Below are 72,089 nucleotides of genomic sequence, written 5' to 3'. Positions count from 1 at the left end.
CCCAGTGTTTGCTGGCATTCAAGCAACATCCGTTCTTTATCTCGCTGTGTAATCCTCAGGAGAGTGATATCGCTCATGGTAACCTGGTTGAAATATGGGAATTTAATTAAGGGGACAGAGGTGGCCGTTCCTACTGGGCTGTTTGCCTGTGGCTGAAAAGAAATCCTTCCCTGCAGTTAGCCAAGCGCGGGGGGGGGGAGGGGGGGAATTGGCCCTGAGCTTTTCGCGTTTGGCTAGCAGGGATCTTCCCTGATACCAGCCACGCAGTGAGGGGAGGGATAAAGCGATCATCCAGAGAATTGGAGGGGGGGGGGGGGCTAGTTTGTTTTCTGCTGCTGAAGGTTAACAGGAAAACCGCAGCACTCAACGGGCTTTGCTTGGTATGTGGGAAAGGAGGGTGCAGAAGCCGAAAGACAATGGCTTACTATGGCCGCATGCAAGCCGAATTCTGTTGCCCGGACCTGCGTCTGTGATCTCTAGCAGCAAAGCCACAGGCACTCAATATTAAGAGGCAAAATGCGACCTTGCACAGAAATCACATGTGCTATGTAATGTGAATAGTGTTGTTTGTGAAAGAGTATAAGCATTGTTCTGTAAAATGTATCTTTTTAAAAAATTCTCTCCTTTTTTCCCTCCCTCCAGCAGCTGCAAATTTTTCAAGCCTCCCTCCTCCGTCCCGAAGGCTATCTCAGATAAGGAGTCAGAAAAAGAGGATGCGAGACGAGATGTTCGCGGAAATCATGGAATCCACCCGCAGTGAAAGAGCTCATCTGAATGAGTGGAAGGACATGGTTTCAAAGTATAAGAAAGATGCCAGTGAATGTGAGGACATGAGGGACCAACGTGAGGACAGGAGGGACCAATGTGAGGACAGGAGGGACGCTCGAGATGAGAGGTGGCGGCAGGAAGATCAGAGGAGTCAGGATGCAACGCTGGGGCTGCTGAGTGAGCAAACAGACATGCTCCGGCATCTGGTGGAGCTTCAGGAACAGCAGCAGGATGCGCTACAGCCCCTGTATAACCACCCTCCCCCCTCCCCATGTTCCATAGCCTCCTCACCCAGACGTGTAAGAACGTGGGGGGGGGGGGGGAGGCTCCATGCACCCTCCCGTTCCACCCCAGTGGACAGCCCACGCAAAAGGCTGTCATTTTTTTAACCTTTTTTTAGTGGCCTTTTCCTTCCCACCGATCCTCCTCCCAAACCCCACCCGGGTTCTCTCCCTCTTTTTATAATCAATTAATAAAGAATAAATGATTTTTAAATGATAGTGACTTTATTTCCTTTGAAAGCAAGCTGTGATCGAAGGGGGAGGGTGTGTTCCTTACAGAGAATGAGTCAATAAAGGGGGCGGGTTTTCATCAAGGAGAAAAACAGAAATTTCACACTGGAGCCTGGCCAGTCATGAAACTGGTTTTCAAAGCTTCTCTGATGCATAGCGCTTCCTGGTGTGCTCTTCTAATCGCCCTGGTGTCTGGCTGCGCGTAATCAGCAGCCAGGCGATTTGCCTCAGCCTCCCACCCCACCATAAAGGTCTCCCCCTTACTTTCACAGAGATTATGGAGCACACAGCAAGCAGCAATAACAATGGGGATATTGGTTTGGCTGAGGTCTGACCGAGTCAGTAACGATCGCCAGCGACCTTTTAAACGTCCAAATGCACATTCTACCACCATTCTGCACTTGCTCAGCCTGTAGTTGAACAGCTCCTGACTCCTGTCCAGGCTGCCTGTGTATGGCTTCATGAGCCATGGCATTAAGGGGTAGGCTGGGTCCCCAAGGATTGGCATTTCAACATCCCCAACGGTTATTTTCTGGTCCGGGAAATAAGTCCCTTGCTGCAGCCGTTTAAACAGAGTAGTGTTCCTGAAGACGCGAGCATCATGAACCCTTCCCGGCCAGCCCACGTTGATGTTGGTGAAACGTCCCTTGTGATCCACCAGTGCTTGCAGCACCATTGAAAAGTACCCCTTGCGATTTATGAACTGGGTACCCTGGTGCTCCGGTGCTAAGATAGGGATATGGGTTCCATCTATCGCCCCACCACAGTTAGGGAATCCCATTGCAGCAAAGCCATCCACTATGACCTGCACATTTCCCAGAGTCACTACCTTTCGTAGCAGCAGCTCAGTGATTGCTTTGGCTACTTGCATGACAGCAGCCCCCACAGTAGATTTGCCCACTCCAAATTGATTCCCGACTGACCGGTAGCTGTCTGGCATTGCAGGCTTCCACAGGCTATCGCCACTCGCTTCTCAACTGTGAGGGTTGCTCTCATCTTGGTATTCTGGCGCTTCAGGGCAGGGGACAGCAAGTCACAAAGTTCCATGAAAGTGCCCTTACGCATGCGAAAGTTTCGCAGCCACTGGGAATTATCCCACACCTGCAACACTATGCGGTCCCACCAGTCTGTGCTTGTTTCCCGGGCCCAGAATCGGCGTTCCACGGATAGAACCTGCCCCATTAACAACATGATCTCCAAAGCACCGGGGCCCGCGGTTTGAGAGAATTCTGTGTCCGTGTCCATGTCCTCATCACTCTTGTCGCTGCGCTGCCGTCGCCGCCTCCTCCTCGCCTCGTTTTTCTGGTCCTGGTTCAGCATAAACTGCACGAGAATGCGCGAGGTGTTTACAATGTTCATGACTGCTGTCTTGAGCTGAGCAGGCTCCATGCTTGCCGTGGTATGGTTTGCGGTGTTCACCGAGGAAAAAAGGCGCGAAACGGTTGTCTGCTGTTGCTTTCATGGAGGGAGGGGTGAGGCTGTACCCAGAACCACCTGCGACAATGTTTTTTGCCCCATCAGGCACTGGGATCTCAACCCAGAATTCCAATGAGCGGGGGAGACTGCGGGAACTATGGGATAGCTATGGGATAACTACCCACAGTGCAACGCTCTGGAAATGGACGCTAGCCCCAGTATATGGATGCACACCGCCGAATTAATGTGCTTAGTGTGGACGCATACATTCGACTTTATACAATCTGTTTCCAAAATTCGAATTCTGTAAATTCGGATTAATCCCGTAGTGTAGACATACCCTCAGTGTGGTTTAACTTTTAATTTTATTTCATCCCTTAGGTTATATTGACCTCTAGAGGCACAAGAGTTGGGATAAAAATCAAACAATCCAGATAAAAGGTGTGCAGACTAAAAGAAGAAAGAGCCTGCCAAAATTCTGAATTTTAAAGTATAGAACTTGTTCCCCACACCAGCACACTCAAACCTTGGTTTGCTCCAATGGGACAGACACCAGCACTATTTTGAAATTATTGCATACAAATGAGCACATAGTGCATGCAAATGACCACTAATTATTTCTGTGGAATTGGGTTATTTTGTATATTTATTTGCATATCAACACACAGCATGTTCTTTGAGCTCATTTCCCCCCCATATCCTACCCCACGTACACTTTGAAATATACTTTGGGCCAAATCCTCTTCATGGTATTCATGTAAATAGTCCAAATAGGAATATACTCACATAGTTCCCCAAGCACTGCAGAATAATAGATATAGGGTAGTTCTACCTACAGGGAAAAAACAAACGTTTTTTACACACAGTGTGGGCAAACTGGGTAACAACAGTTTGACCACTCATTGTAAGTGAGGCCAAACTACAGTGTAAAAGATGACCAAAAAAAATTGCTTTAGTCTAAGCAGGCCTTGTCTACACAGGGAACATTTAAAAAAAAAAATCCATCTAGTACTACTACCATTTTGCTGCACTGGTGGAAGCCCTAGGGTAGGCAAAGCTCTTGCAACTTCTGGCATATTTACCATTGTGTCAATTAAATCATGTGTCAATATAGTATGGTTTATGGAAATTGATGAGGCTAGACTGGACACCTGGATGAGCTGCACTGTTTCAGCTATTTAAGGTTATAGTAACAAATCTGTTGATGGTCTGGAAAGAATTTTCTGCATGGATAAAACAGCTACAGTTAAGACATCACACTTTCATAGTTTTGTGGTTGAAAGCTTTTTTTACTGCTTAAATTAGATTTATATTCCATGGCATCATGGCTATTAGCATTACTTGAAAATTCACTAGTTACAATACATTCTTGGAACCAGAATAAAATCACAAATTTAAGTGTAAGGCTTGTTCTCTCATTGAGAAAGTGCACAGCAAATGACGTAAGTTCTGGGATATCAAAACACTGGTTACCTTTTGAATTTTTATAGCAAACACACAGAAATCATAGATCAAAGACAGAGTTAACAGGTAACATCTTATGATGATTTTTATAAGTGTGTGTACAAGGGCTTCCTTTTTTTTTTTTTTTTTTTTTTTGACATATGTAGTGACATGTGCCTCATATCAAATAATTCCTCTTTCCCTAGTGCTAAATGCATAGAAATAGAGGATGAGATACACAGATTAAATGGGTCATTATAGCTATCAACCATCTTTGCATTTTATGTGTTGATATTGGACCTGAAGAGGAGTTAAATACTGAGAATTTGCCAAAAAATAAAAGTTGGGCATATTTTCTTGCTTAAAACCATTATTGCCTCAAAATTGTGTATTTGATCTCCCAAATACAAAGCATATTACTAATAGTTTGTTCTGGAACTTACAGTTTCGCCTGGCACCAGTGACATTTCAACCTACTCCTTTACAGGACAATAAAGTCAACGCAAACACTGATAGCAACAATATTTTGAGTATTACAAAGTCTGTACCTATGCCTATAAAACCATGTATCAAACTTTACCAGCCTCAATAAGCCAACCTGTAGCAAAGGCAGGCTCAAAAGTCATCAGAACAGGCTCCTACTAGTGTTTCTGATAGCTCTACTTCAACAGGAAACCTGGACTCATTCAGAATGGATAACTATTACAAATGCTCTGAAGACTTGAAAGAACAAGCAAGTGAAATAAAATTAAAATGCAGCGAAGCTGATGTAGGTATTAAAACTGAGCAGGCTGACTTTGAAAAATATCAGCTTTCAATAACCTATGAAAATTCAGATATTGTGAACACAGCCAGCGTTTTTGATGACAGTCATGCTTACTTCAACTCAAGTGAAGTGACAAACACCAAGGAGAACTATGAAATATTTGCAGTTCAGTGTCCTGCATCAAGCAATGCAGACAGTGTAAAAGCTGGAAACTGCGAGAGAGATTTAGCACCAAGGACTGCCATTAGAACTTATCTAGAGGAAGTAGATGTTTCAGGGGTGATACCCGCTCATAGTTGGTGTGCAGATGTAGACAGTGTGAACGCTGTGCTTGAAAATCATGGTTTAGACTCAAGCTGCAAAAATGAAGTAGTAGAATCATATCATATGCTAGAAGATAAATCTGTAGCTAAAATCATTCCTCACTTTTCTGCTGGGGAAGCAGAAAACAGTGTATATCCAGTAGTCTTTGGAACAACTGAAAAAATAGCAATTTCAGAAGCAACTGAAACAAAAATCAATAAACCGGTACCTCTTGTCCATATTACACTATCTGAACATGAGCCACGTAGAGCACCACAGATTGCCAAATGTCCCACCAGAAAAAAGGAAGTCATCCATAGCATGCCTCCTAATATGAGTCACAGCTTCAGCATACTTGCTTACAAAGAAAATGACAATAAAATAAAAACTAATAGAAATAGATCTGCTTCAAAGACTAAAATGAGTAGCGAAGTACCTCAAGATTTCTCTGTTTCTGATGAGCGTTCCACAAAATGTAACACACACAATACCAACATCAAGAACCAGATTTTCCCTTCTGTAGGACTGTCTCATGTGGAATCTGAGGCTTCCTCAAAGCTTCAGAAAAAAAGACCTCAGATGAAGAAACACCATGTTCTTCAGAGTGCTCAGAAATCTAAAAAGCAAGCATTTCCTTATATCTGTAAAAGTTCAAGCAGCTTAAAGAAACATGTTACTCCACTTTCTGTTCCACGAACACAGTCTGCTTCAGATTTCTTGAATTTGAAATATAGTGACATGTTCAAGGAAATAAATTCAAATGACAAAGGCCCAGGGATTTATGAAATGTTTGGGACTCCTGTATATTCCCAAGTGCGTGGACTTGGTCAACATGAAAGCAGATTTTACAGGGAAGTTTGTTCTGCTCCACCTGGGAGATACGCAGCTAATAAACGTAAATCTACCTGCACTGTTGAGAGAGACAGCAGCAGAATAAGAAGCACCCAGAAAAGAACACGTTCTAAACCCAAGAACACAATTGGCATTAAACAAAAGCACAAAGACTTAACACCAGAAGAGAGAAGTTCTGAGTTAAGAGATAGCAACACGGAGCTGGAAGATGATGTAATAATTTCTGGTCCAGATTGGCACATAAAAACTTCAAGGAGCAAGCCATTGTTTAACGAAGATGAAGGTCAACAGTTTCTGGTTTTGAAAGAGTTTTCACAATTCACTAAACAAAATGAAATCATTCCAAATTCAAACTTGTCAACTATTAAAGAAGTCCCTTTGGAGCAGTCTTCAGATAATAGAGATATAGTTAACAATCAGATACTTGCAACCAATGTCCACAATTTTCGGCAGGTTGATGATAAACATCATGCAGAATGTGTTGCTTTAGTGAGCAGTTTACTAAAGACAGATCAGAATAACAAGTGTGTAGTCCAAGGAAGAGTGGATATGGATGACTCCATGAATCTGGAAGCAAACCAGACCTTCTGCAAATCTATAGATAAATATGAAGCACTGTTTGCATTGTCTTTTCCAGACACAGCAGACTGTGTATCTTCTCAAAGAAAACTAGATCAGAGTTGGACACACACGTCTGAAAATTGTAATTCAGAAAATGCATCAACTCAGCATCCAACAAACCAGACTTTAAATGCTGCAAGCCCAGTTTTCCAGACTTATCAAAACATTCTGGACTATGCAGATAATGAAGAACTGACTGATGAGTTGCTTTGTTGCCTGGCGGCAGAGCTGCTAGCACTTGATGAAAAAGATACTGCCTCTTCCAGAATACCTACAAAGAATACAGGTTCTAAAACACAAAATGTATTTGCTAAAGAAGAAAGAGGCAGTGTGAATGAAGATGGCAAAGTAGTAGCAAGTGCAGAGGAACAGGTAAAAACCAATTTCCTATATCTTGCTAATTGTTTCCCCATGCTGTAGCAACACCAGCAGCATGGAAAAACAGATGAGCCCCCATATTAGTCAAGCAGATGGTAGCCTGTCCACATCCAGAATATTTGTGCCCAGTTCAATTTTTGTACCTCATCCTGGTGTGCAGACAGACTTGCCCATTAGAGATTTTCCAAAACTAGAAAACTGTATAGTTAGCCTACACTCCTTTGACTACCTAGTCACTTTCTCAGAATCTCAATAAGCAATTGGGATCAGCAGAGTATCCATCTTGAAGACCACCAGAAGTGACAAATAAGCCTGACCAACAGTGACCATATTCCAGGATGAAAGGAGTAATTATGGAGAAACTAAAATGGGCAAGGCTAAAATAATAAGCAGTGATATAAACTGGGGAAATGGGGTCAAGGAAAGGGACAAGAGATATTTCTGCCACAGGAACAAACCCATAGATTTCTTTGGGCCAAGGCAAAAGCACGGGCTCTCTAACCCTATCTACTACAAGTGGTGCCTGCCTTCCACAGAGGGCCACCTCCTCCTTTTGGATCTATGTTAGCCATCAGATGGCTGCTCTAAAAATGACCATAAGTGTTGGCTTATCATAGAAGATTGAAATGAGTTTAAATTGGGAAAAATAAAATAAAAATAAGAGAGCTCTATTAGGGAGGGAGCAGAGCAAAGTTATAGGACACTGAACTGCGGCTCAAGACACCTGGGCGCTCTTCTGAGCTTAGCCACTAACCTGCTGTGTGACCTCGTGCACGTCATTTCACCTCTCTGCTTCTTCCCCCCCATCACCTTTGTAACTTCAGGGCAATTATTTTTCACTGTGTGTTGGTGCACTGCTTAGCGCATTCGGGCACTGATATGTAGGTGCTACTGTAACACAAAAATAGTAAATACACACCCACTTGACAGATTTCACTTTCCCTCCTCATAAGCATCCCTGGGTAGATAGGGAAACTATTTCCCTTCATTCTGAAACGGCCCCTTCCAAATTAGCTCCAACTTGTTATAGAGCAATTGTTCTGGAGGAAGCCATTTCTAGGGCTGGGATGTATTTAAATGTATTATCTAGTCCAAGGCTAGTGTCAGGTTGATTCTTCAGATTAGTAAAATTTAGGTACTTGAGAACCAAGGTGACAGACAAGGGGATACCCTGCTATCAACCTTTCTTCCCAGATGGATTCCCTAGCATGCTCTCTCACTGGCATTCAATAGTGCCTAGGTATCATACTTACACATTACTTAAAAGTACTTCTTACATACTAGTAATTGTGCCTATGGGCTGACCAGGAGCCTTGTAATTTGACTACTCTAAAGAGATATTATAAAGAAGAAGAATTTCAGATTATCGTTTTTTAAAACATGTGAATAACATTAAAATTAAGCCTTTATCTTCCTTTCTCCTCTGACCCACCCTCTCCCTGACTACCACCTCTCTAGCAGAGTTACAGTAAAGCGTTCCTGGCACCAAAGAGGGAAAGTGACTTGTTGAACTTCAATGAATCTACAGCATTTCCAGAAAGCAGTCTAGGTAATAAGGCTCCTATCACATGGACTAGAGGTGAAATCCTTGGAAAGGGAGCCTATGGCACTGTAAGTTAAAGTCTGAATATTTTTAAAAATATACATTTGCCTCAAGCTACATAATTTCTTTATAACTATTTCCCCTATTATCCCATTTACTGTATGTGTCAAAATATTTTGGATTATACAGATGAGTTCTAGATCAACTTCCATGATACATTTATTTTTTAAAAAGCCTGTCTTTAATTCATATTTAATTTTTTTTCAAATACTGGTTTGATTGCAGGTGTACTGTGGTCTGACAAGCCAGGGACAATTAATAGCAGTGAAACAAGTTTCTTTGGATACCTCAGATAAAGTCACTACAGAAAAGGAGTATCAGAAGTTGCAAGAAGAAGTTGACCTGTTGAAAACACTAAAGCATATCAACATTGTAACCTATTTAGGAACATGTTTAAAAGATAACATTGTAAGCATTTTCATGGAGTTTGTTCCTGGTGGCTCAATTTCCAGTATTATTAATCGTTTTGGGCCATTGCCAGAAATTGTCTTTTGTAAATATACAAAACAAATTCTACAAGGGGTTGCATATTTACATAAAAACTGTGTGGTACACAGAGATATCAAAGGCAATAATGTTATGCTTATGCCAAATGGTGTAATAAAGCTGATTGACTTTGGATGTGCAAAGCGTTTAGCATGGGTAAGCCTGAGTGGCACACACAGTGAAATGCTCAAGTCTGTGCATGGGACTCCATACTGGATGGCACCAGAAGTAATAAATGAATCTGGATATGGAAGGAAATCAGACATCTGGAGCATTGGATGCACTGTATTTGAGATGGCAATGGGTAAACCACCTCTGGCTTCCATGGATAGGCTAGCAGCTATGTTTTACATTGGAGCCCATAGAGGACTGATGCCTTCTTTACCTGACCATTTCTCAGGAAAAGCAGCGGACTTTGTCCATGTGTGCTTAACCAGGTAAGTAGTTTTTTTACTTTTATATGTATTTTGATCTTTGATGGTTTCTCAAATTGTTTGAATGTTGCTGATCATTAGTGGAAGCTTGGGTTAGCTCTTATAAGATAAAATGCCTATATAAGGTTTCATTTACTTAGCATTCCAAGAAGGCTTGAAGTAATACTAAATATGAAGGTTTCAAATTCCATAATGCCATATATCAAGTTATGAACCTCTTGGGTTTTTCCATCAAATCCTGGCCTCACTGTTTATATGGAGCTATAGCATGCCATGGATGTTTAGTTAAATCTCCTGAGTTCAGTGGAGACACCTTCTTAAAAATGCCCATTGCCAGGATCTGACTTAGGGCTAGCAAAGGGAAACAACTTACAAGACTGGGTCATAAATGGGGGAGCCCTCACATAACTATTTACTTTTCTATTAGAAAATTCTTTAGCCATTACCACTCTAGAAAATATGTTCTCTTTCTGAAAGAGAGAGCACATTCCATATAAGTCATTCAGCAGACCTGGGTGTTGTTTTGCAATGTTTACTTTAAAAAAAGTGGGTTTTTTTTTTAGATTTTTAAAACAGCAGTTTACTCCCAACGCAAAAGTTACATTTGAAGGGGTAGGAATAGCACAACAGGCAGTTTCCTGCTGTCTGCAGGCATTCCAGTGAAATTAATGGGAGACTTTTATGGGCAGCTGAGGAAAGAATTTGAACACCTTAGAGGCAAATGATTTAGTGGATAAGGCAGTGGCTGGAGAGTCAGGAGACCTGGGTTCTACTCCCACTTTGTTACTAAACTGCTATGTGACCTAGGGTGAGTCACTGCCTCTTTGTGCTTGCTTTCCCTCCCACAATACTGTGTTGTTCACCAAGGTCCCAAGGGAAGAAAATCCTATAAAATAGCTATTGATAGAGAGAATGTAAAGGAAAATTTGAGTATTCATCAGACTGGGTGATTTTGCATTTACTAAGACGCTTCCATCCAAGATTTTTAAAGCACTTTACATTAAATTAGCATTAATACCCCTGTGATGCAGGTATTGTTCCAGTTTTACAGAAATGAGGGAAGGAGTACACAGATTAATTTACTTGTCCATGGTCACAAAGAAAGGCTGTGAAGAGGAAGCCAAATCTAAATCTTACGGCACTCTATCCCATGCCTCAACCTCAAGGCCAGCCTTTCCCCCTTGATATACATCTAAAGACATTGAGAATTAACCAACCCCACCCCTCCTCCAAAAAAGTGCCTTACTGTACAACTCTCTTTGAAAAATCATGGACAACTACAGATGGGAAATTTGGTACCACGTGGGTTTTGGTATTACATCTGGGTTTACTTACAGTCTTCATTAATAGGAAAGAGGAATTAACTAGAATGTTAAAATCTGCATGAAATACTAAGTTAGAAGCAGCTTCAAACAAAATACAAATGATCTAGAAAAATTAAATACATGGGCAGAAAACAATATTAGATTCAGTTTGAAAAAATGCAAATTGAAACATGCATATGGAATCCCAAACAGAGGAAGGAAACCTAGAAAACAGTCTTTCCAGTGTTCAATTCTTGTGACTTTATCATGACTCTTGTCATTTGGGATGTTCTTTTTAAAAAGTCTTGGCTCCTGTAGTCAAGTGATTCCACAAAAATCTCAGCTTTCATGTAATAATAATAAAAAAGAAAAAGTTTCTAGCCCACATAGTTGTGGAGATAAGCTTGAAATTATGACCATAGTCTATCCCAAAGGCTCAAAAACAGAAAGGGAAAAAAAAAGTAGCCAATACAGTTTTGGTCACTGCACATATGTAGAGTCAGCAAGCAAAGAAATAAATCATTCTTTAAATAGCTTTGATGCAACTGCCCCTGGAATAGCAAGATTACAAGAAAGCTATTGACTAATTGGAAGGAATTCAGAGCGAGTGACAATGAGATCAGAGGGCTGGAGGAAATGATTTATGAGTTAAGAATACTACCAAATTAATGTCAACCTGCACTTTTCACCAAGCCCTTCCCCCACCCCCGAAAGTCCAAAAAAAGAGGAATGACTGGAGAAGTGATGAGTTAAGATTGTATCTAGATTTTATAATTTAACAGTTAAGCAACATGCATGTTTTGTAACAACTGTTTATTTTATGTATTAATTTCCCTCACTCCACTATGCAGAAATCAACATGAGCGTCCGTCTGCTCTACAACTGCTGCAGCATCCCTTCATGAAGGGAAGACAATGAACTTTTCAAAACTTCTGCCAAACTAATGTACATTTTCGACTCATATCTATTTCTACCACTACAAAAGGTTAATTTGCATTTGATTTGAAAATGGGAGTGTAGTAACTTACTAAAACTCAATCAGCCAAACATTGGAAAGCACCTATGAGACTGCAATATAATTACACTAGTTTGATTTGTGATATGAAATGCTTATCAGGGTAGGGGAGTGCAGTTGCCATTTATCCAGTAAAGAAAGTAATTTTTTTTCCTGCAAAGATTAAGTTTTTAAGAGTTTGCATTTTGAAGAAAAGCAAAAGCCATGCAGTTTTGTTTTCAAATTGAAAAGGCTTTAAAAAAAAAAAAAAAGCTATTTTATAGTACTTAAAAAAAAGTTGATGAACTTGGGAATCCCATTTTTTCTGTAAATACACAAGTGGTAAAATATCTAATATTAGCAGAAAGCATCCAAGACAGTCCTGAGAACGCTATTCAGGTGATCTGGAGCTGTACCTTCCCAAACATAATTTGCCAGTTGATTAATTAAATATGGTTGTGGAAATCACTTGGAGAGTCAGAACTTACTTTATATACAGGTCAGCATAGAACATGGTTACAAGTACAAAGTAAGTTTTCAGAAGAGAGATCCCTTTAATTTCTCTTGGATACAGAACAGCAAGTTCCAGCACACAGACATCATCTGGTAGTCTTACCTCTTACTCCTAGGTTTATCAAAAGTTAATTGGCAGGAGTTATCTGCTCTATATACATACTGGTCTGTAAAACTTCTGTAATTAACATTTCCTGTTTTCTCTGGGAATATGAATGCTATGATAATTTGAGAAGTTTCTTCCTCCTTTCTCTTGGGACTGGTATTAAAATTCACTTTGCCATAGTGAAGCTGTCACTTGTCTATATCGCCACTGAATCTGTGCATTTGATGGGTAAAATTTGGAAGGGGGCCATTTAAAATGTCACAAACTACAGTATTAAAGAGAAATTCCTGAATGCTGTAAAGGAAGACCGTCCTTTTCCAGGGTTGATGCACGCTCTTTGGACAGATGCATTGTACTTCACTGATACTGAGCAGTAAAAACACAGGCCAAATGGCTATGAAGTGCTTGACTGTTGATTAAAGAGCTACAAAATGCTATTTAAATAATCTACGGTATTCAATATCTTGGTTATGATTTAATGGAAGAAATTTGATTTGACACTTTGAAATTTGGATATTCAATATAGTGCAAGGATTGGTAGCCTGAAAAGCAAGACTACAGTATTTCTGATTGTATAAGATGTGATATTGCGGGTACAAGGCAAAAAAGTAAAACAGGAATCAAATACACACAGGAACAAGTAACTGCTTAGAGGTGATGCTTGAGTCAAACTATTCTGAGCTGAGAGGTAAAATTTCTCTCTTGCACAAATTGAAGTTTATAGAAACTCAACCAATGCAATTCTCTCACTTCTCTATTTTATATATTTTATTCTTTGGTGAGTGTATTTCTAAACATAACATTGAAAATTTAAAGTCACTTAATCACTTTTGAGAATGTTACCTTAAGTGACTTAGGAGCCAAAGTCTCAGTTTCAAAAGGGACTTAAACACACAGGAGCCAAAATCCCATTGACTTTCGATAAGTCCTAGGAGAGTTTTAGGCTCCTAAATGCACAAGTCCCTTTTGAAAATAGGATTTAGGAGGATGTCATTTAAGCAATTTTGAAAATTTTACCTTTAGTAAACTAGGTGTCTGTTCTCACCACCTCCAGGAGCAGTGTGCACTATTGCCAATCACCAACATTTAAAAATCATGAGCTAGGCCCCCAACAACCATGAGTCACAATCATTAAGTTAATAAATTTTGCCTTCTGGTTTCTAAGCCTTTATCATTCACTCTGCTCATAGTGTCAGTTTTCTCTCTGCTTTAAGTGAAAGCTGAGATTCTCATGTAATCACTTGACTCCTAGAACCGAGGCACTAAACACCAAGTATCTCAAGAGCTGGCAAAATTGACAGTGCAGGACAATTCAGAAGTAACTGACTATAGATTAGTTCCACCATTCAAGCGAAGTAAAATGCAAACTGTAAATTAATGATCTGTAAAAGGAAGAGTAATTTAGATTTAGAAAGCAGACTTTCCTCAACTTTTTACTTTAGGCGCAGGAGCATGCTTCACAACATGGCAGGGAAGTCAAAAAGCAAAACAGGATTTAGAAGCCTGTGGCAAAACTTTGCAGGATCATGACATTGTTACTTCATTAATCCTGCAGTTCCCTGTTAGTGTTCCATAGTTGCAGAAGTTATGCAAGTTTTCAGTTTTAATAATCGGAAGTATTGAAAATGTAAAGATTTTTTTCTCTTTTTAAAGTGTCACACAACTACTGCCAATGAAATTAAAGTGGTTTTTGGTGATATACATTAGGTACCGTTTTGCTAGCATACGTAAACTGAAAGTTCTCACATGAACCAATATGGGCGGGAAGGTCTTGCACGATCCTATATACATCTCTGTAGGAATTCCGTATAAATAAAATCTGGTGGAAGGCAGGAATTAGGGGTCACAGTGACTAACTGGCTTTCTGTCTCCCTTCCTCCTCCTCCCAGCCCAGGCATTTACTTTATGAGATTCCAAATTGTGTAAGCACAGAAAATGCTAGAACCATTCTGCTGCTCAGTGAGAAACCTGGGATGACTGCTGCATTGTATTTAAGCATATAAAGTGCATGCAGAATCAACAGCTATCCACATCAGTTGTTTTTTTAATTGTAACACAGGCTAAACCCATCTAATAGTTCAGTTACCACAAATTGCACCATAATCACCCTTGCTCTTTGAATTTATTGCAGAATTGTTTCATAATATACATTTTAATTTTTTAAACATCTTTAGTCCTCATTGTATGATGAACATTCGAACTATTAACTATAACTAGATGGAGTGGAATTTGCCAGTTTGTAGAAAACTTAGTGAACTGCCCCTATTTATCTAGCTCAGTGAGGTGTTACCACCGACATGTGATGGTGCTTTTGATATCAGCACTGTAAATTATTTCACTGTGGGTTGCTTAGACAGTAACATACTTATTTGCATTGTTGATGGTATAGAGCAGTGATTTTCAACTAGGGTGACCAGATAGCAATTGTGAAAAATCGGGACGGGGGTGGGGGATAATAGGTGTCTATATAAGAAAAAGCCCCAAATATCGGGACATCTGGTCACCCTATTTTTAACCCATCAGCACACTGCTGAGGCCCAAGTGACATCGTCAGGGGCAGACAGGTGGTATATATACTGTGTGGATGCAGCCCATACAACACAGATCGTTGCATATGCGGCCCACAATGGTAAGTAGATTGAGAATCATTGGTAGAGTGGATAGTGGGTGGATAGCGGAACAGCTAGCTGCTAGCAAAATTTGATAGGGAAATATATTGGGGAAGGGATGTATTTAATAAAGCAGAACTGCTTCCTGGTGATAAGAACCCTAAATGCCTTGGTTAATACAAAAGTCTGCAACACAATGAAAACTTAGGGGCAGGATAAAAAACCTGAATTCAACAGCAAAAAGCCAACAAGATATAGTGGAGACAGTGACTTGGAGAGAGTTTGGAGGAGCAGAGCCACCACATGATTCTAGGTTTATAAACATAATTCAGACCTAAACTGTCGTATAGAACACTGGGAATTGAGCAGAATAGCTCAGAATGGATGAAACTATTAGACTGAGGTGGAAGCTATATTTTAGCTTAGAACAAAAATCTTTAGCCCACATTAGGAAACCAAAGTTTCAGATATATTATTGGCCACAATGTTGAGTACAATACAAAATTTATAGAACATTTAATATCAGAATTTCTCCTTGAAAAGGGAATTAAAGTCGTATGTCCATAATTTTACGTACTGAAAAAAATTATACTATATCTAGTGATGCTTCTTCTCAGGGTTTTTATATATTTAAAATTCCACAGAATTGAGCCAAATTATATACACCATCTGTCAAAAGAAAGCAGTTTAGCAGATTCTCTCTCACTTTACTGGGCTGTCTCAGAGGACAAAGTAATGAACATTTCCCCTACAACTGTGCTGACACTTAGATATTATTTCAGTGCCATCAGTAATCTGAAAGGGATGTTTTGCAAAATGGAAGTAGCTGGCAAAATTGAAGTTTGTTCAAGCTTCTAACAGGTTACAAAAATAATAATAAAAAATCTTATAAAACCAACTTTTTCTTTAGAACTATATTTTAAAGTGTTTGACTTAACTGAATCTACCCAATTTCCCCTCACTTTAAAGTCTTCTAGTAAAATCATTTTAGATTCTTGTCACATAAAATCTGCTAAACAATTGTTCCTTCTACCACTTTTATTAATATTTTCCATTACGTATCACGTAAGAGTGGGAGAACATTATGCCAGCATAATAATCCTAACTTCACACTCATTTCCCAAAGTCCAAATAATTCAGTCCCATTTTACAGAACACAGATGGCTCCTTATGCAAAGTCCTTGAAAACTAGAGCATCTTCTCATTACATTATCTTACAATTATCTGTCCTATGACCTAAAGTGCGGTATACATAGTTCCAGGATATATAATAATTGCCTCTTCAGGTTAGGGCAGGCTTCAAAGTAAAGATGAGCTTTAATTTAGCATGAAATAATAGCTAGATACCACTTATACTAAATAATAATGGACAGAGGTGCTCTAGACCAAGCAGGATGTATTAGAGTAGAAATTTTATGTTTTTCAACAAAATCCTCACATTCCCCCTGGAAGGTCTTGCAATAAAAGCTGCTGCACTGAGTAACTTATTTTTAACAAGTGGATTAGAGTATTCTAGTAACCCCTAGATGTTTTAATATTTAGAAAAACTAAGCATTGTAAGAATAGCCTCAAACAGGGAGAGCATTAAACATACTGATATAAACCTGTTAAAATCCCTGATGCTTTGGTGACATCTGAAATTGTTTTAGCATCTGTTATTCAAAGAAAATTTCAAAGCTTTAGAATCTTTGTTGCTTAAATGTTAGTTTGTTGCTATTTCCTAGTGAGTATATAAGATTTTAAAGTCAAATTTCACCCACTGAGTTAGATACTACAGCACACGGACAAAGGGAAGCACTGGAAATTCAGAGGCCTTGTCTACACACAGACATTGTAGAGCTTTAACTACACCTGTAGCTTATGGGAAAGGAAATAAGATATACTAGTATAAGGCAACTTTACACCAATATAACTGCAGCCACATTATGCTTTGTACCAGTATAATTATACTGCTGGGGGGAAAAAAATAAATCTACCCTTATCTGGCAGTTACACTGGTACAAAAGCGGTGTATATACCAAGGCAAAGGGTCAGGGGAGAAGTAGAAGTAGTAAGCCCAAAATAAAGCATACAAGTTAACCAACGACACCTGGATATGATGCAGCAGACATTCTTGAAGTGGTTGTAGTATAGCTACATGATTCACTTAAAAAAACAAACGGAACTTTTAAATCAAGTTTCTTGGACTTTTTAATTCAAAACCCACCAGTCCCTCCATTATGTGTCTCACTACTGAGTTAATTTTTCATTTAGGCTATAACAACTTTTTAAAGTTTGAGCTATCTTGAGTAAAAGAAACATTATATATTGTCATTCCAATCTTATTAGAATAATTGACAGAGGGAATCAGTGTAGTTTATTCTATTTTACAAAGATCCCATTGGAGCAACTGGGATGCCACATCCATATAAAAAGTAATTAAAATGACTCCGTGATCAGACAATTCTTTAAGAAGGTGAGAGAAAGTAAGCCAGAAGAAGATCAAAGGGAAATTGGAAACAAAATGATCAAATATAAACTGCCCCCAACAGGGAAGGCTTCTGAGCAGCCCTCAAGATAATCCGAGTGACCCCATAGGACATCTTTAGTAAGGGACTTTTAGGAGCAAGAAGAACTGACCAGTTACAATTGTAGGGAGATGGGGAAAGTAAGTAGTCCAGAGCCATCTTGTATTTATAACATTCAGTGTCTGGGAACCAATTACAGCTGACTGATTTAGTCAGCTTCAGTACTCGGAGAAGACTTGAGAGGAGCAAGGGAATAACAGCTTTCTCCCCGTAGAACTGCTTGGAATGCCAGCATCCTTGTAATTCTGCTTTGTTGGAGGAAGTATAATTTTAAAACCAAGAATTAGTATATTTCAAATTACAGATAAAATAGCTATAATACTCCTAAGACAGTCCCACAAGGCCTTGAAGGTACTTAATTAAACTTTACATACTTATTACATGAACATTAATACACATTTTGATATGGAAAAAAGAATCAAAGTTCCCAGTTGGTTCATATCAAATGAAACGTAGGTACTGCACTTTTTTTTTTTTTTTAAATGCATCTAAGTTATAAAACTTGTTTTTCTGAAGTTCTCAGACTACGTATTTCTGCTGAGTTAGAAATTACTGTGAAAAAAATTAGAAGTTAAACTACGTTACTTTTCAAAATTCAAAAGTGCTTTCTGTTTACATTTGAAAAACCATGAATGTTTTGTCATCAAATCCAAGGGAATTTTTCATAATTAAGATATACAAGCAAAATTGGCAAGGTAACTATAGGAAATGGGACTGTATTTCTGCCCAGTAGTGAGAGTGACGAGGTAAGGAACTTTATTAATAAATAGCTTTTACACAAGTTGTCCGTGAAAAAGACAAGTGAAGTTTTAATCTCATAAAAGGGCTGTTTTAAAATTGCAACTGGCTATTTTAACATGAAACATTTATCTACAATGAGCAGAAAAGCTATACAGCACTTCAATTTTAACCAAATACCAAAAGTACTAGACCACAGCAAGATACAGAACATTGTCTAGAGTACTTTAATGCAGTACGTCCACCATTAGCAATGAGACTAAAGATTCAACGTACAGTAGAATCTCAATAATCCACACACTTAACATATCACAAAAATGATGAGATTTAATAGCTGAGCACTGTAGTGAGGTTTCAGAATTAAGACTTCATTTTTACAAAATACATAGTGTATTTTCTATTAAATTCACTCAAAACAGTAACAAAACTATAATCAAAGTGAACAAAGTACATTGTGGCGTATTAGCTTTTTTATTGCATTTATTCATTCACTTATGGGACCAATGCTGATCCCGTAAACAGTTGGAAGATGCTGTAATTCAAAGTTCAGTAATTTGCAATGGGTTTCAGTCAGTGTGAATTAGTGATATTTTGCTGTTCCCCACCCCCCATATCCACCATGTCGACTCTAATCTCAGAGAGCAAGACTTCAGTACAGATTTACATATTTACACAATTATAATGCAAACTAAAAATAAGCTTATTTGTGGATATTCTTTACAAAGAAATTGAAATCACGGTTTCTCATTAACCTAGAATAGCAACCCTTTGTCAACGTAATTTCACAACCCCCTGGAATCAACGTGAATGACTTGTGTAAGTCATCACCTCAAGTGAAGATCTCTGGCCTTTTTCCATTTGCTTTTAACCATCACCAGTTACCTGCCTGGCATTTCTTCTCCAAGTTATAACATTAGATGCTATATTTATAGTACAATATATTGCGGTACCCACATTGTATGCATAAGATGCATTTCATGGTACAGCTATTTAACATGCTTACAAGCAAATATTGTGATACTTTGTGAAGAGTATTTTAACACAATTTTCTATTATTTTATCTTCTATCTCTGCATATTAGTTTAGCACAGTTTACATTGCTTACATTTGTCAACAATTCTTCAGACTTAGTGCTGAGGTGGAGAGGAGAGACTATTAAAAGGGTTAGAACATATCCAACAATGTGAAACAAGTGTAATAATGTTGAAGTATATTTTTCTGAATGTAGAAAAATTCAAAGCAGTTAAGGGTAAAGTTTTGTATCCTGTATATCCATGGGCAAAGGCTAAATGTGGACCTAGACACATTATTCTGTTTTTCAATTTAAAATGTTTAGATGTAAAAAGTAGTGTCCATTGTTCAAATAAAACTTAGTTACAAGCTTTTGCATTACTGGAAACTGAGTATTACATAGTAATTGATATACCTGTAGTTACATAATATAGCAACTACAAACTGGTAGGTACTGAACAATTTTGTAGTTTAAAGCACTTCATTTAATAATGGAACTAAAGGGCTAAGCTTCAGATTAAAATTCTGAAGTGTTTACAACCAGTTACACTGAGTACTAACTGCATGTGCAGGTGATTTAGCAAAACTTCACTTCTTGTATATTTAAAAAAAAATCAAAACAGTCACTAGGAACCAGCTTTTGCTACCTTATACTGAATATACGTTGAATTCATTCATAGCTTATTAATGATTTTAAGCGCAACCATAAAATTAGTAAATTGTCAGCTGGTAAAACGGAACTGTAGTATTGGCTTTCAACAAAAATGATGTATAAACATTCAAGTCTCATTTCTTCTAAAAAGGCAGAAGACTGTGCAAACAGTACACAAGCCATATTATGACACTTGCAGACAGATAAAGTGTATACTAGTGGTTTAATTGGAGAGTGATTTTTCACAGAGCTAAAAACAAAACAAGTAACCTCCAATTTTGTAACTAATCACAAGTACAATGCACAGAGAATCAGTGGTAACTATTTTATTGTTGGAATATAAAGGAAAGTTGGGATATCATAGTTTTACTCTTATTTATTGTGAAGACTGCATTCTCACCTGTAAAAGAAATATGGCATCACACACAAATACACTTTTTGGAATTCAGAACATGGCTGTTATTCTGAAATGGTAATGGAAACAGTGATCCCTGTTTACTATTAAAATAACTTATGGTATTAAAGTTTAAAAAACAACTTACTAATTTTTCACTATAAGTTTTTATGAATTTCAGTTCTTAACTCACATTAATCTACGTAATCATTAAGTAACAGCTCTGCCTATATTACTGCATCAAGCCAATAAACATTTAAATGCACTTCACATCAAAAGATTATGTAAACTTTTTTCTTTTTTCCTTCAGAAAGCTTGGGGCGCATTTCAGCAGTCAATCTGGTCACAATCAGCAAACTGAGGCCCAAACTCCTTTATTGCCTCATTGGTGATGCTCTCCCGTGGATGACCATACATGGTACTAGATTACCCACTCTAGTGAAGTGCCCTTTTAAGCAGCTTCCAATAAGGCCTACAGTTCAAGATAAACATGACAAAGCGTCACCTTTGTTTAGATTACTGATGGACTCTGACACAAGATAAAATAAAATTATGTATATTTTGTTATACTTACAAGCAGCTCCAATCCTGAGTATTTATGGTATATCTAAACATACAAAAATGTATGTACATTTTTCTCCACTTTCTTGTAAACAGTTGTCAGTATACTGTTTTTAATCCCTTTATCTTTGAAACATGCAAATCATACATACAGTATAAATACACAAGGAAACAATTACACTCATTCAAAAGCTAAGCAACAAAAATGGTGGCTGCAGTATTCAAAATTATAAATAATCAATGCTTGAGGCATCCTAGACACCTAAAAGCAGATGATCATTCTACTGTTCTTAGCTGCAGTTGTAGAAATACTGAGATTTTTGCACCTTCCATGCTATTACAGTATTTATAACACTATTGTATGTGGAGATAAAGACTTGTTTACTATACCTCTTCTTTTCAGAGTGAAGGATAAAGCAGCACTTACATATACTGAAACCATGGCAACAACAGCTGGTGTTGCTACTGCTAGATTAGGAAGTTTTCCATTCTAACAATTCTTAAATTAAAAAAGTAAAGAAAAGTGACCTAAACAATTGATTACATGTTCATTCCTTGGGCACTTAACAGCGAATCCAGCATGTCGAATGTATCTTTGTAGTCCATATGCTGGCTGTTTGTACTGTACTCGTGATTGGCATCAGGACCGTTCTCCACTGGCTTCTTGTCCAGTTTCACGAGGGTGCTGAGATGTCCGTAGCCCACCTGGTATGTGACAGGGGGAGGAGGGGGTAAGGGAAGGTTAAAAACAGAGTTGTGAGAGGATACATACTGCTTAACAGAGGAGGAAGAACTAGATGAACTACCTGAACTTTTGGAACTTTTGCTCAATTTGGAGTGGTGGTTGTGAGAAGCATCATTGCTGTGCAACTTCTTCCTTGAAGAGCCGGAACTAGAGGAATTACCATCACTACTCAGGCCAACAGGACTCCTCAAAACAGTTGGTGTTATTCCATCAGTGCTATGTTTACTGCCGCCACTACTACTGCCACCACTATGTGAATGCTTGTGACTGCTACCGTGATGGCGATTTGAAGAATGTTCTTTGTGCTTTTCTTTATGATCTTTGCTAACATGTGGACTTGAGTGTTTGCTTTTTCCACTGCCCTCATCTGATGAGCTGTGTCTTTCTGAAGAAACTTTAATTTTCATTTTCAGATCTTCTTTACTGGAACTCTTTTCTGTAGGTGGGATTGGTATTCGCAGTTTGAGTGATCCACCCTTTTCTTTTTTATCAGACAAATGTTTTTCTGGTTTCTCTGCATTTGCAACAGGAATTTTCATTTTAATAGGGGAAGTAACAGAACTGCTACTGGCTGCTTGTGGTTGGATGTGCTTTTTATGTTGCTGTTCTACTTGGGTAGCTACATAATGTTCCCTTACATCCAGTTCAAGGGTTTCTAGTTTGCGTTTCTCTCTGTATTTATCCAAGGACATTTTCTGAGGAATTATAGGAGCAGCAACCTGTCCATGGTGTTTGTTTCCTGACTTGTGAGCATAGTCTTGTTTACCAGTGGAATGCTCAGTAAGTTTGTCAGATCTGTGATGTAACCCAGAATGCAATTGTACAGAAGTTCCTGATTGGAAGTTCAGATTATATTGACTACCAGGTAACGTAGTTTCCTGTTTCTGAGAATATATTTGTTCGGTCCTTGTTTGTTCTTGATGTAGAGGCCATTCCTGGTGTGATGCCAAACTATATGAGGTACTTGGCATTCCTGTAGCTAATATTGCCAAGTTTTCAGGTGCATGACTGTGTTGAACAGACATACTCCCTGAGTTCAGAGGTACTGGTGGAGGAAAGGTCGATGTCGATGATTTTTGGAAGCTTGTGTTGGCAGATACACCAGTAACTGTATCCACCAAAATGGAATTCTGGACCAAAGATGAACCAAGAAGAGAATTCTCAGATACCTGTCCATCTCCTTTCGGTTTCTTAGCAGCCTGATTAGCCTATATGAAAAGGAAAAAGAGTAAGGACAAACTTAGAAAGATCTACAAATAAACAGTTACCTAACATATCTCAAAACTGGGTAAAATAAGGTGGATTTCATGTTTTTTTTTTTTTTTTTTTAATTTAAGCTACCATAATAGGGAACTACAGAGGGACCTACAATTATGAACATACTGCCAGGGAAAAGTTCAGGAAGTTGACAATCTTACTTTTAGGTTTGTGGCAGTTATGTCCCATGGCAAATTACTTAGGCAACAAGTTCTTACCCTCCAATTACGAATCCTCTTCAGTCTGCTAGGCGTTTTCTCTAATATTTGCAGAAACTCGTGTGTGAGCTCTGGTGAAAAAAACCAAAAGCCTCTTTTCACACTTGAATCAGTAACAGAATCTACGGTTTTGTCTACTCAGTCAGATAGTACAGGCAAGCCATGGTGTACATTTACAGAACCCCAGCTTGCCACACAGTAACTGGCGGTGTGGACCCTGCTACCGCTATACATCAAAATACACTAGAGAACTTACCCTCTTGCATCTTTTCAATAATAGCGCACAACCTTAAATCTTAAACCTTAAAACCTTAGTTTAGTTTAAAATTTAGTTTGAAGGGGCTGAGCGTTTTATAAGCCAAGCAGTTTAAAATCTAAAAGCTTACCCAGATCTAAACCTTATCTTAACAAGCTTGGCCAGAAAAGCTGCACTAGTGACTCATAGCCCTCTTGGAGGTGTTAGCCACTGTGGAAGCAGAGTAAATCATTCATTAGTGATAACCCAAGGGCTATAACTATCCCACCTTGCAGGGTCCTAGAGTCTGGGCTCCAGCGCGAGCCGGAAGTCTACACTGTAATTAAAAAGCCCCGCAGAGGGTGTCTAACTGCAGTGTAGACATACCCTTAGAGGCCAGGACAGAAGTAATCAATAATAGGTATGAAGGGGTGTAGTCTAGTATGTGCGGGGAGGAAGTTACTTTGAGAGGCCTCTTGGAAGAGCCCCCTCTTGAACAGAGAGCCTGTGACAGAGAGCAAGCACAGGAACTGAGTGAACCGCCAAGGCCAGGGGAGTTTGGCTGCAGAGAAAGTTTGGCAGGGAAGGAATCCAAAAGATTTAACAAATAGAAAGTCACCAAGTTCAAGAAAATTCACAAAATAAAGAAAACCCAATACACCTAACAAACATATCCTAAACATAGGCAACACTAAGCCACCCCAAGAGTAAAAATGCAGGCAGAAAACCAGCAGAAGGGTGGCAGCTACCCACATTATCGCACTAAGTGCAACACGTATTACCACCTGCCTCATGGACAGGTGGCATGTGTGTGCATGCAATGCAAGCTACTCATGGCCCTGAGACAGAGTATGTGCACTTGAGGCCAGAGTGGCTGAACTGGATGAGCAAAGAGAGAGACAGAGCTATACAGAGGAGACTTTCAGGGACATGGTGGAGTAGTCCTACCTCCTGTCCGACAGCCCAAGTACTGTTAAGGAGGATGAAAGTCTCAGGGCATGAGACCATCACACTAGAGTATAGGGCATTGAGGATATCCCTCCGATGGCAGGGAGCCAAGTTACTAGGAAAAGATAGCAATAGTAATCGGGGACTTGATTATTAGAAATGTAGATAGTTGGGTTTGTGATGATTCAGAGAACTGCATGGTGAATTGCCTTCTGAGTACAAAGGTAGCAGATCTCATGAAACATCATTCTAGATAGTCTCAGAGGTAGTGCTGGGGAGGAGCCGGTGGTACGTGTAAGTATCAAAATGACATAGCTAGGTAAGAGATTGAAGTCCAGGACCTCCATGGTAGCATTCACTGAAATGCTTCCAGTTCCAATCACAGGGCAGTAAGGCAAGCAGAACTGCAAGGTCTCAGTGCATAGATGAGACAGTGGTACAGGGAAGCGGGATTTACATTTATTAGGAGCTGGGGAACTTTTGGGGAAGGATTGGCCTATAAAGAAAGGATGGGCTCCACATTAACCAAAATGGAACCAGACTAGTGGCATGTAAAATTGAAAAAGCTGTAGTGGATTGTTTAAACTGGGGAAAACCTGATACGGGTGGAGGAGTTCATGGTTCAGGTGCAGACAACCCTTCGGGGGAACTTTATTTTAGTATAGAGGATAGGAAAGAAGTTGGTAAAATACAGGTAAGATGTAGTGAGGAACAGGCAAATGTAGGAGTCCCATTTAAATATAACACACGAAGGCAAGCAACTGAATATTGACAAAATGTACAAGTGCTCATATACAAATGCTAGAAGTCTAAATACTAAAATGGGTGAACTACAGTGTCTGGGATTAAAGGAGGATATTGATAAAATAGGCATCACAGAAACTTGGTGGGAAGAGAATAATCAATAGGACACGTTAATACCAGGGTATAAGATATATAGGAATAACAGAGTAGGTCATGTTGCTGAGGGACTGGCATTATACGTTAAACAAATCAGAGTCAAATAAGCTAAAAATCTTAAACAAAACTGTACCACAGAATCACTATGGATAGAAATTGAATGCCTAGGGGAGGAAAAAAAAAAAAAAAAAGTAGTACAGAAGTAGAAATATACACTGACCACCTAACCAGGATGGTAACAGTGAATGTGAAATGCTAAGGGAGGTTTAGAGAGGCTACAAAACCAGAAAGCACAATAATAATGGGTGAATTCAACTATCCCTATACTGACTGGGTAAGTGTCACCTCATGGCATGATGCAGAAATAAAATTTCTAGACACCATAAAAGACTGCTTCTTGGAGCAGTTAGTTCTGAAAACCACCAGGAGAGAGGCAATTCTTGATTTAGTCCAAAGTGAAGGACGGGTACTGGTCCAAGAGATAACTAGAGCTCAACCACTTGGTAATAGGGACCAAAATGTACACCTCTACCCCGATATGACGCAACCCAATATAACACGAATTTGGATATAACGCGGTAAAGCAGTGCTCCGGGGGGGTGTGGGGGGGGAGGGGCGGGACTGCGCACTCCGGCGGATCAAATCAAGTTCGATATAACACGGTAAGATTTTTTGGCTCCCAAGGACAGCGTTATATCAGGGTACAGGTGTAATTAAATGCAACAGGGAGGGGAGGAGAAATAATACTAAAAAGCCCACCTCGGTAAAATGTAACTTTAAAAAGGGAACTACATAAAAATGAGGATGCTCGTTAGATGGAAATTAAAAAGAATCGTCAAAAGGGCTAAATACCTGCAAGCAGCATGGGAGCTATTTAAAAACCACCATAATGGAAGCTCAGATGAGATGTATATACCAAATCAGGAAAGACATTAAAAGGTCCAAAAGAATGCCACCACAGCTCAAGAGCAGAGTACTGGGGGCCAATAGAAGCAAAAAGGCATCCTTTAAAATTTGGATGACAAGTCCTAATAAAGATAATAGGACGGAGCACAAACTCTGGCAGGTTAAGTATAAGAAGACAGGCCCAGAAAGAATTTGAGAAGCAATTTACTAAAAATGCAAGAAATTCTTTTTAAGAACATCAGAAACAGGAAGCCTGCCAAACAGGCCAAGGGGCCACTAGACAACAAAGGCGTTAAAGGAGCACTCAAGGAAGACAAGGCCATTGTAGAAAAACAAAATTAATTCTCTGCATTGGTCTTCACTGAAAAGGATGGGGGGGGAGGGGGAAGACGGGGAGAGAAGATACCCACATCAAAGTTATTCTTCTTGGGTGACAAGTACAGTCCCACATTGATGTGTCAATAGAAGAGGTTTTAGAACAAATTGATAATTATACAGTAATAAAATCACCAGGACCAGATGGTATTCACTCAAGAGTTCTGAAAGAACTCATATGAAACTGCAGAACTACTAACTGTGGTTTGTAACCTATTGCTGAAATCAGCCTTTATACCAGATGACTGGAAGATAGCTAACGTAACACTGATTTTTAATAGGGCCCTAGAGGCGTTCTTGGCAATTACAGGCTGGTGAACCTAATTTCAGTACAAGATAAATTGGTAGAAACAATAGTAAAGAAAAAATTATCAGACACATATAAACATAGTATGCTGGAGAAAAGTCAACGTGGCTTTTGTAAAGGGAAGTCATGCCACACCAATATATTAGAATTCTTTGACCGTATCAAGAAGCGTGATGAGAAGGGTGATCTAGCTAGTGTACTTGGATTTTCAGAAAGCCCCTGGCAAGGGGTCTCTTTCAGGAAGCCCCTGGCAAGGGGTCTCATCAAAGGCTCTTAAAGAAACTAAGCAGTCATAGAATAAGAGGGAAGATCCTCTCATGGATCAGTAACTGGCTAAAAGGTAGGAAATGAAGGGTAGGAATAAATGGTAAGTTTTCACACTGGAGAGAGGTAAACAGTAGGGTCCTCCAAGAATCTGCACTGGGACCTGTGTCATTCAACATATTTATTAATGAAATGGGAATGAACAATGAAGTGGCAAAGTTTGCAGATGATAATTATCTTCAATAATTTTGTAAGTCCAAAACTGTAATTTTGTAAGTCCAAAGTCCAATGCGAAGAGTTATAGGGGAATCTCACAAAACTGGTGACGGGGGAACAAAATGGCAAATGAAATTCAATGTTGATAAGCACAAAGTAATGCATATTGGAAAAAAATAATCCCAACTATACATATATAATGATGGGTTCTAAATTAGCTGCTACCTCTCAAGAAAAATTTGGTGTCATTGTGGATAGTTTCTGAAAATTTCAGCTCAATGCACAGCAGTGGACAAAAAGGCTAACAATGTTAGGAGCCGTTAGGAAAGGGATACAAAATAAGACAAGAAAATTTTACCCTGCCACTACATAAATCCATGGTGCTCCCATACCTGGAATACTGTGTTCAGTTCTGGTCACCCCATCTCAGAAAGGATTAGTAGAATTGGACTAGGTTCTAAGAAGTGCAACACAGAGGATCAAGGGGATAGAACAGCTTCCATATGAGCAGACTAAAAAGATTAGGGTTGTTCAGCTTAGAAAAGAGATGACAAAGGGGGGATATGATAGAGGTCTATTAGATCATAAATGGTGTGGAAAAAGTGTAGAGAGAAGTTTTTACCCTTTCCCACAATAGACAAACCAAGGGTCACTCAAAGAAATTAATAGGCAGCAGCTTTAATACAAACAAGATGAAGTAATTTTTCTCACAACACACAATTAACTTGTGGAACTCATTGACTTGGGATGTTGTATAACTGGCTTCAAAAAAGAACTAAATAAGTTCATGCAGGATACATCCATCAATGGCTATTAGCTATGCAGGATACATCCATCAATGGCTATTAGGAATGCAACCCCATGCTCAGGATGCCCCATAACCTCTAACTACCAGAAAATGGGAATAGAAGATGGGGTCGATCACTCAAAAATTGCCCTGTTCTGTACACTCTCCCTGATGTTATGGTACTGGCCACTGTCAGAGACAGGATTCTGGGTTAGGTGGACCATCAGCATGATCCAGTGTAGCAGCTCTTATGTTCTTAATCTTTGCAGTACTAGGAGCTGAACAAAATTGACTTACGTATTTACATATTTTAATCAGAAAATGTGTTTGAAGTATGCTGTACGCAGTTTTGAGGGTCCTAAAGAAGAAGCATAATTGGGAAAGACTTACTGTTTCTAACTTCTTGGTATCCAGATCTAAAGTGGCACACACATTACAAAAAACAGCTTGTGATGTTTGGGAATTGTTGTCTGAACAAATCAAAAGTTCTCCAAGAAGTCTGTTCATAAATATAATTCCAAAAAGGCCTGCACAAAAAGCAGCCCTTTAAAACACTGGGTATCTGTCACTTGGAAGGCAGATATTTTAAAAAATTCAGTGAGTTTCCAGCATGAAACTTGTATCAGGGCGTTGTAAAAGTCAATTCATACTATCTGATCTCTGGGTTCAGCTTCTTCAGGGACAACTGAATGAAGGTCTTTAACATAACACAAAACATCTGACCCTTTGAAAATCTGCAGATCACTTGAGCTTCTTGATCAATTCCTCCAATGTTGCTTCTGCAAAATTTTGTGCCATGTTAGAAAGTGGGAAAGGTCTTTTCAATTAAGATATCCATGAAGCAACTAAGGCCTCTGTACCCTTTGAAGCTGCAAAGGGACTACTACTACCTACTAAAATTTAACATTTTTAAGTACCTGAAAATACATGTTGAGTCAAGAGGCAGCTTTAGATTTCAGAGTGGAATCCCAAAGAGCCAAGTCCTCAATAGGCCTTGCAAAGTAAGTGCAAACTAATCTCCCCAGGAGCTTTATGCCGCTAAGCCCCGTGATCTGCTCAGCCTATTACACACCCCTTTTATACACTCCTTTCCTACATTTGCTCTGATTGGCATGCTGCTACTCCAAGGATATAACCAAGCTTGAGTGAGGAATGAGAGATGTCTTGGGCACATAGATCTGTGGTACAGCCTAGCAGATCTTTTCAGTCTAATTACTGATATCCACCCAGAATAAAAAGCAAATAACCAAATACATTTACTAAATAAACAGTAAAATTATGCTGATATTTTAATTTTTATCTGTAGACTACAGAGAAAATTCCACTGAGATGAATAGAGGCAGACAACCTTGCAGTTTTATGATGCCTCACTGATTCTGTGGATAGTGCTGCATCCGTTCATATTCTCTTCACTTTATGGAATTTTTTTTTATTTTTTTTAAAGAAACAGCAGGTCAAAAGAAGCCTTTGTGGGTCATATCCAAGTCATGGGTTGTACGCCACAGCTCTACACCAGAGATTTTTGATTTTTCTTTACAAGACATCTCCTAGCATCTCTGATTAGTATATAGATTTGCAAATGCTAGACAGCATTTATTATTACTGCACTGCAATAGTGCTTAGGGATATTAATCACAGACCAGAGCCTCATTGTGCCAGACACAAATAAAGGGATAGATTATAAACTCTTTGGGGCAGGGACTAAGTCTAAATCAAGTGACGACAGATGGAAACAAGACAGGAGCAGCATACGGTAACAGAGACACAAAACTGGTCATCATGAACAGTAAAAACAAACAAACAGTGAACAACTTTGGTAAATATCTAGACCATTTAATTTTCTGTTAGCAGAAAAAGTTTATTATTCTTTCTGATAAAATCCATTAAATAGATATTCCACAGTACTAACATTAAGGTTCCATGGGCTATGCCAGATTCACTCCTATTGCACAAAATTGGCTTTAATATGGTTGATCCTATTTCAATCTTATAATCTTAAAGAAATTATCTTTAGTAGTGGTTAATAATGTGGGTGGAAATGAAGCAAACTGCCATCTTAAGGCAGCACGTTCTATGAGAATTCAGTTTTTCAGTATGATTATTTAAAATCCCACTTCAGCAAACAATTTAAGCATGTGTTGAACTTGCAACCCACAGAAGGTGAGGCTATCGTGGCTTTTAAGCCATCCTTGGATCCTCTTGGGCTACAGAAGCCCCCAGCCTAATGTAGACAGCCCTGAGCACGTTTGAGTTATGGTAGCCTCCTCAGGCTGTCCTATGAGCAGCACTATTGCATGTGAAGGCCCTGCCCTTAGCACGGTCCACATGCCAAGTCTTGCTAGGGAGTCCTCAGAGGGGGCAGCCTTATGGCCATCTTCCAATTCCTGTGCCACGAGAATTCTCCCACAGCTGATATGGGGTTCATATTGTCCCTTTACTCTGCTCTGGCCCTTTTTTCTGGCCTACATGGTCACAGCAGGGGTGAGGGTCTCATCTATAAAGTCAATGTTATTTAAGCATGAGCTCAAGGGCTTCCCTTACCCAGGACCTAAAGTAGTTGGGGGTGAGTTAAATGTTAGCTGAAACAATAGCAGAACTACAAGAACAAGGTCACAACATTTAAAAGAAATAAAAAGGCAATACTACTTACCATCTAGCAATTCCAGAGTAACTGAAGGATCAACATATTCCCACCAATGCTTTCCATCCGTCGATACAGGAATCTCCCAATTGGACCACTTGCATGCCAAATGAATGCACACACATGCTATCACTGTGGGTTTGTACTGAAGACAGAAGGTAGTAAGGTGCAGGCTGTTGCAGAGAATTCAAACATGTAAAATAAAAAACCCAAACAAGTCAACCACTAAGATATAGCATAAGGTTTTGTATCAAACAGATATTAAACATTAAATCATGTAACATGCTTCTGATTAAATTCTGAAATTATTTTACAACCTTGAGAAAAGGCAGGTCATTTATCTGGTAAATTTAATTTGCTCTTAACAAGAGTAAAAATAAAAATATAGTATCCCTCAGTTCATTCTATTGGCATTTTACTTTTTACTTATTTTTAAAGAGAGGGCCAAAAATTCAACATAACATGGTTGATAAAATTTCAGCCACAGTGAAGTCATTAATACAGCTCATTACTGAGACTGCATATCAAACTAGTAGCTGTGGATACCCAATAGTTTCCTAGAGGTTGAGAGAATCACTTGGGTGACATGAGTAGTCTTCATTAGGCCCAGGTGTGGGATAAAAATCTCCTCTCATTTCAATTTCCCAGCTGGCAGTAGCACAAGTATGCTGGTTTAGATTCAGTGATTCTAACAGGTTTCAGAGTAGCAGCCGTGTTAGTCTGTATCCGCAAAAAGAACAGGAGTACTTGTGGCACCTTAGAGACTAAGGTTCTTTTTAGTGATTCTAACAGCTTTTGTAAACAAAACTCTTCAAAACAAGAAACTATCCCATAATAAAAGGGACCACCAAAGATGGTTAGGGTCCTCCCAAACAAACATTACATATACAAACTTGGATTTTAACAAAATCATGTACTAGGATTACATTAAATTCAAACTAATTTTGCAAAGAAGAACACATGGAAGACTTTTAGATCTACTCCCAAACTTCATCCTTCTGCACTAGAATAGCCAGATACATTTACTAGTCTGCATTTGGACAACCAATTTTAATTTCACATAAATACTAAGATTTTTAAAAAAGCATGTTAAAAACAAACACTGCTTCTGGAAGGACAAACATTGCTTAGACTAATTCTAGTCTACCTGGAAAGAAGATTAGGTAATTTTAAGAGTTTTTAGGCTGACTGCAGTTTCATAAAATTAGGATTGGATCAATGTATTTAAATTAAGAAAAAATTGCCATTAACTACAAGTGTAAACTAGAAATAGCTTTGTACTTACCAAGATGCTCGACTTTCTAGGTTAAGTTTATCTCTTTGTAATCTTTAGCTGCTATTCAGGCTACCAGTTTTAGACTTATGCACTCACAAATCGAGAAAATGTCATCAGAAAGCACCACTACACTTCTCATTGTGCATTTAACCCCTTTGTGCCACAAGGCCCTTGTACAATACACCGCACTGCAAACAGAAAGGTACCACCACTGTAGATGGCCCAGTTTTCTGTTGCAACAAGGGTAGGACACATGGAGGGGGCCCTGCAGTAAAGGAAGCTATAGTGTGCTACAACAGTGCAACAAAGAGGTTCAGGATAACAACCTGTTGGTAGCCATGAAATAGGATGTCTGTGCCAAATCCTTGCTTGCTGTAACAAAAAGAAAATTGAAGAAAAATTAGCAATCTACACTAAGTGTTGGCTTCATTCCAAAATTAAAATGCTTTAACCTCAAAATGAATGATATGTAGAACACTAATAAGATACTTTTAAAGGCAGCTAATGTAAATCTGAGGACAGGTTTACTCAGCCTCACTGAGCTACACTTGGAGATAGGCAAGTCATTCAGTTCATCAACCTTCCCTCTACTGTACAGAATATGTTGATCCTTCTGCCTCTTGAACTGTCTTCATCTGAGCCACAAAATGAGGGAAGTCTCCCTTCATCTCCCTAGCCCTCCCAAATCTAAGACAGTGTGGGTGGAGGGGAGGCTCTCTTACCTTCCACCCCAATTCTAGTGCTTGCCTGCCTCCCTACTTTAGTTCTAGATGGTTCCTTACCACAACCCTCCCCACAGCTAGGTCTCTCTCAGCAGGACAGTCCAATAGAGAGCCAGCTGCACTATAGCTCAGGCCAGAGATTAATGCTCTTCTCCAGCCCAAGGAACACAGAGCAGTTGAGAAAAAACCTCAATGACCATACATCAGTAACCCATAATTATCCCAGAAAGTCCTAGAACAGAGCTAGTTCCCAAACTAGACAGTTTAAGGATTAAATTAGCTTGTGTGCACTTATACACCTTCTTTAATCAAAATGTAATGCTCATAAGCATGGAACAAAACATTTGATTATATCAGAAGCTTCAATGTAGATTTTAACAAATTTATAACTCATTAAAAAAGGTCATCAAGTTCAAGTCTTCAACATCCCAAAGACTGATTATGACGTCCCTGGGGCCTAACAGCCACCAAGTTTCTGGCCCTTATCTGCCAAACCCCCAAGGTCCTCACTCAAATAAGAGCACTTACTCTTAAAATGTGTAAGATGGAATGTCTGGGCACAATGAGCTTAATTGAAGATTGAATGCAGCCTTCATTGAATTTTCTTACTTTGATACTACCACTTGAAATCAGTGCTATCTGGAGAAAATGTACTGTTGGATCTTATGTCAAAGGGAGCATTGTCACAAACCTCTATTCTTTTATTTTAAGGAGTTTGTCTGAAAAAGAAAAATTGTAGCAGTAGCTTTCAAATTTAGCAATCTGGGAAGCTTTTCAAACCAACATTTTATCAAAATCCAATTGAATTCTGTTTCCCATTACTGCTGATAATAAAGATACAAATGTGTAAACCAGCCTTATGTCTTTTGCTAGGGCTGGGCAATGCCATAATCCATTGATGATGACATCAGTGAATCTGACAGAAGTGGTAAGAGAATAGGACATGTTTCCCCACATATATTTTGCTAATCCACAATGATAGAAAATAAACTGACATTTGATGGAATTGTACTACATATTTAGCTTTTTCAATCTATGGTAGTAGTTCCGTACCAAACTTATTTTCTCAAAATTAAACTTCTTTGGTAGCTTTTCCCAAAAAAAGACACAGGAAAGCATATTCAGAGCTCTACTACAAAAAAACCAGACACTTTCATAAGGAAACATAACTGAAAACAGAAAGGTTAAACAAGACTGCAGTTTGTTACATTTTTTGTCAATGTACAGAATAAGCCATCTTCACAGATTTCTACACAATACTGCAACTTTGCTGAAGGATATTTGAGTTAAAGAAAGATGAAATACCACAAATTCATCAATATGACTTTATATTAAAGAAAGAGTGGGCTGCCAAAAGCTACCAGTGTTAACAAATATGATAGTTATCAAATATGGAATTGTTACTTAAACAATTTTGTTTTACATAATTTTAAGTTGAACAGCAAGAAACTAAGGGAAAAAAATCACAATTTGAAAATTATACATTTCAGCCTCAATATAAGTCCACATTAATGGGATGCTTGCACTCTCAGCACTACACAGACTTCTGTAACTAAGATTTCAAATTTATTCTATTTACATACTTCTGTGTAATCAAATGAAGATTACCAAAGACCAGGATACAGGTATTTTAGCTCAACACACCAAAGCCACAACAGGGAAAGACTGTCCAAGGTATTCATCTAAACTTTTTAAAACAAGGACAATGTTTTAACGCAGCTTAGTGAGATCTTACTAAAGCAAAGAAACCTAGTTAAAGGCTTGTACTCCACCCTTAACTAACCCTTTAGAGCTGATCAGGGATTATTTGAGAAATGTGCCAAAAAAGCAGAAGGCATGTCAACAAGGCAATGACCTTGTCTAAGGTATAAAAGTCATAGCAAATCAAGAGATCATGATAGTTTACTACTCATCTGTTTGATGGCAGATAAATATGACTTCCAGCCAAGAATATGTTTCCTAACATTCTTTATCACTCAGGGGCAGAGCTGTCTAACTTAATCCTTTGTTGCACAACCGACCATGAAAGACTGGCTTGGATACTTGACGTAAGTAACCAAACCCTTAAGGCAGGACCTGGTACAATTAATCTACCTTCCAAGAGTCTGGGGTCTTCCATAAATCCCTGGCAGGATTAGATTACTGAATCAATTGTTAATGGGCACAGCAACCCTGCCCACCTGATGTGGTTCCCAATGTTCAGTCTATGAGCCTTCTCCTGAAGACAAGTCAATTGAAGGTGCAGTGCTTCTGGGGAGATCTTATAAGTATTTAATTATACTCTCAGAAAATTTCAGTGTGCTGATCCCCTTAAGAGCAGGTGCCACCAGCCTGCTTGTTAGTAGGACTCAGGCATTTATGGTCAGACATTTAGGGAACTTATGGCCCCAGAGAGAGCACAACCTCCTGGGACAATCAGGGTATAAGAGCTACCTAGACTCACTGCAAGAAGGATTACTTAGAGAGCAGAAGCTGGGTAGGGAAGCTCTCCTGGTATCCCAAGGAGAGGAAGATACCCAAGAAATCCCTGGAAAAAGATGGGCGAGTCTGCATTTAAGAATGAAGAGCTATTAGAATCCTCTGGCCAAAGGGAAAAGATCAAACAGACCCTAGGAAGCGGACTGTGTTGATGAACACCTGATACATAGGGGAAAGACTGGAAGCAGCCCGGGTACAAGGGTTAAGGTTTGTGAATAGTCTTGTCTGATTCCCAAAGACTATTAGACCTTCGAAAGAGGACTGTAGAAACCTGAGGTAAAGGTTCAGAATGGGAGGGTTTCCTCTACTAGTGACAGGATATAACTTACTTAAAATCTTCCCACCTCACATAACAGCAGCTGAATTGTCTTGGTCATGACATCCTCTGGAAAAGATATATATTTGTATCTGCCTCCTCTTCTACAGGGTCACTTTCTCTGTCAGATTCAACCACAGCTGAGCAGATTATACTAGTGGTTTGGAAGGCTTACAGACTTTGACTGTGCAGTTTTCACATTAGTAGAGTAAGGACAATGGCTATCCCAAGATACCTGGCAATGAAGGTAAAACAGCGGCAGGTTTCCCACAAGGCAGCAAGGTCAAACCAAAGTCCCCGGTTCCCAATGTTCATTTTCAGGAGAATCATATGTCCCAGTGTAGATGCAGGGTTAATTGGTGAGGGGCTTCTGCTCAGGTGCATCAAGAAAGGTCCCTGAGATGGGGATGAGTGCACCAATTCCCACCCCTTCAAGTTAATCAGAACTAAACTCTGACCACCAGATTGGATTGGCACCAAGAACTGAAGGGCTGAGGTGGTAGTCTCAGCAATAGGAAAGAGGAATATTTTCTCACCTCTGATCTCTCAGCTAGCACAGGAGAGCAGTAACTTAATTTTTGCCACTACGAACATGAATTTCCCTTTCAACACCAGTCTCTCCTTGGAATGGGAACTTCTTACTGCCAGGTCATTACAGATACACTGTCTCCAGACTTCATAGGCAATTGTGGTCCTGTCTCCTCTTTCTTGTCAGTCTCTTACCACTGATGAAGAATATGTGGATCAGTCTGATGTCCCCCATCTTCCACCTTCCAGAATGTCCATACCTTCTTAGCCCCAGACTTAGACATTCTAAGGTTGGATCTTCAAAGATTCACAGATTTAGAGAGTTTAAAGTCATAAGGCACCATTAGATCATCTTATCTGGGCTTCTGCACATTAAATTTCACCCAGTTATCCCTGTACTGAGCCCAATCACTTACTGTTTGGCTAAACTATATCTTTCAGAAAGGCATCCACTCTTGATCTGAAGACTTCAAGAGATGGCAAATCCACCACTTCCCTTGGCAATTTGTTCCAGTGGTTAACCACCCTCATGACTAAAACTCAGTGCCTAATTCTACTTTTAATTTGTTTGGTTTCAGCTTCCAGCCACTGGTTCTTCTTATGCCTTTATCCACTAGATCAAAAAGCTCTTTAGTGTTTGGGTATTTTCTCCCCAAAGAAGGAAGCTCAGGGCCTCCATCAGCATGGATAAGATTTGAAACTCCATTCTTGAATGGGCAGCTTGTAAATGTAAGGCAGATGTGGCAGGGACTGGGTAAAGTCCCCTTCACCCAAGCATCGGAAAACAAGTACGAGTCTGAGATAGGAAATTTGTTGTTACAAGACAGGCATTTCTTAAACCATTTTTTTTTTTTTGCTGAATCTGCCATCTTTAGTGAGGCACGTTATTAGAAATTAAGTTTTAGGCAAAACAGAAATTTTTCTTCGAGTGCTTGTTCATGTCAATTCCAATCAGGTGTGTGCGCGCACACGTGCACGATGGCCAGAAGGTTTTTCCCTTAGCAGCAGCTGTCGGGTCGGCCTTGGCACCCCCTGGAGGCACCCCCTCATGGCACCTAATATATAGCCCTGCCGACCCGCCACCCCTTCAGTTCCTTCTTACCGCCAGTGACAGTGGTTGGAACTTCCCTTGGCTCTTGCTCAGCAAGTTTCTTCATTATTCCGTGTATATAGTTAGTTAGTTGTTGTTAGTACTCCAGTTAAAGTTTAGTATAGTATAGTAGTTGGGGTCCCCCCCCCACTCTGGCCCCGGCACCGTGGCATGCTGCGGTCCCCGGGATTTAAGAACTGCATGGCTTGCATCAAGCACATGCCTAAAAGTGATCTGCACTCGTCGTGTCTTAGGTGCCTGGGGGAGACCCATCAGAAAGATCGTTGAAAGATCTGTCCCGAGTTCCGCCGAGAACAATTAAAGAACGGGAAGAGAGGCTGAAGGTGATCCTCATGGAAACAGCCTTGCGCCCCCATTCTGACCCGGGCTCGAGAGACCCAACCCCTACGGCGGAGCGCCTCGGAAGGACTCCTCCAAGGATGCTCGGCACCGCCCCGGCTCCTCACAGGGCCCATCTGATCGTAGGCACCGCTCCCATTCGCCGGTGCTTCAAAAGAAGAAAAAGCCAGACGACCGTTCTCCTCCGACTAAGCCTCAAGAAGTGCGACCTCAAGAAGTGCGACCCCAGGTGGGCCACTCCTCGGCTTCTCCTTCCAGGGCCGTGTCGACTCCTGTCCAGGTGAGGCAGTCGAATCCGGCCCCACCTCCATCTCCAGTGCCTACGCAGCAGCTTCAGCTCCCGTCCACAACGGAAGTGTACCAGGCCGCCAGAGATCTCCTCCACTTGACGGCACCGTTCTTGCCTGCCAGGGAGGATCCCTCAGCGCAGACGGAGCCCCATCCTCCAGTGCATTCTAAGGGAAAGCCTACTATGATGTTGAGGCGCTCCCCTTCGCCTTGTCCATCGGCACCTACACGCTCCGACAGAGAGCCTTCTCACTCCCTGAGCTCTTGACGTTTGAGGCACCGAGTGGCTCCTCCATGGTCTTCAGTGTCTGAGACCTCAGAGTCAGAGCCTGACTCCTATCGCTCAAGTAGGAGCAGAAGCTGTAGAGCAAGGTCGGGCAGAGACAGAAGGGAGCATCAGGCGTGGCCTCCGCAGTGGCAGAACCCGCCTCAGTGGCCCTTCTGGACTCCCTGGGCTTATCACCAGGGCCTGGGAGGAACCCAGTACCCACGCTCAGCGATGTCTTCAGTCGCCTCTGCCACTTTTGTGCCCCCTTCTGCTGTGCATACGCACCCGACACCTACAGTCCTGACGCCTTTCCCTCCGGCACCGTCGTCAACTCCAGCACCATGCTCGGCTCCGACTTTGGCATTGGCCTTCACGATGGCGACACACCCATCTCCCAAGCCTGCACCGTTGTCGACCTTGATGCAGGCACCTACGGCCCAGGTGCCAATGTCGGCACCTGGCCCCCGGACCCCAGCGGCTCCTCCGAGCGTGCCGATGCAGCTCCCTACTGCAAGACTGATGCTGACGTTGGCTACGACGCCTACGGCCCTGGCATCAGCACCACCTCCTCCAACGCTGCCCCGGGAGTCACGTGACCCGTCCGGGGCAGACGGCAGGGAGCTTCCACCAATAGTACACGCTTCCTCCTCCTCGTCGCCGGACGAAGAGTTGGCAGGGACGTCCATAGCTCCTGCATTAGAGGACAACAGAGTTCTACAGTAGTTGCTCCGCAGGGCTGCCCAAGGTTTGGGCATCAAGGCCGAGGAGGTGGTTGAGGACACGGATCCCATGGTGGACATCCTAGCACCCTCAGGGCCTTCATGGGTAGCGTTATCCCTCATAAAGACAGTGGTGGACACCACCAAGACTGTATGGCAGATGCCGGGATCCCGGCCACCCACTGCCAAACGCAATGAGCGCCGGTATTTCATCCCCTCCAGAGACTTTGAGCATCTCTACTCCCATCCGCCTCCGGACTCACTGGTCATCAATGTGGCTAACCAGTGAGAGAGTCAAGGTTCCCAAGGTCCTTCCCCAAAGAATAGAGATGCTAAACGCCTGGACCTCGTGGGTAGAAAAAAATCTACTCCACTGGTGGTTTACAACTCCATATTGCTAACCAGCGGGCCATTGTGAGCAGGTACTCTTATAACACTTGTGCTTCCATGGCTAAGTTCACGGAGCTCATCCCTTCGGACTCTCGATCAGAGTTCACCGCCTTGTTGGAAGAAGGGAAATTAGTCTCTCACGCTTCACTGCAGGCAGCCTTAGATGCTGCAGATGCTGCCACAAGAGTCATGGCGACAGGGCTGGCTATGCGGCAGGGAGCCTGGTTGCAAGTCTTCTCTACGAAGTCCAACAAACAATTCAGAACCTCCCGTTTGAGGGTGAGACTCTGTTTTCAGAGAAGACGGACAAACAGCTCCACAGCCTAAAAGATTCCCGAGCCAACCTCAGATTCTTGGGCTTGCGTATCCCCGCCACACAGCGGAGACACTTCCGCCCACAACCTCCTCAAAGGTTCCAGCAGCAGAACCGCCAGGACAATTCTAGGAGGAGGAACCAGAGCGGTAGGAGAAGGCAACATCCCTCCGCTAATCAAGGTCAGCCCAAACCGCCCTCTGGCCCTAAACCGGCCTTTTGAAGGTGCGGTCGAGGACGGCGCACCACTCCAGAGACTGGATTCACCCTGCCTTACCTTTTCCTCCTGACTATCCCCTTTCTACCATACATGGTCCCGTATAACATCGGACCGCTGGATGTTCTGCACGGTAGAGAGGGGATACTCCATCCAATTCTGTGCCCTCCCGCCCTTCCACCCCCATTCCTTGTCCCTCTTCAGGGACCCTTCTCACAAACAACTTCTCATTCAGGAGGTGCAGTCGCTCCTAGCACTAGGGGCGGTGGAGGAGGTTCCACTGGAACACAGAGGCGAGGGTTTCTATTCCCGCTATTTCCTAATACCGAAGGCCAAAGGCGGCCTAAGGCCTATACTGGACCTGAGCGACCTCAACAAGTTTGTGAGGAAACTCAGGTTCCGCATTGTCTCCCTGACCTCCATTATCCCTTCACTGGATCCAGCAGACTGGTATGCCGCCCTCAACGTGAAGGACGCGTATTTTCACATAGCAATCGGGCACAACCACTGAAAATTCCTCAAGTTTGTGGTCAATAGTTCCCATTACCAATTTACTGTCCTCCCTTTCGGCCTGTCAGCGGCACCTTGAGTCTTCACCAAGTGCATGGCAGTCGTCACCGCCTTTCTGCGGAAACATCAAATACAGGTGTTCCCATACCTCGACGACTGGCTGATCAAAGGCCGATCCAGGGCTCAGGTGGCAGCTCAGGTGGCATTCATCAGAGCCATCTTTGAGAATCTGGGCCTCCTACTGAACGAGACGAAATCGACTCTGTCCCCGGTCCAGAGGATAGAGTTCATAGGGGAGGTTCTGGACATTCCTCCCAGAGGCGAGATTCCAGGCCCTCGACGCCATGATCCAGGGACTCAGACCGTTCCCCACCACCACCGCGAGAAATTGTCCCAAACTTCTCAGCCACATGGCGGCCTGTACGTACGTGGTTCGGCATGCCAGACTCAGGCTTCGGCCGCTTCAGTCGTGGCTTGCATCAGTGTACAGACCTGCCAGACAGCTTGGACAGGATCGCGACCCTGGCTTGCCCTATCCTCGACTCACTCCTGTGGTGGAAGGACGCTCAGCAGGTGTGCTCAGGAGTCCTCTTTGCTGCCCCACAACCATCCCTGACGCTAGTGACGGACGCCTTAGACTTGGGGTGGGGAGCTCATCTGGGGGAGCACAGGACGCAGGGCCTCTGGTCACAGACAGATCTCCATCTTCATATCAATGTCAGGGAGCTCAGGGCGGTACGCCTAGCGCATCAGTCATTCCGCCCGTATCTAGCAGGTCAATGTGCATCGGTCATGACAGACAATACGACCGCGATGTTCTATATCAATAAACAGGGGGGTGCACGCTCCTCTCCCGTGCCAGGAAGCCCTCAAGTTATGGGACTTTTATATAGAGCACGCAGTCGATCTACAGGCGTCATACCTTCCAGGGGTCCAGAACGAGCTGGCGGACCGCCTCAGCAGATCTTTACACAGCCATGAGTGGTCCCTTCGCCCGGACGTCGCATCTTCACTCTTCCAGAGGTGGGGCTATCCCCTGATCGACCTCTTCGCCACGTGACGCAACAGGAAGTGTCAGCAGTTCTGCTCCTTCTAGAATCACAGTCCAGGCTCCAAAGCGGACGTGTTCCTCCTCCATTGAGGGGGGACCGCTTCTATATGCCTTCCCACCCATACTGCTCGTCCACAAGGTCCTGCTCAAGATCTGCAGAGACCAGGCTCAGGTCATTCTCATAGCACCCGCCTGGCCCCGCCAGCATTGGTACACGTCTCTCCTAGACATGTCAGTCAGAGCCCTGATTACCCTGCCGCTCTTCCCAGACCTTCTCACACAGGATCACGGGCGGCTCCAGCACCCGAACCTGCAATCGCTGCATCTCATAGCCTGGAGGCTCCATGGCTGAATACATTTGAGCTCTCCTGTTCAGAACAAGTCAGAGAGGTTCTCCTGGGCAGTAGGAAACCCTCCACTAGGGCCACGTACCTGGCCAAGTGGAAGAGATTTTCAATCTGGTCAGCTCAGCACGACTTTCCCCCGGCGCTAGCCTCAGTGCCCCAGATTTTGGATTACCTTTTCTACCTAAAGCAGGAAGGTCTCTCCTTGTCTTCTATAAGAGTACACCTGGCTCCACCCGGGGGTACAGGGCCTCTCGGTTTTCGCTAACCCCCTGGCCAGTCGCTTCCTGAAGGGCCTCGACAGGTTGTACGCGCACGTCCGCCAACCGGTTCCTGCTTGGGACCTTAACTTGGCCCTCCCTAGGCTCATGGGGCATCCCTTTGAGCCTCTAGCTCTCTGCTCTACCTCTCCTACAAGATTGCGTTTCTGGTGGCAGTAACTTCAGCCCGGAGGATGTCTGAGCTCAGGGCTCTAACGTCCGAGCCGCCCTACACCGTGTTTTTTTTAAGGACAAGGTTCAGCTCAGGTCCCATCCGGCCTTCCTCCCGAAGGTGGTGTCACAGTTCCACCTCAATCAGGACATTTTCCTCCCAGTTTTTTACCCCAAGCCTCATGCAAGTAGCACCTGATTGGAATCGACATGAACAAGCACTCGAAGAAAAAACGGTTACTCACCTTCTCGTAACTTTTGTTCTTCGAGATGTGTTGTTCACGTCCATTCCAATACCCATCCTCCTACCCCTCTGTCGGAGTAGCCGGCAAGAAGGAACTGAAGGGGTGGCGGGTCGGCAGGGCTATATATCAGGCGCCATGAGGGTGTGACTCCAGGAGGCACCAGGCCGACCCAACGGATGCTGCTAAGGGAAAAATCTTCCGGCCATCGTGCACACATCTGATTGGAATGGACATGAACACCACATCTCGAAAAACAGTTATGAGAAGGTGAATAACAGTTTTTTTTGAGCTACCAGAGAATTCTGTCTGGCTGCTCTGGTGGCTGTTGTGGAAGGCAAATGTATGGATATGCCTCAGCTAACCTTGTGGATCTTCTTCTGCAACTAGAAGTTTTTATCAATGTCCCTCTTTCCCCACCACCCAACAGAGAGAGCTTCCTAGGAAGTTATTGGTTTTACTATGGGGTGGACAGCACATCCCCAAAATAGGGATCTGTTTGTACTAACAACACTCTGAAAGGGCTTTCCTGGAGACAGTGCTTCTTAACTAAGAAAAGGTGCTGCCTCTGGCAAATGAAATTATTATTGTATCTCTCCCATCCTATCTCATAGAACTGGAAGGGACCCTGAAAGGTCATTGAATCCAGCCCCCTGCCTTCACTAGCAGGACCAAGTACTGATTTTGCCCCAGATCCCTAAGGGCCCCCCCAAGGATTGAACTCACAACCCTGGGTTTAGCAGGCCAATGCTCAAACCACTGAGCTATCCCTCCCCCCATCCTACCCCTTTGGCACCAAGCATTTGATGCTGACAATAGTTTGTGTTCAATGTTAAACACTCCAGTTTTCAACGTCTAAACTTAGCATTTATCCACCACAGAACACCACACTGTGGTGCCAAGGAATAAACACCAAATTATGTTAAATTGGGATCATGCAATATACCTAGCTCTTAGCACTTTTCATCACTAGATATATCAAGCTACAATCCTACTGTGTCAAACTCATCCTGATTTGGTTAGTATAATTCATATTCATCTAGTCTAGTATGGAGAGACAAGAACAGAATTTCAGGTATAACTGGAGTCTTCACACCTAAACTGTAGTATGATTTAAATGCAGTTTAACAAAATATCCTTAATGTTAAGTGCACATTAGCATTAAACATCAACATGTTCATAAAGAATATTTACACCATCAATACATAGTTTGTTGCTACAGACAATACATCTGAAAAAAGCAAAGAAATGTAAAGTTTAGCCACCTCACAGAATATACTCTGCTTATAAAGCACACCCCTTACAACCACATGGCACAGACTATACATTGCAACCTTCATTCTGATCCCCTCAATCATCCTTCCGTGTACACACACACACACACACACACCATTACCAGATTCCACCCCCAGCCTTGAAACATTAGTAATTTTGAAAGTCTGATGTAATAGCTGACTGTATCAGAAGAGGATAGCTACGTAAAAGGGAAGTTTGCAGAAAGGTGGTTAAAGGGCAGAAGTGAAGCTGCTGATTAAGATTTTATTTAACAGCTGCTCACAAAAAACCTCCCCCATTGCAGGATAAAGTAACAGAAAAATGTAGTTCCTGATGTAGATTTCATCTGATGGAGAAGATTGGAGCTAGATACACACAATCAGGCTTGCATATGTCCAAGTCATATGCAAGTTTTATTTATGCAAGTAACAACTAAAAATTACCCTAAATGGGTAAAAAAATTCCACACACAAAACCTATCAATTGCACCAGAATCAACTTCCAGCTATTTTTCTATAGACTGACATAAATCTTTTGAGGAGTCTATCATTGAGACACAAGACTGCCAAGGTCAATTTTCAGCCACACCCCAATTTCAAAATAAATTTTAATTTGCAAAAGTCATACCAGTGGCCCCTATTTTTAAAAGAAAAGAAGCTGTATGCCTTTTTAAAATGCAACCCTAACTACGCAGGTGGTCCCAGACACCTGCACAAGAAGAATAAGTATATTTATAGTAAGTTTATCCAAGTAATTTCTTCCTACACTATGTATAGAAAAACCACTCAAACTCTATATCTTGGTTATTTAGTTCTGAAAATAGACAGGACTATGGAATAATCTCCTGAAATTTTTTTCTTAAAAAGGCTTATAAAGAATAATAGCCTATTATCTATAGCCATGCTAGTGGAAAAAGGTTACATAAGGATGCAATCACTGGTTGAACATAGGTTATTTCATTTCTTGCCAACACTACTCCAATTAAAATAAAACAGCTCTCGGATTACAGGGATATTGTTCTTATTTATAGTATCGTTCACATATCTCTCAAAGTGTCTGCATGTGGCAGACCTCCTATGTACTCTGCCAGTCACTGCTTGCTGATGTGTGCCTTGACAAAGCAGAACTCAACACTGACACAGGATGCTTTTGCATGGATAGAAGAACTTTCTACCAATAAAGTTGCAGATTCAAATTAACTAGCCCTCTAATGTATTTAATTCTGCAGCAGATACTATAAGAAAAGCACTTGTTTATGAATGAAATCATGAATTGCCATCCCAAATATCTTTTGGCAGTTCTGGAAAAGGGCAGGAGTAAAGTAATGAGGAATCCCAAGGACTTGCTTCTTCCAAATATAAGTATCAGCCACAGGAGACCACCTATAACTACTCCTGTGGCTGTCAGTTGATGGAATGGAAGGAAAGAGTGAGATGATAGGACCATGGAATGAGAAGTGAAGAGTGACAGAAAAAAGTAAGGGAGAGAACTAACAATTGGTAGAAACATCATGGAAATTCAATATACTTTTCTGAATTATACAGACCACTAACATTTAAAGGAGAATTTTTGAGATCTGGCTTTTAGTAACCTGAAATACATCAGTTTAAAGAGTGCTCTTTGGGTAACAGAGAACTGACGGGAAAAGGTGTGCCAATTATATTTACTCACACTGGGGAAGACACTTCATAAATCATTTTATTGAAGATCACTGACCTCTCACTAACTGCGTACATTTCACAACATCTGTATGTGGATGTTCAATGGTAATCTCAAAACCTGAAAAATTAAGAATGTTTCAGAAACTGCAGTAGATTTGTATTTGTACAAAAGAAAGATCTACCATGTATCAAACCCCACCCTCTGCAGCCGATGAACATCACAGTTCTCCCCAATGTCAATAAGCCAGATGAGGGAACTAGGATTTGACCCTTATTTCACAATTCTTTTGTACAAATGATATAGAATAAAACCAGAAAAAAAATGCGCTTTCTATGGCTTTTATTAAGTCAGGTCTCTTGTTTGCTAATATGAAAAATTCACATATACTTTGCAGCCAAGAAAACGGTTTAAGTTTCAAACCATAAAATGAAATGATTTTGCAAATGGTGATGTCACTAAGAACAATTCTGACCATGTCAATTGCATTACTTTCCCTCTGTTATAAAAACAAAGCACAACAAACAAAAGGGGGCACAGAGTTTGGTATAAAGCTTTTATCATTTGTTTGAAGAGACCTGCAGACTTCAGTGTGGCATGTAACCTTATGTGACTAAGTAAGTATTTCTCTACTTGGCTCTGGTGATAAATCAAAAATGACACTACAAGAGTTTATAAACGTAATTTGAACCAAAGATTGACTGCATTTAAAAATAACTATCCAATTTCTGAAATGCCAAGAGTTATTAAAAAGATCACTCGTTCTCTGAAATTTTTTTAAAAATAGACTTTATCCACAGCATTACTAGCATTCAACTTTAAGAACATTAGATGAGGTACAATTCTGTAGTCACCTTGCAGCTTCATTTTTCTTCTTATTAAACTGAGTTCTACACAACTATGCACTTAAACAAAAATATTATCATGCATTGATTGATCTGTGTTCAGATATTGGTTTTGGTGCCAAACCTATTTGAAAAGGCACTGCACATTTTAACCTCCCAAAGTGTGGCAACAATAGCTATTTAAGTAATATTTGTCGAACTTAATATAGCCTACATGCTAACAGTGCAAATATTCTTCTCAGTTAAAGTAAATTGCAACAGAAAGGGTCTGCTAAAGGCCAATGGTATTGGGGATCCACTGTAATGGATGCACATTCAACTGATTGCATGCAGAGCATATTCTTGTGCAGGCTAGATGCCATTTAAAATAACATACCTAAAGTTTGAAGCATTATTGTTTCAAGTATAACCAGTTCTTGGGCCTGTTGAAGGTATGCCTGAAATGTAAAAAAAAATAAGTTACTGTCAAGACCTACTAGAGAAATTTATTGTACTTACTAAAGTCTCAAATAGAAATGGTATGGGCAACATGTAAAGACCTCCGTTAAGACCTCAAATTTACTTACCTTTGATTTACTATATCCTGATACACATTTGGATTCTCAACTTTAAGAACAGTTAACTGCAACTTTTCTGCTATCAAAAAGGCAATTAGCCACTCAATGAGCAGTAGCATAAATCAAATCTGTGAGCAGGGCCGACTCTGGCTTTTTGGCCCCCCCAAGCAAAAAAAAAAAAAAAAAAAAAACCACCTGCGGCAGCGCAGCCAGAGCACCGGGGGGTTGGGGGGGGGGGGGGAAGAGGAGGGAGCGGGCGGGAGAGAGAGAGAAGGGGGCAGCCAGGGCTACAGCAGGGGCGCTGCCACGCAGCCCCTCCCGCTGCGCTGCCTCCTGCCGCGAGGGCTCTGCTCCGGTCGGCGGGGAGGGAAGGAAGAGGACTGCCCTGCAGGGCGCTCTGGTTCTCCGCGCCGCCACCCCCTACAGGGCGGCCAGAGCGGAACAACAAAACAAAACAAAAACAAAAAAGCGGCCGTGCTGCCCTAGGACTGGGCAGAATGCCGCCTCCAACAATCTGCCGCCCCAAGCACCAGCTTGCTCAGCTGGTGCCTGGAGCCGGCCCTGTCTGTGAGAACTATTTTCGTAACTGAGCATGCAAATAAGTACTGTATACTACAAGAAAAGGTATGATTGCTGATGATGGGGAAATTTCCTTTTCCAATACAGTAGAACCTCAGAGCTACGAACTGACCAGTCAACCACACACCTCATTTGGAACCAGAAGTATGCAATCATGCAGCATCAGAGACCAAAAAAAAAAAGCAAGAAAAAAAAAAAAGCAGCAAATATAGTACAGTACTGTGTTACATGTAAACTACTAAAAAATAAAGGGAAAGTTTAAAAAAGATTTAACAAGGTAAGGAAACTGTTTTTGTGTTTGTTTCATTTAAATTAAAATGGTTAAAAGCAACATTCTTCTTCATAATAAAGTTTCAAAGCTGTATTAAGACAACGTTCAGTTGTAAACTTTTGAAAGAACAACCATAATGTTTTTTGTTCAGTGACGAACATTCCAGAGTTACGAGCAACCTCCATTCCCAAGGTGTTCGTAACTCTGAGGTTCTACTGTAGCTAAATTGGGAAAAACATTAAAAAATACATAAGGATATAAAAGATACTGTTGTCCTTATGATATGTTAATCAAGATTAACCTGGACACCTATCACAAAAGTTTAATGCATTACATCATAGAAAGTTCTTATTACATGCACAAGTGTCCTTTTAGAAAGGGAATTAGAGGTCTTAGTTTGCATGAAATATTAAGTAATTGTGATAGGTCCACTAATGGCTGCGCTATTAAGTTACACAACAGATAAATTATTTGATTTAAGCAGAGAAGCGTCTTGTAGAGTTGGCAGATGGCATTAATCCAGTCAAGAACGTAGTACAGCAACTCATCTGAGGTGTCAACTGTATCTTAAGAAGAATTACAATTAGATTTAAAGTATCACTTCCACATACATCACTTTTTGTATCCAGCTGTAGCTCTTGAGGATGAAGACAGGCATGTGCTACTTTGATAACATGTTCGAGTTTTCGTGGCTGTTCTTCCACTTTCGCAGCCAAAAACAATGCAGTAGGAGAGATTATCTGTAAGAGAGGATAATTTTTAGTTTAAAAAAAAAAAAAAAAAAATTTTCTAGTGCAAGCAGGACCTAAAGTTACATGTAGGGGGTGAATTGGTAATTGCAAAAAGTATTAGAGAGTCCGTACTAGAGATGAGACAATATGCAAGAGTAAAAAATGAAGACAGTTACCCTAGCTGAATTTCAGTATGGTAGAGTTCTCCTACTCAGCTTATAGAGGGGGAAAAATTGTAAGCATTAAGCTATATTATGATCAAGAAATGTTTCAGGCCAAATTAATTCTGACAGAGAGCGGACAGATTTTTTTCATCAGATAGTCACCGAACCAAGAGGGGATTCCATTTTAGATTTAGTATTGGTAAGTAGCAAGGACCTCACCAAAGAACTGGTTGCAGAGGAAAACCTTGGTTCAAGCGATTCATGTGCCAAATTCAGTTTAAACTAAATGGAAGGATAAACAAAAATAGTCTGTAATTAGGGTCCTTGATTTTTCAAAAGGGCAAACTTTAATAAATTAGGGCAAGTAGTTAGGGAAGAACAAGGATCTCAATGTGGAAGAGGCTTGGATTTACTTTAAGTCAAAGTTGTAGACACTATTTGAAGCCTGCATCCCAAGCAAGGAGAAAAAATTCGTAGCGAAGGGTTGCAGACCAAACTGGATGAACAAGGATCTCAAACAGGTTATTAAGGGAAAGCAGAAATCTTACAAGGAATGGAAGAAGGGATGGAGCAGCAAGGATAGCTACCTCTTGGAGGTCAGAAAGTTTAGGAAAAATGTGAACTGCCAAAAGCTAAGCAGAGTTGAACTATGCAAAGGAAATTAAAACCAATAGTAAAAGGTTTTTTAGCCATATAAATAAAAAGAAAACAAGTAAAGTGGGACGACTAGAACACCGAGGATGGGTTACTTTTTGCAATTACCAAGCATGGCCCAACACCTAAATGAATACTTCGCCTCAGTTTTTAATAAAGGTAACGAGGCTTAGGTCAAGATAAGGGTGGCTAATGAGTATGAGGATATGGAAGTAGAAAATTACCACATCCGAGATGGAAGTCAAACAAACAGCTTAATGGGATCAAATCAGGGGGCCTGGATAATCTCCAGCCATTAATATTAAAGGAACCGGCACATGAAATTGCAAGCCCTACAGCAAGGATTTTAAATTAACCCATAAACCTGGGGTCCGTACTCTATGACTGGAGCATTGCTAATATACTACCTATTTTTAAGGGGAAAAAAGTGATCCAGGAAACTACAAATCTGTTGGCTGACCTCAATTGTATGAAAGGTCTTGCAACAAATTTTGAAACAGTAGTTAAGAATACAGAGATAAATGGTACTTTGGAAAAAACTGGCAGATTGTGCCAGACCAACCTGATGTCTTTCTTTGAGAAGATAAGTTATTTTCTAGACAAAGGAAATGCAGCAGATCAAATCTACTTGGATTTCAGTAAGGCACTGACACATTTCCACATGGAAAATTAGTTAAACTGGAGAAGATGGGGATTAAAATGAGAACTAAAAGGTAGGGAAAGGAACTGGATAAAGAGGAGACTACCACAGGTCATAATGAAAGGTGAACTGTCAGGCTGGAGGGATGTTACTAGTGGAGCTCATCAGGAATCGGTCTTGGGATCAATATTACTTATTTTCATTAATGACCGTGGCACAAAAAATGCGTGTGCACTAATAAAATCTGTGGATGACAAAGTTGGGAGGTATTGACAACACGGAGGAGGACCAGACTATCATAGAAGATGATTTGGATGACCTTGAAAACTGAAATAATGGAAATGTGATGAAATGTAATAGTTTAAAGTCATGCACTCAGGAACAAACAAGAATTTCTATCAATCAGCTGGGGACATATCAGTTGAAAGCAACAGAGGAGGAGAAAGACTTGGATGTATTGGTTGATCACAGGATGACTGAGCCACCAATGTGATGCAGCCATGAAAATGGCTAATGCAATCTTAGGATGAATCAGACGAGGTAGAGATTCCAGTAGAGATGGAGAAGTGTTATTACCATTATGCAAGGCACTGGTGAGACCTCATTTGGAATAGTGTGTGCAATTCTGGTCTCCCATGTTTAAGAAAGATTAATTCAACCTGGAACAGGTGCAGAGAAGAGATACTGGGAAAATCAGAGGAATGGAGAACCTACCTTACGAGAGGACACTTGCGGAGCAAGACTAACCAAACTAAGGCTGAGGGGAGACATGATTGCTTGCTCTAAATACAAGAGAGGGATAAACACCAGGGAGGGAGAGGGGTCATCTAAGATAAGGGCAAATGTTGGCACAAGAAAAAAAGATCTAAACTGGCCAACAACAAGTTTGGGCTTGAAATTTGATGAAGATTTCTAACCATCAGAGTAGTAAAGTTCTGAAACAGCCTCCCAAGGGGAGCAATAGGGGGGAAAAAAACCCTAACTGGTTTCAAGACTGAACTTGATAAATTTATGGAGGAAATATGATATGATTATATGGCCTAAAATGGCATGTGGCCCCTCTGCGACTGCTGGAAGCTAATATCTTCAAGGGCTGGAGATGGGACAGTAGGTGGGGAGGGCTCTGAGTTACTACAATTAATTCTTTCCCAGGTGTCTGCCTGGTAGGTCTCACTGACATACTTAGGGTTTAACTGATCACCATATTTGGGGAGAGGAAGGAATTTTCCCCTAGGTCAGATTGGCAGAGACTATTCAGGGCTTTGGAGCTGTGCTCCGGCTCCGCTCCAGCTCCAAGCAAAAACTTGCAGCTCCACTGCTCTGGAGCTGCTCCGCGCTCCAGCTCCGGGCTCCGCTCCAAAGCCCTGCGCTGGGTTGTTTTTTTCCCACCTCCTCTGCAGCATGGGTCACTTGCTGGTTTGAACTACAGTAAATGGTGGATTCTCTGTAACTTGAAGTCTTTAAATCATGATTCAAGGACTTCAGTAACTCGGCCAGAGGTTACGGGTCTATCACAGGAGTGCCTGGGTGAAGTTCTGTGGCCTGCAATGTGCAGGAGGTCAGACTAGATAATCATGGTCCCCTTCTGGCATTAAAGTCTATGTGACTATTCACAGGTAAAACAGTTTTCCAGACACAGGTTAGAATAGGATATTTCTTTTGAAATTTACTAAATTCAGACAGTTCATTCAAGTAAAGATTAAGCCCAGAAGTGAGTGAACTCTGATACTATCTTTTGTTATGAAAAAGGTGAAGCAGAGTCCCAGGGAGATCCACTAGCTGTTGACGGTCAGAAGCAAGCACAAACCCCATTTGGCACAGACACTTGGCAAGCAATCAAAATGCTAATGGATCGGAAGTATGAGACAATAACATGACCAATGATTTCACAGGAGTACCTCTGGTCTGAACAGTCCCATAATACTGAACACAAAATGTGTGCCTGGGATGCATTAAGCACACCAGGATTCATGAACTAGAATGCATGTTTGAATACAAATTACTCTGGGGAAGGATAAACGATATACACCCACTTTAAGGACCAATAAGACCTCAATGCAGACTGCCATAACTGGCACAGTATTTGTAAAATTCAATAAAAATATTCTTTAATATTTGTATACAATGCCAGAACAGAGGCACTGTTCTATAGCCCAGTTCCTAGATGTCAGTTTTCAGGATCAGAGTACATAAATAGGTTCCTATTTCTCCAAAGCTGAAAAAAATTAATATTTAAAGGAGCTGATCTTTTGAGAAAGTGCATTTTGTATTTGCCACTCCCATTTTTTCAGGCAAACAATAGAGTGAATAGTTAATTCTAAAATGTCTGCCAACTCATTTTTCTGTATCAAGGAAACCTGACCTTTCACTTCTTATTCCAAAAGTTATCAAGTGATACATAAAATTGTGTTAAAACTGTACAGTTAAGATTATAATATGGTCAACCAAGACAAATTTACAGGATAAAGAAATAAGGCCTTGTCTTGCTGCAGAAGTTACACCAGATTAATTTTAATTGATATAACTGTAAATGGTTTTAAGAGCATTCATCCAGGGTTTACAAATTGTTTATCAATTTTAAAGCAGACTGAAGTTATAGTACAACTTCTGTATGTAGACCAACAGTAAGAAACAATCTGCCCATTGAGTGTCAATTAGATGTGTTATTTATTGTAGCAACAAACATTTTAAGCTACATATTGATACAAAGCTCAGGCAGATATGAATTATAATTAAGGCTACGTTTTAGTCACGGGTATTTATCGTAAAAGCTACGGACAGGTCACGGGCAGTAAACAAAAATTCCTGGCCCATGACCCGTCCCTGACTTTTACTATATACCCAACTAAAACATGCTCTGCAGTGCATGCTGCCTCTGCCTGCAGGCACCGCCCCCGCAGCTCCCATTGGCCGCAGTTCCTGGCCAATGGGAGCTGCGAAGCCAGCGCTCTGGGTGAAGGCATCCCGCAGAGCTGCCTGGCCACGCCTCCACCTAGCAGCTGGGTGAGGGGGAGGATGTCGCTGCTTCCGGGGAGCCCTCCAGGTAAGCGCTGCCCAGAGCCTGCCTCACCCTGTCCCGTGCCTCAATCCACACCCAAACTCTGCTGCTGGGAGGGGGAGGTGGCCTGAGACTGCCCCAGCAGCTGCCGGTGCCCCTGGCGCAGGGTAGCTGCCTGAGCTTCCCCTGAGGCAGGAGCACCAGCCGCTGCAGAAGTCATGGAGGTCACGGAATCTGTGACTTCCGTGACAAACTTGCAGCCTTAATTATAAATGGATCTTCACAGTAGTCACAGTTTAACAAAAATCCCAAATGAAATTACTTGCTTTACACCGTCAATGGGTATCGTAGCCCTTTCCATTGAGCCAAGATGGGGGATATCCTAAAAATCAAATACTTGTTTTTCTTGTTATTAAAGTGGACAAACTATGGACAACTGAAATCAGTCACCTCTGATTAGAAGCAGATATTTTCAACTGTTTCACTTAACATTAAGAAAACAAAAAGACCCTCTTAATGTTTCTCTTAATTTTTCTATAAACCTTAAAGTTTAGCAAACTAAAAGGAACACAAACAGCAAATCTGGGCCTCCTTTGAGCTACAGCAATATGCAATTAAAAAACCTAAAGCAGGGATAGCCTATTTTTTGTCAAGGTCCAAATTTCTTGGTCAAGGTCCAGACTCCAGAGAAAGTAATAATTAATAAATAAATAAATAACAACCACCACCACCAGCAAATACAAAGATTTTGGGGTCTGTTCAAAAGCCTCTGGCGGTCTGGATTTGGCCATGGTCTGCCTATTGATTACCCCGACCTAAAGTTTCCTCGCTAAAGCTGGATCACAGGCAGCAATTGCCTACACAGCTCCCTAAGAAAAAGGAAATAGCCTCCCTGTGTTCTTTGGATATATTTACCTGCAGCATTTAGTATTTTACTTCCCCAAATAAACTGCATTTCACATTTAAGTTCTGTTTCCTTCTTGCAACAAAATTAACTACAATTTGTTGATGTTATACTTTAATGTAAAAAAGGTATTATTAAGGTTGCCCTACACTTTCTATAAAATCCAGTTTTCAGTTACTTATAACCGTCAAACCTGAACCACTTAAACTGAGTTTTCCATGCCAGGTATCTGCCTCAAGCTAAATTTATTTTGAAAGTTTCAGCCAGACTGGTTCAGCTGCTTGAGAACCAGACAACAGAATAACGTTTTGTCATTTAAAAAAATTCTGGTGACCTTTTCTTTGAGGAGCACTATCATGCTCTGGAATAGGAACTTGCAAATTAGTAGGAGGTACATTGTTAGGGAAGTGCCTTGTGCTGTTCTCGTGAAAACCTGCTCAAACTTGGCCCAGTCATAATTTTTGAAAAGTTTCAGAACACAAAGACAACTAAAATCTTGAAGATTCTGTGTGTACTGAGCACACTCTAGCTACTCACAGCTACTATGTATAACCAGAGGTATGTGAACCATCCCAACAGAATAAGTGAGCATGCTCCAATCCAGGGTTACAAAGCCAGACTTTCCTTGCAATTGCTATTCTGGGCCAAGCACAGGAACTAAGAGCAGGGAACCTGTGCCTGCTGTACTTTCAGTGACCCTCTTGCTGGTACCCAGTCAATGTGGATGTGTTAGACACCAGACTCAAATGCAAAGGGGATAAGAGCCAGACCAGGGTGGAGGGAAACAAAGTACCTGATGAGACTGGGACTCTGAGATGGGGAGGGATGGGGCAAGGGAAGATGTGCGAGTATGGGGAAAGTGTCAGATCTGACAAGGAGCTGAAGTGTGGGGAAATTGGACAAGGAATCTGGAGGTCAGGGGGACAGGAGTGGAGGGGGAGACTGGGACTCTGGCAGAGAGTCCTGGAGGGTAGGATATTAGGGTTGGTTGAGCAGGAAGACTGGAATGAGAAGCCGGAGAAACAGAAAGTGGGACTGTGATGAGGAACTCAGGGTAGGAAAGAGAACTGGGAAAGAAACAGGTTGGAAGTGATGGGGCAGAAGGGGTGAAACTGAGGTGGGGATGAGGCAGAGAAGTGAGAACAGCTAAAAGTCTCCGTCCACTACTGCACACTTCCCTCCAGAGGCTGGAATGAAACCCAAAAAACCAGAATCTCACCATTCCGTTGCAATCAGCAAGTATCTGTGGAAACCCACTGGCAATGTGCATTTTTTAGCCCCCTTTAAGTGCTGGTCCACATAGAAGGATGACACTGCCATCAGTTACTCCATTAGCTCAAGTGGCACACGTCTGTGTGGTGGAGCAGAAAGTCTAATGCTGCTAATGAACTATGTGGGTGTCAATATCTTATATGATGGAATCTGTTTTTTCAGTTTCCTTTTTTAAAAAAAAAAGATAGGAAATTCCACACAAAACTACATTAACAGAACATTATTAAGGTTGCAAAGTCAAGCCTGCAAAAATTAGGAAGTCCCAGAATTAAGATTGTACAGGCAACCTTAATTTGGCCCCCTTGTGCACATTCATTTAATAAAGCCTTTAATTACATGATCACACACTCCCCACCCGCCCCAGGATACCTGCCTCATTCAGCGGACTGGATATGAAACAGGGTTGCATAGCAAAGAGGCTGTTGTCTGTAAACCCCCTGCCTCATTTGTTGCAGAAGTTGAAAGATGCACAGTGAATGAACCAAGGGATTGCACAAAGAGAAAGGAGGGTCTCATGGTCAAGGCAGCTGAATGTTGCACTGGAAAACTGGATTCTATCCCTGCTTCTGCCAGAGAATTCTATGCGACTAAGTCTCGCTTGATCAAATAATTGTTAAGCAGTTACGTCTCCAATAATTTCCATTGAAATTCTATGAGAGATGTCTGACTGACAGTACTGGAGTTCTACTTACCCAAATATCAGGTATAGCATTAGAATGCTTCCTGCATCCATCAACTTCTCAATGTGCCTCAACTTTTACTGAGCAGGGCCACTTTCAAAGGTGAGAGGTCTCCATGTCCATTCAACCCTTGATTTCCATGGCCTTGTCTACGCTAGAGTTTTTTGGTATTGTTACTCAAGTTAACCATTTTTGAAGATACTTATTCAGGTAAGAAATGGTTTCCTTGAAACTTCAGACATAGCATGTCAGTGAGGAACACATACTCTTCAAGATGCAAGGACAGCTGAGCTACTCATATGGAGATCCACCTACCATGAGTACTTAAAATTTTATTCTGACAGTATTTTATTTCATACCTTTCACTTTAGAGCATAATAGAAGTACTTAAGGTTAGGTGGCGAAACAAAGAGCTTGCATTCCTTTTATCAGAGGGCACATTTAAAAAAAATTTTCATTTAAGTAATAAGAGGCATTCAGTTTGCAGCTATAAGCTGATTATCAGGGAGTATTCTGGTCAAACTGCCAAGAGTTGGAACAGCACAAATGTTCAAGAGAGCTCTATCTTCTCAAGCCTTCCTTTTTAACAATTTAATCACCTTTTGCAGCTGTTTCTTAGCTTAAGTAAAATGGGTTAATTTCAATTTCCTAGTGGACAGATCAGCATCAGATATCTGTCATTAGCACTGCCATCCTAATAAGTCTTGTGCCTTGTCTAGACTGAACTTTTTGGTACAGTCTTAACTCTAGTTAATACAACTGAAAACAGACATAGCATAAACATTTGCTACTTTTGCTTCACCATAGGCTAAATATAAGGGGAATGCAAGGGATTTGTCACTCAAACTCATCATAAAACCATCAGGAAAACGTGCAGAATAAAGTTCCTTCAGAATTAATTTTTAAATATTTCATTTTAACTACTCACTTGTGAGGGTAGGTAGCCTCTCAGCAATCACTACCTCTAGCGGTATATATGCTCCTCACTGAAGACTACAAGTATGCCAAGCTTGAAGTTTTAAAAGGAAACCATTTGGATGATCTAAATAACAAAGGCTTAAAGATAACTAAGTCTGAGAACGAGTTCTGTGAGGAGAAAAATAAAGAATTCTGAATTTCATTTCAGTTAAGTTTAATCAACACATAAAATAAGGTATAAAAGTGTTTTCTCAGTTACTATGCAGCCACTACAGTACGTACAGAAAGTAGCAAAGGGAAAATACTTTCGTGCCTTTTCTAAAAAAAATAAAATAAAAATGAAAAATATCACATTAAGTTTAAGAGAGCATGGTGTTAACATATGCCTCAGATTTAAAAGAACTCTGGAGACAAGATTACTAAAATGGTGTAAGAGGATTTTGGCAGGTGGCAGGAATCCCATTTTTGATCATCAATCAAAACAGACAATTTCACAGAAAGAGTGAAGATGCCTGTGCTCTTAGTGCAGCATGTAATTCAATGAGAACATCGTTGTTAACCTGATTTAAAATATCAGTGTTCACATTTCAGAAATGCCAGTTATTAAAATATATAGATATGGCTCTCCAAATATAGTCATTCACTTGCTATTTAAAACCTGATGTCTTCCTTACAAATGCGCTTGTTGGGTTAAGTACCTAGGGCTGTGAAAACCCCCACACACCACTCATATTTTTGATGTTATGCCACTGAAATATTTATATGAACATATTTTGTTTTTATATTAACAATTTAAGGCTCTAATTTCAATCTGAAGCAAAGCTAGCTAGTCGTAAAAAGTTAAAATGGAAGTGATAGGGACATTTTTTGTTATTCTGATGTGTAGGCAGTAAACTATAGAACTGTCTAGAACAGTGTTCCCCAAACTTTTTACCTGGTGCTCCCCCTTGCCCCCCAAACCCCCTCCGAGCTGGGGCCAAGAATGAAGCCACAGTCAGGGCCATGGCTGGGAACACACCTACAGTCAGGGCCGGGGCCAGAGCCACAGCTGGGCCAGGAGCAGGAACAGAGTGAAACAGATAGCACTCCCTCCCTGCCCCCCCGTGGGGACTAGCCCGGGCCCCGCTATGCCCCCCACAAATGTTCCTTAGTGCCCCCAACTGTTTGCAGACCACTGGTCTAGAAGCATCAAGGAGGAAGGGGAAATAAGTGGAGTTACCAGTTACTGGAAAGCAACTCATTGGCTGTTGGAGATGGGACTGTGTGGAATCCTCAACTGTTAAGGGAGCTTGGTTTGCTACAATCTTGAAATTTATGAAGGTGGACAGGGCTTCAGAAAGCTTAGGTTTATGTAAAGTTGGCTAGCTCCTTTTAGTTTTCAGTGTTGAGTTCACTAGGTAGTTTCTCATATGAACTGTGGTAAGCATAAATGTTCTCAATCAATGCTACAAAGAAGTGGTTGGTAGAGTGTACAGTTTAATTTGACTCAAAATTCCTAAAGTTAAAGTAGCATGAAACAAGTTATTGCTTCGGCTGAAATAATAAATAGAGTTCTTTAGAAGTAAAATGTAAAAGGTTGTCAAGATAAAAAGGATCCATGATCTAGAGAGCCTAGAAAATTCAGACTTTCCAGATTATTCAATGTCTGTGCCACTGAATGGAGCTTAACCTACTGAAGTGGAAGAGCGAACATTGATGTATTTAATTTTATTTTGAGACATCTGAGAGTCATCAAAATGTAGCCACAAGAATAATTTAAGCCTGTTTGTTTCAGGTCTTCCAGCAGCTCTTCGATACTAGCTTCATTCATCTTTGACACACAAATACAGCAGAATTGATGTGATTATGCCAGAAAATCTGAATAGCAAAGACTTGAACTTGACAGGAAAGTTGCAAACTTCTTTTATGGAAAAACCCTCATTTTTAAAATAGCACAAAATGAACAATTTAAATAAATGTAAGCATTTTCCATGGATATACTCCTCTGAACAGATTGGAGTAAAATTTCAAAAAATGCCTAAACATAAATCCATTTTCAAAAATGGCTGTGACAGTTAGGAGCCAAATCCCATTGGAAATAAAGAAAAGATACTACACTGAAGTTTTTAAAAACAATTCTTGATGATGGGCTGGACATTTGACTAGTCCAAAAATAAATGGCCAACTGACTGGTCAAATAATATCAAGAACAGTCAAATATTTTTAAGCATAAATTCATTAGAACAGCAACAAAAAAGTAAGACTTGATGGTCACCAACAGGCTTGGCCTTAAATAGATGCTTATGTCTAATAACAAAAATACAAATTACTTAACGGAGTTATTTTAATTCAGAAAAATGCAAAACACAATGAAGTTCCAGGGCATTCCTGCTGGAACATTTGATCGTGATCAAATAATAGGCAGTCTATTGACTGGCTTGTCAAACCTACTTGGTGGGTTGCAGGTGCATGGAATGGCCTTAGAATTCATCTCCAATATGCACCATAATTTACTCCAGGGACCTTGACCGTTAGACTATCTCGATAAAAAGCTTTCCCAGCTTAAAAAAAGCATAGTAGATAAAGACAAAAACACCTAGAATATTAATATATTGTTTTCAAGCTCAATACAGTGTGGACGTATTGATGTTTAACCATCTTGAAAGTTAAGTGGTTATAGATTATGCTAGATTCTTCAAACTATGATCCACAGAGTTGGATTCTGGCATTTCCTTATTTCCAGCAGCCAAATTCCATTAAAAACTGCTAAAAACATTCAATGCTTTTACAATATTACTTTCCTATGATTGCCTTACATGCCACGGGTATGTTATGAGATTGCCTTGATCATCTCTCCCCATGCACGATCACAGTAATGCAGCCAAAGGTATGAATACTTTGACAACTTCCACAATTGGGTATCGAAATATTTTAACTCTTTGAAGTGCAATAATTAGGAGGAAGAATAACTTAATCTCACCTGTAGTGTTTAGGCACTTTACCAAGATTCTAACATGTGTGACATTAAACAATGACAGGGCATCATATTTTAAGTGCACTGGATGCTTCTTAGCCTGGTTATCTGGTACAGTATTTCAGCACAGTACTTCTACAAAGTGATTTGATTAAAATATATAATTGGAGGTCAATTTGAGAGTTTAAGAGTGCATCCTGAGTGCTTTACCTCCCATTTCCCATGTGCCCCAGGGCCTCTTTCTTATTTCTGCATTTGGAAACAGGCAAAAATGATGTCTACAATTAATACAAAACTGAAGCTAAGTTACAGTTGATGCCTCGTATGAATGTAATGATGAAACAGTTATTTAAACTTATGTGAATAGTTTGCAGAACTTGTGTCTCTGCGGTATCTTCTTTTAACAAGAGTATAAACCTTATGGTGTTAAAATAGTTAACCAGCAAACCAAAAGCTGTTTAAGTCTCTGTCAACATTAACACTGAAAGCATCAGCTGAAATAATGATACATTTCATGTTAAACTTTGTTTCTATATGGTTTGCCTGACTAGCGAAAACTAGCTATTGCTGTTCTAAAGGTAGAGTATGGATCTAGACAAAAAATTATTAAACTTATGGCTGGTCTCCACTTACCAAACAAAAATGTAGAGAGTTTAAAAATTGCTGTTATGCTGTTTCAATGCCAGGATATACAAAACTTAACCTGAAACAACTGCTGAAACCGTTGCAAGATAGCCATTTTGACTTCCTTCAAGATTTTAAAAATTTACTACAAAGTTGCTATCATTTTGAAAACTTCAGAAACAGAACTGAGCCAATAAAAATGTATCAGTGAATAGTTTCTTTCAGCAGATCTTATAACATCTAGCAATGGCCATCATGGAGTAGAGATGTTTTAGCTATAAATATGTATGTATTTGCATGATCTACTGACATGCATAATCAAATGGTACTTAAGGGATAAATACATAATAAGTTTAGTGTAGAATAGTTAAAAGAAATTCAGCTTACCAATAAAAAGGAAATGAAGGCTTAAGCCTTACAATCTGAATTGATCCTTGCAGCCACAACTCAACCTATTGTGACTTTTGGCAGCTAATTTTTATCCCCAGCCTTCCTATTTCTTGTTTTCGTGAGTAAGCATTACCTTTAATGTAAGTCGAAGAACCATTAAACATGTACTTTGCATATTCGATAAAAAATGCCAGATAGCCTTTAGTTTTAAGATCATTAGTACCTTGTACAATTTTAATTTCTAACAGTTAGTTTCTTTTTGCAGTAGATGAATGTAGTAAAGTTTTCAGCTGGCCAAGCACTCTGAAGATTTGGATAACATTTACTAAATATTCATAACAGTCTTTGGCCTTTGGCCTGTCTACAAAGAACTTGCCAGATAGCTTGGGAGTACGAATTTAAAAGTGACTCACATTCACTTTGAGACCACTCCCTTCACCCTAAAAGAATAGGAAAAGAAAAAATGAGGCAGTGCATTTGATGCCTATGCATCAATTCAAATATAAAAGCCACCGTCTAACATAATATTCACAGCAAATACAGAAAGTTATTTGGAGACACTAGTATAAGTGCTCTGAAAGATATGTGCTAGCTTTTTAACTTTTAGTTCAATTAATAATACGTTACAAGTTATCCTTCCATAAATGTAGCTTTTCTGAAACTGAAGATTGCATAGCACTCAGCCACAAGATATTTAATGCAGCTCTGCTTACAAGTTACAGATGTGCTAGCAATTCTAAGGGCAGGTCTTCACTACCCGCCGGATCAGCGGGTAGAGATCTATCTATCGGAGATCAATTTATCACGTGTCATCTAGACACAGATAAATCGATCCCCGAACGCGCTCCCCGTCCACTACGGAACTCCAGCTGGCGAGAGGCAGAAGCGGAGTCGACAGGGGAGCGGCAGCGGTCAACTCGCCGCCGTCCTCACGGCCAGGTAAGTCAACCTAAGATACGCCGACTTCAGCTACGCTAGTCACGTAGCTGAAGTTGCATATCTTAGGTTGACCGCCCCCCCCCGTGTAAACCAGGGATAAGAACTAAGTGACTATATATACTAGTGTCCAGTTGAAGGTAGACTATAGCAGCTAAATACTCTCGTCACTACCAAAAGCTGGCCTAGATTGCTAGATGTGTCTTGGTTTACCACCCAATGGATTTCTTTTTTAGGCTACGCCAGTCTGGGCTGTGGAAATATCACGTAAACTCAAGTCTCCACTCCAAGCAACTCTGCCTGAAAGACGAGGACCATAAACTGCCCCAAAACAGTCACAAAAGTAACCTTCGGATGCCTCACTTGATTATACTCAATTGGCCATGGGTTATCAACTAGACCAGCGATCCTCAAACTGTGGGTTGTGACCCCAAAAAGGATCGTGACCTCATTTTAACAGGGTCGCCAGGGTCAGCGTTAGACTTGCTGGGCCTGCTGCTGAAGCTGAAGCCTGAGCCCCCTGGTGCTGAAGTTGAAGCCCAAGGGCATCAGTGCTTGGACTTCACCCCCCGGGGTGGCAGGCCTCAGGCTCGGCTCCAGCCCCCTCCCCGTGCCTGGAGTCATGTAGTAATTTTTGTTGTCAGAAGGGGGTCGCGATGCAATGAAGTTTGAGAACTGCTGAACAAGACCATGTATTTATCTATCAAAATGAGAAAAAGTGATGTAGTACAAATCTTCTACTGCACTCGATGAATTAATCCAAAAACACCTTTAAAAGGCTTGTCCATGCAAAATAACCTAATCGTATTTAAACATGATTTTGATATACACTTGAGTCCTAAACCTCTTCTAACACTATTCTTGCCCTGAGAACAAAAAACTATTTTAAAGAAGTACATTTCACACTAGATACATATCACAATAAAATAAATACGTGGTCCTAACACAGTTGCAACACAGATTTTCTCCATTCATAAAACAAGAATAAAGGGTGTCCAGGTCCAGGACATAATCATGTCTCAGAATCATGTTTAAACAACACTGATATTTCTGTCACACAGACAGAGCCTTAACATTTTTTGTAGATGTGGCTTAAAACACTGTAACTATTTGATAACCAGCTTGCTGCAAATTTGACAGACTCCTAGGTGGCAAAAATAGTTCATCATGATTATGAAATTTGTTTCTGGTCCAATAATTTTATATGGCTAATTTCTTGTTCTACCATCAAAACAAACAAAAAAATCTTAACGCACCTGGATCTCAACTAGGTTTCACACCAGTGTTTAAACTATTTTTACAGTGTAGCCAGGGCTCAGAGAGTCCATCCATGCCATTAAATAACATACCTCCTTACACCATTGACTATTCTTTATAGGGGGGAGGAAGAAAGCAAATCCAAAAGATCTATTTTCATATGATGAAAGACATAAGCACTGAACAAATATTTTTTGACCAACACATCTAATATATCTGACAGGAAAAACAGGCTTGAGATTTCACATTATCCAGTTTTAAAAAATATTCCAAACAGAACTGATTACAGAAACATCCAAACACAAACAGAATTTGTATTAAAGATTTAACATCCAGTTCACCAGTAAATTACATACAAGGCAGCTAGAGCAACTTTCCAGACCAGATTTGAGATTTTTCCATCTACTGTAACTGCCCATTGAGTTACTGAAGGTAGAAGAATTATATTAGTTGACCACGGCTTTTACAAAACTAAGTACAGTAGAACTTCAGAGTTATGAACTGACCAGTCAACCACACACCTCACTTGGAACTGGAAGTATGCAATCAGGGAACAGCAGAGACCAAAAAAAAGAAGCAAATACAGTACAGTACTGTGTTAAATGTGAACTACTAAAAAATAAAGGGAAAGTTTAAAAAAGATTTGTCAAGGTAAGGAAACACTTTCTGTGCTTGTTTCATCTAAATTAAGATGGTTAAAAGCAGCATTTTTCTTCTGCATAAGTTTCAAAGCTGTATTAAGTCAAATCTCAGTTGTAAACTTTTGAAAGAACCACCATAATGGTTTTTGTTCAGCGTTGCAAACAACCTCCATTCCATGAGGTGATCATAACTTTGAGGTTCTACTGTATACGTAAATTAGACACAAACCATAGTTGCATCAGTTAGGCACGTCATGCCGTGCAACACAGTAACTGGTGACTCCTAACTAGTAAAGGTAGTATTTGTTCCATATCTAGAGCCCTCCAAATCTGCGGAGATCAGCTTTATATCTGCGGATGAGGATATCCTCAGACCATGTTTGCAGATCAGATGTGGATACTAATTTTGTATCCGCACAGGTCTCTACCCAAATTCCCAGACTTTTAAACTACATTGACAGAGAGTTTAACCAACATATCTACAATAGAAAAATCAAGAAGATTGGTCAGCATGTATTCTTATTGTTTATCACATTATTTCTCTAGCTTAGGATCATAGCAGAAGTTAAATTTTAATTACTACCTGTTAAAATAGTCTCCACTTGAAATAAGAGTACTACAAATAATATTTCTAAAATAGTATTCTGAAGCTAGAATACTTTAAAATACAGTGAAACTGTACATGCTGACAGCATCACATGTGAAAGCTATGTCAGCTGTTGCTTCAAAATTATGTGCAAGTATAGTTTAAGAGTATAAAAGTCAGTACTTACATTTCTATTAAATTTTGTGAAGGAATGATGCATATAAAACCTGTGCATGTAAACAATTGCAGTATTTATTGTAAGCTGAGATCTGAAAGACGGGATTAAGGAAATTTTACACATCTAGACAAACAATGTATAATCAGTAAAGTTGAAATTATCTACTACAAATACTTTTTGTTATGTTATTCTATTAAATAAAGCTGTAACTGAATTAATAAAGCAGTAATAAACTGAGTACACATAACTGGTGTGAAGATACTTTTACTATTTCTTTCAAACACAATAGGGAGATTGTAAAACCAGATTTACCATGTCTCATTCATTGGAAGGAGACTCCCTAATTCAGGATTTATCTTTAGACAGATTTTAACATTGCATCCTCTTGCTAGGAACAATTTTACTGTATCAAACATTTTAAAATAACTCTCTCAAGTACCCTTTATATAAGTTTATGAAGGTTAAGAGTCTTTTTTCTAACTACTATAACCCACTGAATCCTAGCTTTTAAAATTGAATTGAACAAAAACTTGTTATAGTAATTGGATGTTAATTCCAAGAGAAATGGAATAGATTATTTCCTGTGAACAATAACTATTGTTTATACTTAAAGTACTTCTAACAAAACCTAGTAATCAATGAAAAAACTGCCAAGTCTACAATCACGCTATATGACAATTTGAATGAGGGGAATTGTAAAGGTATAATTGAAAAACAATGGAAAAAGTTTATAAAAACTGCTTTAGGATTAATCCCAAAAAGAGAGGCAGTCTGCTTTTAAGTGAGACAACTGGGAGGCCTTCTTTGTGACGAGTATGGTAGAATATAAACTAAGATTAAGCTACAAACACAGGGTCTTAAAATGCAGCTCTTCCTCCTAACACTATATTCAACTTCAATAAAAAAAAAGTCATTCTCCCTTTTATTTCAAAGGATGGGAGAGAAGAAGTTTGGCTTTAAGGGACTAAGAATATTACAGTAGCTGCAAAAGCCAAAGGAGATGAAAACAGCTTTGGATTTCAGTCACATCAGTGGGGTGAAAGAATCTCGACCCAATCTAGAGAAGCACGTGCTTCAATCCCCCGCCCCCCATACCCGGCGGCAGCAGCAGCAGCACAGAGTTGGGGAATGTTACACCAGCTCAGACCCGCTCCCCGAAGAGGGCTGGATCAACCGGGAGTTTGAGATAATGTAATAATCACCCCCAAACCCCAGAGACACGGAGCCGGGAACAGAAACACCAGCCAACAACTCCCGCCCGGCAGCGCTCCCCGCTGCCTCCCCTCCACCACCCCCTAGGCCCCAGCTCCCTTCCCGGCGCCAGGCCCCGGCTCGCTTCCTCTCCACGCCCGCGGCACTCTCCGGCTCTCGGCCGGTACCTCTTGCTACACCCGACCTGGGCCGGCCCCCGCTCCCCTCCCTACGCGCTGAACTGCCGGATGAGGCTGCCGCCGCTACCGCCCAGGCCTGGCCCTCCCCCGGCCCGGTCTCCCCGTTCGGATACACGTTGAGGCGCTGGCCCATGTCCTGGATGAGGTTGGCCGCCTGCTGCCGATACGAGAGCTCCTTGTCGGCCTCCACCCCGCAGCGCCGGGTCGGCGTGCTCTCCAGCTGCTCCCGGCTGAAGAACCAGCGCGATGCCGACAAAGAGGCGCCGCCACCCCGCACCGCCGAGCCCGCGCCACCAGACCCACTCGCAGCCGCCGCCATGACACTTCCTCCCCCTCCTCCGGCCCCGCCCGCCGGCGGCCCAGCCGCCGCGGCGCCTGGCCCCTCTTCTCCCTCCATATTAGTTCTCGCGAGAACTCAGGGCCACGGGCCCGGCGAGGATTCCACCTAGCCGCCTAAAACCATAGAGTCTGGCGAGAGCGGAGCTAGAGCGCCGCAAGGGAAACCGGGTCACGTGGTCTATGAGGTTTCCATCGGCGGACAATCCTATCGAGGCACCCTGCGGTACAGTGGCCCGCCCCGGATGTGGGGCGCAGGGAGAGGCGCCGCTACAGGCTAGGTAATGAGAAACCCCACCTCCCGCGTCTCCAACTCCGGCCCCTTCCCCCGCAGCCTGAGGAAAGCTCCGCCTCGATCGGATCCGGGCGGAAATGAGGTACCATCGCGCTTCTCCTCCATTGTGCGGCCGCTCGTGCGTCACCGCTCACCATCCCACCGCCTTGCGGCGGGGTGCGGCTTTGTGTGATCCAGGGGACGGAGCCGGTGTGCCGCGGGCCTCGCTTCGTCCGGGGCAGGCCTCCCCCATCTCAACACCGGGGCTCGGCCTGCAGCCGCCCCTCCCCCGCTGCCCTTCAGAGCCCCAGCCGTCCGCCCGCCTCTTTCCCGGGCTTGGTCTGGAGCTGCTCCCTTCCCCGGAGCCCCCTCTGTGGGCAGGGCCGGATTAACTCTCCTCTGGGCCTGGGGCGATTAGATTTTGTGGGGCCCCTGTATACAAGTCTTTTTCCTAATTTAAAACAAAATCATCACAATTATGCCATTGAGACTATTAACGCTATACTAAACTTGCCTTTTAATTAACATAAGGCCCTTCTGTGGTTACGTTTCAGTCTTAAAACATGTCGAATATAGTTACGTTAATTCAAAATAGCCTACTTCTTACCTTAGAACAGCTGTTAAATTAGTTTCTTTCTGGGCGGGAGTTGGGTGCAGCAGGAGGCGCCAGGCGGGGGTTGGGGTACAGGAAAGGGGAGGGGTGTGGGGTCTGGGAGGGAGTTTGGGTGCAGGAGTGGATTCTGACCTGGGGCAGGGGATTGGGGTGCAGGGGGGGGTGAGATGCAGGCTCCATCTGGGAGGCACTTTCCACAGGTGGCTGGTGGCGCAGCAGGACTCTGGCTGCCTGCTATAATCCCTCGCGGTTCCTGGAAGTGGCCGGCTGCTGGCATGTCTCTATGCGCCCTGGGGGGAGGGTGACAGCATGTCTCCATGCGCTGCCCGCACCTGCAAGCGCTGCCCCCGGCCAATGGGAGCTACAGGGATGGTGCCAGGGATGGGGGCAGCGTGTGGAGTCGCCTTTCCTCCCTGCCGCCAGGGGCTGCAGAGATGTGCCAGCAGCCAGCCGCTACCGGGAGCACCATGGGGCCATGGCATGCAGGCAGCCTGCCTGAGCCCTGCTGTGCCATTGGACTTTTAGCAGCCCGGAGATTGCGATCGACTGGGAGAGGCTCCAGGATTGACTAGTTGATCGTGACCGATGGGTTGGTGACCACTGAATTGTATATAATTATGGACTTATTTTTGTGGGCCCCTTCCCTTAGCCCGAGGCCCTGGGCTGCAGCCCCTAAAGCCCCTGCATTAATGTGGCCCTGGCTGTGGGCACCAGGCTCATCCTAGACCAAGGGTTGCCAACTTTCTAATAGCAGAAAACCGAACACATTTGCCCTGCCCCTTTCCCGAGCCCCCACACACACTCCATCCCTCCTTCCTTTGTTGCTCACTCTCCCCCTCCCTTGCTCACTCTCTTATTTTCACTGCGCTGGGGCAGGGGGTTGAGGTGTGAGCTCCAGCTGAGGGTGCAGGGGCTGGGGTGGGGCTGGGGATGAGGGGTTCGGAGTGCGGGAGGGGATGTGGACTCTGGGAAGGAGTTTGGGTTCAGGGTGCAGCCTCCGGGCAGTGCTTACCTCAGGGGGCTCCTGGGAAGCAGCTGACATGTCCGGCTCCTCGGTGGAGGGGCAGGCAAGGGGCTCTGCGCTCTCTCCCCATCCGCAGACGCTGCCCCCGCAGCTCCCATTGGCTGCGGTTCCTGACCAATGGGAGCTGCGGTGCAGGCAGTCAGGGCAGGGGCAGCGCGCAGATCCCCCGTGGCCGCCCCTGCACCTTGGAGCTGGACATGCCGCTGCTTCAGGGAAAAAGAGTTTTTAAACAAAGCTTTAAAGATTTTGTTTAAGCAACATGGGGTAGACCATTTTGTTACCAATAATGAAGTCAAGGCTGGGGTCGTGGAGAGGTTTAACAGAACTTTAAAATCAAAGATGTGGAGGTATTTTACTGCCCGTAGCACCTTTCGATACATCAACGTGCTGCGGGCCATCATAGACGGTTACAACAGAAGTTATCACAGAACTATCAGAGGACGCCCGATCAACGTGACACACACTAACATGCTGAGCATGTGGAAAACCGTCTATGGGGATAGTTTTAAAATAAAGGCACCATCAGTGATTTTTAAGAACGGGGATCACGTAAGGGTATCTAAAACGAAGGGTACTTTTGAAAAGGGATATCAGCAAACCTTTACTGATGAAATATTTACCGTATCTGGGGTTTTATTACGAGGACAGTGGCCTGTGTACGCATTAAAAGATTATGGAGAAGAGGAGGTCGCAGGAAGTCTTTTTACCCTGAAGAATTACAAAAAGTAAACCCTAACCAGGACCGCGTTTACAGGGTAGAAAAGATTCTAGTGAAGAAAAGACAGGAAAGAATGAGTATTTTTTGATGAAATGGAGAGGATGGCCTTAAAAATTTAACAGTTGGGTTAAAGCGTCTCAAGTTCAAGACCTCTAATAAAGGGAAAAAATGACTGAAGTGAGTTACGTTAACTTGCCCAGCAACGCCTCTGCAGGGGCTTTTCCTCAAAATAGTCTGGCCAACAGGAGGGTTTTATAAAGAGATGGTGGGGGCCCACGAAAGCACCATTTTGGATGGCACAGGTAACGAGGGGTCTATGTGCAAGCCCAGACTAATGGCCGGCAGCAGGAAGCTGGATTTTTTGGGGCCTACACAGTGATTTGTTTTTTCAAGAAAAACTGCTGCTGAATGGTGTGGACTTGAAAATTAAACTGACGCATAGCAAAGATGGTTTTTGCCTTGTGAGAGGGAATGCCAACCAGAATTATAAAGTGCATATTACTTCAGTGTCCCTGTTTGTAAAATGGGTGAAAGTGACACCGGGGATTTGCTTGGAGCATGTGGAAGCTCTAATGATCGCCAGTGCTAAGTACCCGGTAGACAGGGTGGGCATAAAGATGTTTAGCATTCTGGCCGGCAGTTGTCAGTAACCAGGAAAACCTTTTTTTGGGACAGTTACCCAAGCAGCTCATAATCAGGTTTATCGATAACGATGCCTTCAACGGCAACTATGCTAAAAACCCTTTTAACTTTAAACATTATAACTTTAATTTTGTGGCCTTGTATCTGGATGGTGAACGGGCCAGCGAAACCCCTACGACCTGATTTTGAGAATGGAAACTGCATGAGGGAGTACATACAGCTCGTGCAGGCGATTGGGAAATATGTAAAAGACGGATCACTCTTGAATGACCATCGTGAATTTGCCCAGGGTTACACGCTGTACGCCTTCAATCTGACCCTGGACTAGGAGTGCGCTAATCGTTATTCTCTGATTAAAACTGGAAACCTGAGAGCGGAGATTCGGTTTGCAATGGTGCTGCTCTCTACGGTTAACATGATAGTGTATGGGGTTTTTGATAATATGCTTGAAGTGAACCCTTTTTTAGAAGAAAAATCCTTTTTGACTATATATGATTATGAACACCGTGCAGCTAAGGCGTATTTTATCAAAGGATGCTTCTTTTTTAGATGTTTTTCCTAGTGACTTGCTCCCAAAGGGGCCTGTGTCCGGAAGACCTTTGGGGCTTATTGTTAACACGCACCCCCATGACTTACCTGGGGAACACTGGCTGGCCCTCTATTTACCAAAGCAGGGGCCGGGCGAGTTCTTTGACTCCTATGGATTTCCCCCAGACAGTAGCTTTTTTCCTAAATCTATTATGACTTTTTAAAATCGTAACTCTAATAATGTTATCATGCGGTTATCATTGTGTGTGTGTGTGTGTGTGTGTGTATATATATATATATATATATATATATATATATATATATATATTTAAAGCAACATAATAGGGTTTTATCTTTTGATCGCATTTTAAAATTGTGTACCAATGATTTACCAGAAAATGACCGGATGGTGGTGCAGTTTGTAAAAGGGAAAAAGTCAGGCGTGTCCAGACTCGTTCCAAACATGTTTCAGCATGTTCACATGTGTTTGTCTTGTGGTGAGTTTAAAGAGGCGCATCAATAAAGCATACATTGATTTTTGTTCAAGTCTTTTATTTTACACTGTTAACCAAATGAGCTTTTGTTTTTTAGCAAGTACATTTTTAAAAAGGGGTGATGCTACTTATGGCCTTCGCAGGCTCTAGACCTATTTTTAGTCATTCTAAAAACTCTTTATTGGTAACATGTCCTACAGTGGACATAGGCACATTCAGCTCTGCCAAGTCTTTAATAAAAAAATTCCACCCTTTAGGAGTCCTCTTGTTAGTGAAAGAATAAAAGCCGGTTACCCCTTGACTAAATCGAGCATGTGAGACCCCGCAACCACTTCCCCCGGGTAAACAAAACTTCCATTATCGGCCCAAGAAGAAACATCTTTATGCTATCTTGAGTTTATTTAACAATATTTCAGCTTTTTTCTTATAGCGAGGATTTACCCCCTCCAATACCTCCCAAATAACAAAGTCTGATGAATTCCTCTCGACTTTGGGAGGTCGAATTTCCTCTTGCTCTTGCTTGGGGAGAAAGAGACTTATTTTAGTATTTTCCACTTCACCCTGCTTAACCAATACCAGGTATCTTTGCAGGACCCTCTCATAAAGTTTAGTCTTTTTCGTAGTCGGACAAATTGTATCTTTGATTAATGTCTTTCATCTCTGAATCCAATTGGGGAGTGGTTGTAGTTCTGATATTTTCTTCACCGCTAGAGGCGCATTTTATTTGTTCTAACTGATGGCTAGAAAACAAGGTACAATTTTTTGGCATGGTCCATTATCAGTTAATTAAAAGGGCTGACAGTAGAGGGAGTGCAAAGCTCAACAAAGGACCGATAAAGCCCCCGGCCTGTTTTACAATTAGTTTTTTCCTTTTGAGGGATACCCTTTTATCGCTCAGCTTTTTAATAAGCCCCCGTTTTCTTTTTAGTACGCTTATTTGTCGGGGTTTTAGAGGAACGTTTCGTTTTCATGTATTGAGCGCTATTTCTGAGATGGTCGCTACCAAGTTGTAAGAAGCCAAGCATAGAATAGCCTTCCTTTGCTGCGGTTTGGCTTTGATGAGGAATCTTAAAAGAGCCAGGTTTCTCTGCACGCACCTAGACATGATTGTCAGGCGGGACACTTTTTTAAAAAGGGGGTTTGATAAAAATAACTATTTTTATGGGTTTTTTTTTTTTAAGGCGTATACACAGGGTCAGTCTGGGGGGAAAAGGCCTGTTCTTAACCTGAAGGATTCAGGCATTGAAGCATTTAAATCCACCAGCAGGTACCCATAGGGATTTTTGGTAGCGTCCTCAAAAGCCTCCAGAAAGAATTGTGTTTTACCAGGGTACATTTGCTGGGCCAAAGTGGTTATTTGCAGTTTTTTTTTTTTTTTTTAAAGAACCATATACTTAGTATTTAAATTAATCGTTCGGGTTTTTCCCCCTGAGAAAACCGTTTTGCACAATGTACATAATACTTAGGTTCCTGTGGTGAACGTATTTGGTAAAGTCTTTCTCAATTTCACCGCTTTCAGAAGCAGACTCCATTAGATCGTCTATAATAACCATATTATAAGCATATCAAAGCACAAGCACGCAACATCCCCCCGGCCAAACATAAGAAAACATTTTAAAAACTCTTTCAAAATAGCCAACGGCATGAGACCTATACATGAACAGAGACGGAGACGGAGGGTGGGACATAAATCTTAAATGGGGTGTAGAAACCTGTCAAAATACATGGTGATGAATACTATCGAGGTTATACTACTGCTGTGAAATCAACTGGAAAGTGTCTCCTCTGCCTCTGTTGGTCTACACTGAAGATGACAACCTACTATTTCTATCAGTTCCTCTCTTAATGCTATTACCTAAATGGGAACGGAGGTACAAAGTGCTCCAGGTCACACAAGAAGTCTATGTAGTGCAGTCCCAGTGCAGGGCATGGTACCCACATTGTCTGAATCCCAGGCTAGTTCCCTAACCACTAGACCATCCCC

General features: G+C 41.5%; 2 protein-coding genes across 4 annotated transcripts; one reads left to right on the top strand and one right to left on the bottom strand.

The window, feature by feature from the left end:
• Positions 1–4,830: 4,830 nt before the first annotated feature.
• Positions 4,831–11,804, top strand: MAP3K19 (mitogen-activated protein kinase kinase kinase 19). The gene is made up of 4 exons (XM_065413756.1): positions 4,831–7,053; positions 8,518–8,670; positions 8,888–9,585; positions 11,738–11,804. The coding sequence occupies exons 1-4, from the start codon at positions 4,831–4,833 to the stop codon at positions 11,802–11,804; spliced, it is 3,141 nt and encodes a 1,046-aa protein (XP_065269828.1).
• Positions 11,805–21,518: 9,714 nt separating this feature from the next.
• On the bottom strand, positions 21,519–65,873 carry CCNT2 (cyclin T2). 3 transcript variants are annotated; one of them, XM_065413370.1, is made up of 10 exons: positions 65,590–65,873; positions 64,095–64,176; positions 60,901–60,927; positions 48,171–48,299; positions 46,529–46,589; positions 45,365–45,427; positions 32,433–32,478; positions 30,840–31,003; positions 23,252–23,322; positions 21,519–22,984 (listed from the first exon to the last, which is right to left on the bottom strand). In XM_065413370.1, the coding sequence occupies exons 1-10, from the start codon at positions 65,871–65,873 to the stop codon at positions 21,572–21,574; spliced, it is 2,340 nt and encodes a 779-aa protein (XP_065269442.1). In that variant the 3' UTR covers positions 21,519–21,571. The 3 variants fall into 3 exon arrangements, with proteins under 3 accessions (XP_065269442.1, XP_065269444.1, XP_065269443.1); XM_065413372.1 differs by lacking the exon at positions 60,901–60,927 and having other exon boundaries at positions 21,519–21,736; positions 21,838–22,984; positions 65,590–65,800; XM_065413371.1 differs by lacking the exon at positions 60,901–60,927.
• Positions 65,874–72,089: the final 6,216 nt, after the last annotated feature.

The sequence above is a fragment of the Emys orbicularis genome, chromosome 11, assembly GCF_028017835.1.
Source record: "Emys orbicularis isolate rEmyOrb1 chromosome 11, rEmyOrb1.hap1, whole genome shotgun sequence".
Lineage (NCBI taxonomy): Eukaryota > Metazoa > Chordata > Testudines > Emydidae > Emys > Emys orbicularis.
Note: the sequence above shows the minus strand (reverse complement) of the source record. Positions and strands in the feature narration are given on the sequence as shown.

Bases quoted from the DNA above. Each gene is read 5' to 3' on its own strand.
- MAP3K19 (XM_065413756.1), top strand. From the start codon at position 4,831: ATGGATAACTATTACAAATGCTCTGAAGACTTGAAAGAACAAGCAAGT. The intron at 8,671-8,887 runs GTAAGTTAAAGT...GTTTGATTGCAG, and splicing joins GAAAGGGAGCCTATGGCACT to GTGTACTGTGGTCTGACAAG. The intron at 9,586-11,737 runs GTAAGTAGTTTT...TCCACTATGCAG, and splicing joins GTCCATGTGTGCTTAACCAG to AAATCAACATGAGCGTCCGT.
- CCNT2 (XM_065413370.1), bottom strand. From the start codon at position 65,873: ATGGAGGGAGAAGAGGGGCCAGGCGCCGCGGCGGCTGGGCCGCCGGCG. The intron at 60,928-64,094 runs GTAAGTACTGAC...CTATTCTTTTAG, and splicing joins TCACAAAATTTAATAGAAAT to GGTGAAGGGAGTGGTCTCAA. The intron at 46,590-48,170 runs GTATGTGGAAGT...TTTACATTTCAG, and splicing joins AGCTGGATACAAAAAGTGAT to GCATACCTTCAACAGGCCCA.